Below are 72,089 nucleotides of genomic sequence, written 5' to 3'. Positions count from 1 at the left end.
CAAATCATGATGAATCATATCTAGCCAAGACGAAGAATCACGGGCTAGGGAAAGGCGGTTGGAATTACAGTTTGCGGGTCTTAAGGCTCAATTCGATGCATTACTTGCCTCAGGAGGGATTCCCCCTTGTTCTGGTGATGTCACTTTCCCTCCTCGACCTCCTCAATCTCAACCTACTCATTATCCAATGTATGGTCAACAAAGAAATATGACCCATGAGAGTAGTGATGAAGAAAGTGATGATTATGTGGAAAACACACTACCACATTAGTGAAGTTTAGACTTGTGATAGCTAACTTATGGATCATTTTGTTAACTTTATAATTTTGTGATGGGAATTATTTGTTATGTGAATACATGATAACGTTGGAATGTATTATATAACTTATGTATATCATGGTTTTTGTTTAATATATAATTATGTTGAAGTGAGTTGCAATTGAGTTGATAAGAGAATATTTAGTAAATGTATTGCTTCAATTGAGTTTTTGAAGCTCTTTGAGTTTGATTTGGGTACTGAATTAAAATGACAGGTGATGAGAAGCCGCAGAAATAATAATTTTCTGGTAGTTTTTTTCTAGAAAAAGAGACCTCATGAGGTCTCTATTTTGCATTAATTTTCCAGATATTTCATAATAGCGACCTCATGAGGTCTCTTTTTTGCATTAATTTTTCCAGATATTTCACATTAGAGACCTCATGAGGTCTCTATTTACCATTTTCTATTTTATAAATGCAGAAGAGAGACCTCATGAGGTCTCCCTTTTGTATTAATTTTTTCAGCTATTTCAAAATGGAGACCGCATCAGGTCTCTAATTAACATTTTATAAATGCAAAAAAGAGACCTCATGAGGTCTCTTTTTTGCATTATATTTTCCGTAAATATCATAATGGACACCTCGTGAGGTCTCCAAAGATAAATGCAGAAAAGAGACCTCATGAGGTCTCTACTTTAAAATAATATAAAATTAAATTAAATAATATCTTAGCGACCTAATGAGGTCTCTTAATTAAAATATAAAATTAAATAATATTATAAAATTGTGACCTCATGAGGTCTCTATATAAAAAATATAAAATTAAATTAAATAATACAATAGTGACCTCGTGAGGTCTCCTTTTCGTAAAAAATCTGATTATTTGTTGGTGACCTCGTGAGGTCTCCATTTGGCGACCTCATGAGGTGTCTGTAAAAAAGTGACCTGCATTTTACTGACCTAGCGTTGAGGTCTCTTTTTAAGTCTCTTTTTTCCGAAAAGAGACCTCGTGAGGTCTCTTTTCTAGGTCTCTTTTTGGCCTTTTTTTAGTAGCGAAAAATGAGTTCAAGGGAGGGTGGCGGAAGGGGTAATAGGACCTCATTTTAGCTAAGGCATGTTTCTCAAATTTCAATCATAGTCTAAGGAATACTTGTGTCTTATCCCAATTATATATCTAATAATGCTCCATGATGTTAGTGAATTACAACATTAAGAAATGAAAACAATGTTTTTGAATAACTTTTACTACAATGATCAAATCATATCTAAATGTTGAATATGGTTATATATGTGTGCAACAACTGATCACTGCAAAATTGATAAAAAAATGTCTACACAAATAAGATTGTTATACAGAAGTCTGATCATTGTAGTTTGGTTATTCAGGGGTATTTTATTTTTTGATGACTTGTTGTTTTGAAGGAGTCCAAGATAATATCTTGATAGATATTACATCCAGATTGTCATACATATTATCTCATTTATATTAAGGAATTTGAATTCATTGATAAACTAGCGTCATATATTGGATATGAATAGACAAAACCATTGAAAACAGTTTTGTAGGTATTACAAAGGACTGCTATAAACTTATTTAGACTTTGGCCTCAAGTTTAGTGAAAAGTTTCAAAATAGTCATTTACAAATAGGTCAGAGATTTTTACTCTTGAGTAAAAAAAATTACGTAAAATATATATGTTAGTTTATTTTTTGCAATTTATTTGAAGGAATGAAGAGATATTACACTCAAAAGTGCAGATGACAGATCTAATAGACTATTAATTAGTTAATTAACGCTAATTATATTCCTAATCATGCTCCATTAGGTTCTGTTTGAAATAAGATTTTCGTTTCATTACTAATATTATTGTCTGCGTGTAATGACTCAAAATATTATTTTTGAAAATTTTCATAAAATTACCATTTTACTCCTTTTAATAGTTTCCTCGAGTCATTTATTATTAGTTGGTGAAGTTGATTGGGAAGTTTAAACTATTTGATAACAACTGCTACTTAAAATTAATGAATGTGTATTAAATAATTAATTTAGTTGGTGGTTAATAGCCAAGTCCATAATTTAGCTAATACCCTGTATCACTTGGCCCTCTTATTAATATAAATTAAAAGAAGATTATAGTTTCTTAATTATAACAGACGACCCAATTTTGGCTGCTTCAGGTAACACCAATTATGGTTGAAAAAAAACGTGAATATTAGTAGCAGAATAAATTAGTGTAGTTAGTCTTTAGATTTTTGTATATATCTATGTCACGATACGGATCGTTGTGATTGGCACCCATACTACAACTCGGTGGGGGAACCACTACTAACACCAACTAAAGCAAGAAATCTAAAACTAAGGTATTTAAAATATGGAAACAAGTGAAATAACTAAAGGCAAGGTCCCATTACTAAATAAAGATCTAGTAACTAACTAACAATGCGGAAGATAAACCTTGAATCTGAAAGTCAATGAAAAAATAATAAAAATATCTTTATCTAACTAGAAATTACAAACGAACTATCAACTAACTAAAGCAAGGTCTATGCCCAAAAGCAGTGGACATAGACTAAAGTGAATTCCATGGCAATCCGAACAATGTGGCTCACCCTTGAACTCAAAGCGATCACCGGCCTCCTAAGAGAGGTATGTCAACAATCGCGCCAAGATGCCATGTACTCAATAAAAATAAGAGCATGTGTAGAATCAATACACAAACACCGTGTACTAGTAGGACCCTACAGCTATCCAACTAGTGTAACATAAAAAGCAATAACAACAGTATAATACATGCATAAATATCAACATATTCAATATTATCATAAAAATCAATATCACAAATTTACATCCTTCATCACATAATTGGTTCTCTCACGAAACCCAAAGTGAAATTGTTGTCTTGCTGGAATGTGGCAACCGATCCCAATTAGCATGTCGGAACATGAAAATCCGATCCAAGTTAGATTTTCCAAAACGTGGCAATCGATCCCAATCACATATCAATAGCACATCAAGATCACACATTCAAGTTATAATTTCATGGTATCAATATTAATATATTTCTTTCAACTTCTATGATCAATATTGCAATATGCATACATATACAAGTATCATAATGAAGCAAAACAGGTGTATATCACACAATAATATAATCACAACCATCACCTACCTTGGAACAAACTTGAAACCCTAGAAAACCTGATCCCTCCCTTTAAAATTCGCTCCGCTTGTCGTGGTCTACAATCAACAATTTATACAGAAATCAATAAAGAAATATTAAATTCCCGAAAAACTCACAATCTATAAACCTAGTTCAAAATCCATGACCCCAACTAGTCAATTAGGGTTAATTCCACCATAGGATTCTTCAAGAAATCCTTCCCTGTCAATAGTGACCCATTATAAAATGTTGTACGAATCAAAAAATGAATTTGTCAAGTGAAAAGCTTACCTCTATCTTCAAGAATGGTGGAAAATGAGTTGAATAGCAAGAGGTCATCTCTTAACTCAAAAAGTAAAAAAAAATTCTAAATAAGGTCGTCTAAGGATTTTATTTATGATTTTAAAACCCATCATTCCACTACAGTAGCACCCATCCCGATGTAGCGACGTCTCTACAGTGGCACTAATCCCGTTGTAATGGCACAAAGCAAACCAGTGAGTTTGTCTTGAAAAATCCCAAAATTCCTAAATTTCATATCTTCCTCATCTCTGCAACGGCAAAAATCCCGCTGTAGTGGCACTAGTCGAGGCAATGAGATTCTTAAGGGAATTTCACTTCTCCCTTTTACAACATAATCTTAACCCACTAAACTCACAAAGTGACCTTAACGCCAAAATCAATTTTTGATGATCTACTTATCCAAATTCAATATCGTAAAGACGTACGGATTACTTAACGAGTTATCTAACCAATTATGTAACAAATCCACATTTACTCCACCCGATTGCTACCATATTTCCTTACACCTTGATGACTCTAAATTCCTCAAAATCTGGTCAAGGATGGGAAAATCCTAGTACAACAAAAAAAAATTGGCCCCAATTTTTCCGGTAGTATTTCTATAACGACGAAACACACTAAATACAATTTAAGTGAAATAAGATTGACGTTTTATGATGTTTAGGTTGTTGGGTTGGAAAGAAATTAAATTGTTAATTTCAATTTGAAATTTCAGTGAACTTGTTGGCATCTTTTGGACCTAAGGGGAATAAGGAATTGTGTGGTCGATTATTAGTTAATAGTTGGCAATTATGAGAAATTAATCATTAACAATGATAGAAAATAGGATGTAAATATGGGTCAAGATTTTGGTAAGGTTTTAATTCAAGAATTTTTTTGTACATCATATTATGATTCAAGTTTTGACATATTGAGATGGGTAATCAAACATTAATGGTATTTTATTATATGATATAATTAAAATTATGATATTTGGAGGAATTGAGGTTTAACCCTAGGCTTGTATTTGGGAAATGTAAGAGTTGATAAATTAACTACATCAAGATTAAAAGCTTGATTATAGATTTGGATGAGTTTTTGGGTTTACGCTAGATATAGTGCAATATCAGTGTTGTTAGTTCCAAAATTTTATTAGGATTATTTATTTAAATAGATTGTATTGATCTGGAAGTCCAACGAAAGAGGAAGTCTCAAATTTCGGAGTAATTGCTCGATTGTTTCAGACAAGTGAATTTATTAACCATGTTAAGTGTATAGAATCGTGTATTTCCTTGTGGTATGTTTTGGGAAGTAATGAAACTTGGTGATGGGTTGAATTTTTCATATTGAATAATCCTAATTATTAAGAAGATGTAATAAAAGATAATGTGATTATTGGTGTGTGATGTGTTGAGAATGGATTGATTAATTATTATTTTGTATTGCGATTATCTTGTTATGAATCGTGCATTGTTATGAAAATGATCATCTCCTCATTATTTGTTTGAAAAAACGTTGTGTTAATTGACAAATTAAAGAGAATGTACAATTTCAAAGGACGTGTACGCGCCGCGACATATACTTATTTCAAGGGATGTGTCACATGCCACGACGGACTCCATTATCGAGGAACATGTCGCACGCTATGACGGACTCAACTATCGACGAGCGTGTCAGGCGCCGTAACATATATTTTACTATCTAGAGTCGTGTTGCATGCTGCAACACATGCATGGAGAAATATATCCTCATGTAAAGACAGCGGGTGTGTAAACTTAGTTCCGATATGCATCGCTATACTTGACATTGCATTTCACTGAATTGCACATATTTATCATTGGTGGAATTAATCTTGTGTGTTTCTAATCTTGTGAGTTCCTTAGAGTGTTGTTGTTGAGTTTTGTGCTTGTAAATTGTAAACTCTTAGGTTGGACTAGTTTTACTCAGGTTGTAGTTGTGGGGGGTTCGGTTAGAGTGGTAAACAGTACTCGTACTCTATTCCCTTAACATGTGTTTAGAAGTTTACTTGTTGAGTACCGTGTGATTTGGTATGCGTCCCTTGCTTCTACATTTATGTAGATTACTAGCCTGAACCTTCGTGATACTTTCCCTTCACTTCTTGTCTGAGGTATCTTGTGGAGGTTTGTGAGGTAGTTGCTTGTCATCTCAGCAAACCTTATTTCTCCTTATTTATGACCTTGTTCTATACTAGATATAATCGTTTGAGACCGTTATTTTCTTTCAATGTTTTTATAGAACATGAGGCTCTTACAAGTGATAATCAGATTTAAATCAATTACGAATATCCACATTATATTAAAGTTAGACATTTATTCTTGCTTTCCACATTTATAGTAATGGTTGGATCTTAAACTGATTTGCCTTGGTGGGATAAGATCAGCCCCATCACATCCCTTTTTGGGTTGACATCGCGCTTCACACGATCCTAAATAATAAAATTTGAATAGATTATTATTGAATAGTAAGTGTCAAATTTTTTTAAAATTCCTTATTAATTTATAATTTTATAATTAATCATCTTTTTACAACTTCTCTAACATTCTATATAAAATATTTTTCACTTCCATTTAAAATATGAAAAGGACAAATTTGAAACACCCCGCTACTAGAAAGACTTGGAATTAGAAAGTAACCATTTTTGGAAATAATCAAATTTGGAATGTTTGACAAAGTTAAGCTAAGTATGAGTTTTGGGTAAACTTAAAATGACCATAAGTCCTAGCTCAGGATGAGTAAGGTGTACTACAACATACCGTAGAAAAGATATTTGAATTATATTTCCAACACCGTCAAGTTTGCTCAATTTCAAATTCGTCAAATTGGGTTGTCCTAATAAGGAAAGTTAATAGGATTTTAAAGACGTATTTTGGTATTTTCGTTATCCAATAAGTTAACCCCATTTTTAGTAAATTATTTGGGGTCTATACTGAGTTAATCTCAAAGATTTCATGCTAGGGTTTCAGAGGAAGAACTCAAGAGGAGAACAGACGAGTAAAGTCAACTGTTCTTGGACATTTCTTGTGGAATCGTTGTCGTTTTACCAAGGGTTAATCCTTAAAGAGGTATGCGAGACTTTCAAAGCCTTGGGTTCGTTCGCCCATGCACCAATCATGTATAGTTTAGCAAAATTTATTCTAGAAAGTTAAAAGTTGATGATTTTGAATTGTATTCTTGAATATTGACTTGGGTTCTTGAGTTAACTTAGGATTGTTGAATTGTTGAGAAAATCATGTCGACTTTAGTGTCGTTTATGAGTAGATTCTTTTGTACATATATTGGGTATATGAATATAAAGAGGATTTGAGAAAAAAATAACTTTAGGTGAATTGGGTTCGAAAATGAAGGAACAAGTCGGGCAAATCTGGGTACCACGTCCATGACGCAGATCTATTCCTCAGGATTGGAAAATATTCTCCATGTCGCGGAGCATCCACAGACTTCTAACTCAAAATTTAGTTCGCGACCAAATATTAAAATGTATCTCCACGTCACGGACTTGCTTCCACACAGTTATTTCTTGATCGTTTCTTGTGTTTAATTATCTAAAACACTCTTAAACATCATGAGATAGTTCTTATCACAAATCACAATCCTTGAATCCATAAATTCAAATTGAATGAAAGTTAAGAGCCAAGTCAGGAAGAGTTCTCATAGTCTTCTAAAAATCTTTTACAAAAGTTTTAACTTCGTTTTAAGAAATGAGTTTTGAGTTGAGTAAAGAGTAAATATTGAAGTTCATTTCTTCAAAAGAGTATATCGATACTATGTATTCCCAAAGAGTAAAATATTTTCACATTTAAACAAGAATGGAAATTGAGATTTCCAAAAGATTCTTTAAGCTAGTCTTTAATAAAGAATAAATGCTTTCACAATCAAGGAGGAAACACTAATTTCCAAGAGAGCCTTCGGGCTAATTTTTGAATAGTTATATCAAATCACAGAACTATGTTTTTAAACATATGAGCTATTATATTTTGAGAGTAGTACTGAGAACCGATATGGGGAGAGTTCAGACAACTCTCAACCCCCATAAACCATGTAGCCACAATATGTGGAAAAGAGTCATGTTTTTTAGATGATTTCTTAGTTTTTTTTAGTATAGACTAGTGGATCGACTTAGTACTCAGGTTCTATACCCTCGGCAAGTTATAGGACGACCCTGGCAGCGTATGACAAAATGTTGTGTCATCACTATAGCTCTCAAGTGACGGTTGTCGGTCAAAGAAATTCTCACATAAGTATTTTGTATTATTCTATACACAAAGTTACTTGTATTTTATGCACATCCAAAGTTTATAGTGTATCTTTGCTTATATACGGAGTTAATATTGTATTTCTACATACACAGAGTTGTCATCTATGTTTTTAAAGTTTTTCTTTATATTGCGTTCATGTTAATACTTTATATTGAAATGAGTTAAGTGTTAGGTAGTGGAGCCTGATTAATTTTAGGTTTTCCTATTTATTCTCTATTTTAGGTTTTCCTATTTATACTCTATTTTAAGTTTTCCTATTTATTCTCTGTAACCAAAAATACTCTGATTTATTAATATAAATATACCTCACCGCTGTGGAAGTTTACTCACGAGGTTTTACCATGAAATATTGGGTTTTCTCTCTTTCTCTCTCTCTAGATTTCTCATCTCTTTCTCTTGAAAGTTCTTGTGTTCTTCATTCATATAGTGTGTGTGCTTGAATTCGATCCTAACAACTGGTATCAAAGCTAAGGAGATTCAACACGATCACTGAAGATGGATAGCTCAAAGCTTGGAAACGAGAAGTTTAATGGATCCGATTTCAGTTTCTGGAGGATGCAGATCAAAGATTATCTGTACTAGAAAGATCTTCACGAACCGTTGATCGGGTTAAAGCCGGAATCCATGACGGAGGAGAAGTGGAAACTCAAGGATCGTCAGGCTCTAGGGTTGATCTGGTTGACTTTGTCAAGAAACGTGGCGTTCAACATCGTGAAGGAGAAGACTATGTCCGGTCTATTGAAGGCACTGTCAACCATGTATGAAAAACCATCAGCTATGAAAAAGGTATATTTAATGCGTAGATTGTTCAATTTACAGATGTCTGAAACTGGATCTGTTTCTGATCATATAAACAAGTTCAATATGATTGTGAGCCAACTCAATTCTGTGGATATTAATTTGAAGATGAAATTAAGGCGTTGTTTTTGATGTCATCTCTGCCCGAGTCTTGGTATACTGTTGTTGCTGCGATTAGCAGTTCCTGTGGATCTGAGAAACTGAAGTTTGATGAAATCCGTGATGTTGCTCTTAGCAAAAGTATTTGCAAACGAGAAGTGGGAGATTCATCGGGCAGTGCTCTCAGCGTTGATCGAAGGGGGAGAAGTAAGACGAAAGGTCAAAATCAACATGGTCGATCAAAATCAAAGAATCGAGGAAAATCACTGAACAGATCAAACTTGACTTGTTGGAATTGTGGAGAAAAAGGGCACTTTTGGACAAACTGTACAAAGCCAAAGACGAAACAGAATCAGAAATTTGGAGATGACAATGATTCTGTAAATTCAGCAGAGGACATTGGGGATGCTCTAATCCTTAGTGTGAACAGCCCGGTTGAATCATGGATTTTGGATTCTGGTGCATCTTTCCATTCGTCTCCAAGCAAGGAATTGTTCCAAAACTTCAAATCTGAAAATTTTGGAAAAGTATATCTTGCTGACAATAAAGCCTTAAAGATTGAAGTAAAGGGGGATGTTTGCATAAAGACCACCTCGGGAAACCAGTGGACATTGAAGGATGTCAAATATATTCCTGGGATCAAGAAAAATCTGATCTCTGTTGGTCAGTTGGATAGCGCGGGATATGCAGCAGAGTTTGGGAAAGGTTCATGAAAGATCGTGAAAGGTGCTATGGTAGTAGCTCGTGGCACCAAATCTGGAACCTTGTACACCACTGCAGGGTGTATAAACATGGCCGTTGTTGCTGAAGGTGCTTTCGGTTCATGTCTGTGGCATAACAGACTTGGACACATGAGTACTAAAGGAATGAAGATGCTGGTTGCAAAAGGAGCATTAGAGGGTCTGAAGTCTGTGGGTCTTTGCGAGAGCTGTGTTATGGGCAAACAAAAAAGAGTAAGTTTCACAAAGACTCCTAGAGAGCCAAAGAAAGTGTGGTTGGAAATGGTCCATACAGATGTTTGGGGACCATCTCCAGTATCATCACTTGGAGGATCCAGATTTTATGTTACCTTCATTGATGATTTTAGTAGGAAGGTATGGGTTTACTTCTTGAAGCATAAGTCAAATGTGTTTGCAACTTTCAAGAAGTGGAAAGTTGAAGTTGAGAATCAGACCGGTTTGAAAGTCAAATGCCTAAGGTCTGACAATGGAGGAGATTATGACAAATCAGAGTTCAAGGCATTCTGTGCAGCTGAAGGAATCAGATTGATGAGAACAGTTCCTGCTAAGGCAAGGAAGAATGGAATTGCTGAGAGGATGAACAGAACATTGAATGAGCGTGCAAGGAGTATGAGGATACACTGTGGGCTGCCCAAAACACTTTGGGCGGATGCTGTGAGCACAACTGCATACTTGATAAACAGGGGACCATCAGTTCCTTTAGGGTTTAAGATTCCAGAGGAGGTGTGGACAGGAAAAGAACTCAAGTACTCACACTTGAGGACTTTTGGTTGCACTGCTTACGTTCATGTTGATCCAGAAAAGAGAGACAAGCTTGACGCTAAGGCTGTGAAGTGTTACTTCATAGGATATGGTTCTGATTTGTTTGGTTAAAGGTTTTGGGATGACAAGAACAGAAAGATCTTGAGACATTGTGACGTGACATTTGATGAGTCTGTCCTGTACAAGGACAGAGAGCATAAGTTTCTAGAGATTACAAATCAAGTGGGAGTTGAGGTTGAGTTAGAGAAGAGTAACCCCAGAGATGTCGAAGCAGATACTCAACCAACTCCTACTGAAGAATCTGAAGTGGAGCAAGTTACACCTGAGCAGGTGTTAAGGAGATCATCCAGATCCATCACGGCACCAGATAGGTATTCACTTTAATTACACTATCTGTTGCTGACTGATGAGGGGGAACCAGAGTCTTTTGATGATGCCCTACAGGTGGAGGATTCGATCAAGTCGGAGCAAGCCATGGATGATGAGATGAGGTCACATGAAAAGAAAGACACGTGGGTGTTGACTGAGCTACCTGCAGGTAAGAGAGCTTTGCTGATCAAGTGGGTGTTCAGAATCAAGACTGAACCAGATGGCAAAAAAAGGTTCAAGGCTCGTTTAGTGGTTAAAGGATATTCTCAAAGGAAAGGTATTGATTATGCTGAAATATTCTCTCTTTTTGTGAAGTTAACTTGTATTCGAACTCTGTTGAGTATTGTCGCATCGGAAAATTTGCATATAGAGAAAATGGATGTAAAAAAGCATTTTTACATGGAGATCTGGACAAAGAGATCTATATGCAGCAACCGGAAGGATTTGTGGTTCCAGGAAAGGAACACATGGTGTGCAAGCTCACTAGGAGCTTGTATGGACTAAAGCAAGCGCCAAGGCAATGGTACAAGAAGTTTGACTCCTTCATAACCAAGAGTGGATTCTGCAAAGCTGAAAAAGGATCCTTGTTGTTACTTCAAGAAATACACTGATTCATATGTCTTTCTACTCTTGTATGTGGATGATATGTTGATTGCAGGATCTAGTATGAGGGAGATTAACAATATAAAGACAAGTTTGTCTGCAGCATTTGAGATGAAAGATTTGTGTCCAGCAAAACAGATTTTGGGGATGAAGATTTCTCGGGATAGATCTACTGGCACTTTAAATCTATCTCAGGAGTTGTACATTGAGAAGGTGCTCAGCAGATTCAGGGTTAATGATGATAAACCCAGGACTACTCCATTGGCAAATCACTTTAAATTGTCAAAGGAGCAATCACTCAAGACTGCCGAGGAGCGTGATCACATGGCACTTGTTCCATATGCTTCAGCACTTGGTAGTTTGATGTATGATATGGTCTGCACTAGACCTGATATAGCACATGCAGAGGGAGTAGTTAGCAGGTACATGGCGAACCCTGGAAAAGAGCACTGGGAAGGTGTGAAGTGGCTTCTGAGATATCTGAGAGGTACATCCAGTACTTCACTTTGTTTTGGCAAAGGCAAGTTGACTCTATAGGGTTTTGTGGATGCTGATCTTGGTGGGGATGTTGCCTCGAGCAAGAGTACATTCGGGTACATTTACACCATAGGTTGAATGGCAGTGAGTTGGATGTCCAGGCTTCAGAAGTGTATTTCTCTTTCATCTATTGAAGCTGAGTATGTGGCAATAGCTGAAGCTGGCAAAGAGATGATATGGCTGGAAGATTATCTTGAGGAATTAGGCAAGAAGCAGAGCGAGAAGATTCTTTACTCAGATAGCTAGAGTGCCATACAGTTGGTGAAAAATCCAGTCTATCATTCGAAGACAAAGCACATCAGAAGGCGATACCATTTCACTCGCAGGGCAATGGAGAATGGTGATATGTGCTTGGAGAAGATAGAGGGTGCAAAGAACCCGGCAGACATGTTGACGAAATGTGTTGATGTTGGGAAACTGAGGTTATGTATAACCTCGGTTGGTCTTCTGTAGTTGTTACTACAGATGTTGAGGTGCGGTAAAGATTTTGATGATTAAGAGATTTTTTTTGAGAATGTATTTTTTGCATGACTGAGTCAGTCTCCAAGTGGGAAAATTGTTAGGTAGTGGAGCCTAATTAATTTTAGGTTTTCCTATTTATTCTCTATTTTAGGTTTTCCTATTTATTCTCTATTTTAGGTTTTCCTATTTATTCTCTGTAACAAAAAATACTCTGATTTATTAATATAAATATAACTCACCGCCGTGGAAGTTTACTCACGGGGTTTTACCACGAAATATTGGGTTTTCTCTCTCTCTCTCTCTCTCTCTCTAGATTTCTCATCTCTTTCTCTTGAAAGTTCTTGTGTTCTTCATTCATCTACTGTGTGTGCGTGAATTCGATCCAAACATTAAGTTCAAATGAGTTTTTTGAGACCATATTTATTCTTTTAGTTCTCTTTTCAAGCTTATGTCTTGTTTTAGATTTCTCTTCACATGCTCGTACATTCAATATACTGATGTCATTTGGCCTGCATCATTTTATAATGCAGATACAGGTAACCGAGATCACCATCCAATGCATCGTAGATTCTAATTGAGCTTTAGAGTTTGTTTGTGAGCCTCCTTGCTTTTGGATGATCCCTTTTTATTGCTATTCAACATTTAGTTCGTTAGGATGTCATGAGTTTTATCCCAACATCCACCTCGATTATTAGAGACTTCATACACATTTAGTTAGTTCATTTGTCACTATCTTGTTATTGGCTTATGTTGAATCTTCAGTTTCCTCTTTGGCAAGGTTGAATGTTATTTAATACATTCTAAGTTATCTATTGAGCAACTCACTTTACTTTTTAAAGTATTTTGTCATGAGTAAGTCTTCTGCTAAGGGTTAATCTAGGCCAAGGATTCGGTTGAGGCCAACAATGATTCTCGAGTGTCAGGACCGTCCAAGGTGTACGCTCGGGGTGTGAAAAAAATATTGATAATTTATAAAGTAAAGAGCATGTAAACTTAAGATGTCATAAGTTTTTTCTTGCTTCTTCTAAATTTTACTTGTTTCTTAATGTAAGTTTCTTTTTTTTGGGTAACCAATGCAACCTATTACCATAACCAACCAAAAAATAGTTATAAATAAAGAGCCCCTTATCGTGATAGCAGGATTAGGTCTCCAACAAAAATAAGAAAATAATTACAAAGTAAGTATTGAATGAAACATGTACATCTCTGAGTTTTTTTTTAATTACCAGGGAAATGTATTCTCTGTGTTATCTTCTTCTTTATTTGTATGATTGCATCTTTTGTATATACAGTCTTTCCTTTATATTTCTTCCAATTTCTTGCATGCCAAGTGTTATATAGGAATGCTCCACTACTAGCCGCAATAATTTCCTTCTTAAATTGCTTTCAATGTTTCACTTTTATTCTATCAAGAATCTGTTTGATCCCATTGTTTGCCACAATTATTCCTGTCATTGAACCATTTTGTGCCACACCTTCTTAGTCCAGTTACACACTTCAAACAAATCTCTTGTGGTCTCCATTACTCTCTCTTCACATAGACAACATTCAGTATCATCAACCTGAATGTGCAATCTCAACTTTCTCTCTTCAGTAAGAAATCTACCTTGTACAGTTAACCACAACATGAACCTATGTTTAGGTAGATCCACAGCAGTCCACACTAAATCAACAGTATTCAATTGTTGTCTATGCCCTTTAATCTCCAAATAGCTTCGTGTGATGGAATATTTACCATTTTGTGCTAGCATGTATCATCCTTGACAGTACCAGTCTTTCATTTGCTCCTTGATAGCATTGAGTTTTGTCCACTACCAACTACAATCTAAGGGAACCCTATGATTCCATATAGACATTTCATCCTTAATATACATTTCATGTACCCATTTAACCCACAAAGACTCGTTATGCACTATAATCTACCATATCAATTCTCCAACTGATGTTATATTCCATGTTCCACTGCCCTTGATATTCTATCTGTTAAGGGTCCAGCCCATTGATGGGTGGCCCATATATTTTGGGCTTTGTTGACTTCTTCTAGAAGTCTTGGGCAGCTGATGTTGGGGCTGGGTTTTTTGTTTTGGGAGAGAAAAAAAGAAATAGAGAGAGGGTTTGAGAGAGAAAAGGGTTGCTGATTTTTCTGGACAGCGAGATAAAATTTCAGATTGCAAGAGATCCGACCGTTGGATCGTTCTGAAATTTTCACAGCTGGTTCACAACACATAGCACTACATCTTGACTATTCAGATTGTCAATCGGAGTTCTTGATCGTCTGTTATCGCAGCTGGCGTAACCTGCGTTTTTTTTTGGTGATATTTCTCAATTTCTCTTCTCTTTTGTGTTGGCTCTTATGTATGTTGTTGTTGGTGGGCTGTGACATCCTTGTAGACTGATTTGGGTGTTTTTACCCTCAATTTGCATAATAAGAGAAGAAGAAGGGTGGACTCCTTCAAGTCCCGTGGTTTTTATCCTTCATACCGAAGGGGTTTTCCACGTATAAATCTTGTGTGTCACTTGCGTATTTATAATTCATATTTGCTTGTGATTCAATTGATGTGTTGCTGATTTGAGCTTGGTTAATATAGTGGTGAATTTCTTTTGGTAAATTGGTGAAGTATATTTGGTTGATTGTCTTGAAGTCGATCCTTGTAGGTGTTGTATCCTACTTGTGTTGTTTTGTGACTCCCCTCACAATTGGTATCAGAGCTGATTGTTAAACCATAGACATGGAGCATGGAAATAACTCTATGGTTAAACTGACATCAACCAATTATTCCATTTGGCGTCCGATGATGGAAGATTTGCTATATTGCAAGGATTTGTTTGATTCAATTGATGTGGATAAAACAAAGAAAGATGACCAGCCCACTAAGCCAGAGAAGATGACAGAAAAAGAATGGGAAAAGCTGAAGAGAAAGACCTTGGGGACAATCAGACAGTGGATTGATATTAGCATATTCAATCATGTATCCCAGGAGACTGAGCCGCTTGAGCTATGGAGAAAATTGGAGGGTCTTTATGAGAGGAAGACCGCTCATAACAAGGCCTCGTTGATTAAGAGGCTTGTTAATCTCAAGTTGAAGCCAGGGAAGTCTGTTTCTGAGCATCTTAGCGACTTTCAAGATATTATTAACAAGTTGACTGTTATGAAAATTGTCCTTGATGATGAGTTGCAGGCTTTATTCCTCTTGAGTTCTTTGCCAGACAGTTGGGAAACTTTGGTTGTGTCCATCAGCAACTCAGCTCCAGATGGTACGCTTTCATTGGATGTCATCAAAGAGAGCATGTTCAATGAAGAGCTTAGAAGAAAGGAGATGGGTGTTGATATTTCGCAGGCACTTGTGGTAGAGAATAGAGGAAGAAGTAAGAGTAGAGGTCCCAAAGGGCGTGGCAAGTCAAAGTATAGGTCAAAGTCTAAGGATGGGAGAGAACCTACGATATGCCACTCTTGTAGCAAGCCTGGCCACATTCAAAAGTTTTGCTACAAGTTGAAAAGAGACCAGCAAAATAAGAAAAATGACCATCATAAAGAGGGTGATGACAAGAATACAGCTGCTACGACTTCTAGTTCTGATGATCGTGTTTCTTTGATATGTGCTACTGGAGAATGTTGTCATGTTGATAGTTCTGACACTGAATGGCTTATTGATACAGGAGCTTCCTATCATTGTGTTCCTAATAAGGAGTACTTTATTGACTACCGAGCTGGAGATTTTGGTAGTGTGAAGATGGGGAACCAGAGCTCAGCAAGTATTGTTGGCATTGGAGATATTCGAGTCCAAACCAATGTAGGGTGCTATTTGACGTTGAGAGATGTTCGCCACATTCCAGATTTACGCCTCAATTTATTGTTTGCTAACGTACTTGATGAAGAGGGTTACAAGCACACTTTTGGTGAGGGTAAATGAAAATTGTCTAAGGGTTCCTTGACTGTTGCTCGTGGCAAGCTTTGTTGCACCTTGTATAAGACACATTTGAAAGTGTGTAGTGGTGAGTTGAATGCTATTGAGGAGAAAACATCTCCTAACTTATGGCACCGAAGATTGGGGTATGTTAGTGAGAAGGGTATAAAGTTGTTGGCCGGTAAGTCTCTTATTCCTGCTGATGTTACTATTTCACTTGACCCTTGTGATCATTGTTTAGCAGGAAAGCAACACAGAGTTTCTTTTCCGAGGACATCTACAAGAAAGAAAGTGAAGTTAGAGTTGGTTTACTCTGATGTGTGTGGTCCCATAGAGGTGGAATCACTTGGTGGTAACAAATACTTTGTTACTTTTATTGATGATGCTACTCGGAGAACTTGGGTTTATATGATGAAGCACAAAAGTAAGGTGTTCGGTATCTTCAAGAAGTTTCATGCAATGGTTGAAAGGGAGACAGATTGCAAACTGAAGCATCTTCGAACTGATAATGGAGGTGAATACACTTCAAATGAGTTTAAAGCATATTGCTCAAGATATGGCATTCGACATGAGAGAACAGAACCGATTACCCCACAACACAATGGCGTTGCCGAGAGGATGAATAGAACCATTATTGAGAAAGTGAGATGCATGCTTAGAATGTCCAATCTTCCTAAGTCATTTTGGGGTGAAACAGTTGGAACTGCTGTGTATTTGATAAATAGAGCACCATCAGTTCCTTTGGAGTTTGATATTCCCGAGAGAGTTTGGTTTGGGAAAGACCCCTCTTATTCTCACTTGAGGGTGTTTGGATGCAAGGCTTTTATGCATGTGCCGAAGGAACATAGATTGAAGATTGATTTCAAGACTTCTCCTTGTGTGTTTGTTGGATATTGTGATGAAGAGTTTGGTTACAGACTTTATGATCTAGCAAAGCAAAAAGTTGTGAGAAGTAGAGATGTTGTCTTTTATGAGCACGAGATGGGTTTTCATCTCTTGGGTGCTGATAAGACTTATTATTCTAATTTCTCTCATGATGTTATTGATATGCCCATGCCTCATGTTTCTGCTTCAGATGATCAATTAATAGGTGATGCTCCAGAGGATGGTCATGAAATTGCTCATGAACATGACCATATTGAAGAGGTACAACCTGATGTTGTTGTACCACAACCTGATGATGAAGTTGTAGATGTTCAACATGGAGAGTCTTCCAATCAGGGGGAGAAATCCAGCCCACGGGTAAAAGAGCCAACACTTAGAAAATCGACCAGAGTTCGTCAACCTTTAAGACTTTATCCAAGTTCAGAATACATCCTAATCACTAATGAGGGGGAGCCTGAAAGCCTTCAAGAGGTCTTTTCACACTCAGACAAAGACCATTGGCTCAAGGCTATGCAGGAGGAGATGGATTCTTTGAAGAAGAATGAAACCTATGACTTGGTGAAGCCTCCAAAAGGGAAGAAAGTCTTGAAGAACAGGTGGTTGTTTAAGAACAAGAAAGTTGACAACAAGCTAGTGAAGCGGAAGGCAAGATTAGTGGTGAAGGGATGCCATCATAAAAAAGGCATCGACTTCGATGAGATTTTTGCACCGGTGGTGAAGATGACTTCCATTCGTATGATTTTGGGACTAGCTGCCTGTTTGAATCTTGAACTTGAACAACTTGATGTTAAAACTGCTTTCTTACATGGTGATTTGCATGAGGAGATTTACATGGAGCAGCCGGAAGGATTTGAAGTTAAGGGAAAAGAGAATTTTGTTTGCAAGTTGAAAAAGAGTCTTTATGGACTCAAGCAAGCACCAAGGCAATGGTATCACAAGTTTGATTCCTTCATGAGTAGTAATGAGTACAAGCGGACTACTGCAGATCCTTGTGTGTATTTTAGAAAATTCTCTGAAGGTAACTTCATTATCCTTTGCTTGTATGTTGATGATATGTTGATTGTGGGACAAGATGTTGAGATGATTTGCAGGTTAAAAGAGGATTTGTCAAAGTCCTTTGATATGAAAGATTTGGGTCCTGCAAAGCAAATTCTTGGTATGGAAATTGCTCGTGATAGAAAAGCTGGTAAGCTTTGGTTTTCACAAGAAAAGTATATTGAACGGGTGCTTGAAAGGTTCAATATGAAGAATGCCAAGCAAGTTAATACACCACTTGCAGCCCATTTCAAGTTGAGCAAGCGTTGTTGTCCTACAACCGAGAAAGAAAAGGAAAGTATGTCTCATATTCCTTACTCCTCTGCTGTTGGTTCATTGATGTATGCCATGGTGTGTACAAGACCGGATATAGCACATGCTGTTAGATTGGTTAGCAGATACTTGGCAAATCCGAGCAAGGTTCATTGGGAAGCTGTAAAGTGGATCTTAAGATATTTGCGAGGCACATCAAATTTGAGTTTGTGTTTTGGAGGTGGTGAGCCTATTCTTGAGGGATTTACGGATGCTAACATGGCTGGAGATCTTGATAACCGGAAGTCTACCTCGGGTTACTTGTTCAAATTTGCAGGGGGAGCCATTTCATGGCAATCCAAGCTACAGAAGTGTGTAGCGTTGTCTACAACCGAGGCAGAATATATAGCAGCAGTGGAAGCAAGCAAAGAAATGCTTTGGTTAAAGCGTTTCCTTCAAGAGTTAGGTTTGAAGCAAAGCGAGTATGTTGTGTTTTGTGATAGTCAAAGTGCTATGGACTTGAGCAAAAACAGCATGTACCATGCTCGCACAAAGCATATTGATGTGAGATATCATTGGTTGCGTGTTGTCATTGAAGAGCAACTAATGAAGTTGAAGAAGATTCACACCAACAAGAATGGTGCTGATATGTTGACAAAGGTGGTCCCTCGAAGCAAGCTTGAATTTTGTTCCAAGCTTGCAGGCATGTCTTCTTGATGACCTTTTATGTTTGGTCTCCCCGAACTGGGCTGGAGGGGGAGATTGTTAAGGGTCCAGCCCATTGATGGGTGGCCCATATATTTTGGGCTTTTTTGACTTCTTCTAGAAGTCTTGGGCAGCTGATGTTGGGGCTGGGTTTTTTGTTTTGGGAGAGAAAAAAAAGAAATAGAGAGAGGGTTTGAGAGAGAAAAGGGTTGCTGATTTTTCTGGACAGCGAGACAACATTTTAGATTGCAAGAGATCGGACCGTTGGATCGTTCTGAAATTTTCACAGCTGGTTCACAACACATAGCACTACATCTTGACGGTTCAGATCGTCAATCGGAGTTCTTGATCGTCTGTTATCGCAGCTGGCGTAACCTGTATTTTTTTTGGTGATATTTCTCAATTTCTCTTCTCTTTTGTGTTGGCTCTTATGTATGTTGTTGTTGGTGGGCTGTGACATCCTTGTAGACTGATTTGGGTGTTTTTACCCTCAATTTGCATAATAAGAGAAGAAGAAGGGTGGACTCCTTCAAGTCCCGTGGTTTTTATCCTTCATACCGAAGGGGTTTTCCACGTATAAATCTTGTGTGTCACTTGCGTATTTATAATTCATATTTGCTTGTGATTCAATTGATGTGTTGCTGATTTGAGCTTGGTTAATATAGTGGTGAATTTCTTTTGGTAAATTGGTGAAGTATATTTGGTTGATTGTCTTGAAGTCGATCCTTGTAGGTGTTGTATCCTACTTGTGTTGTTTTGTGACTCCCCTCACAATCCACCTTGTCTTTTTGGATAGCAGACATTTTCCCAAGAGATCAAAGCCATCTTATTCTTCCCATCTGAACTTCCCCACAAGTAATCTCTGAACAGCTTATCAATTTCCTTCAAAATACGTTAGGAAAGTACAGAAACTGCCCCCAGAAACTGTTGATGGAAAATAATACTAAATTTACCACTAGCAATCTGCTAGCGTATGAGACTGTCTTTGCACATGTCACTTGTAACAACCATAAAAATGAATAGGATCAAGACTTAGGGTGTCAAGAATGCTCTCAATTAAACTATGGTTCACACGAATTGATACGCGTAAAACCAGACCTCAGAACCTTTACCACGACCAATTCAACTAACTTGGGGAGTAAGTTGATCTTGTAAAGGTTGGAACCAACAAAGCAAGGCTCGCGAAAATGAAGATTTAATCGAAGGAGTCTTTACCAGACTTAAAAGAGGAAATTTTAAGTTTTCAGGGTCCAGGGGTAAAATGGTTCTTTCCAGGCCAAAGGTAATACTGGAATTATCTTGAGAAATTAATAAATCAATTAATTAATTTAATTAAAAGAGCAATTCCGATTGGGGCGTCCCGAAGTGATCCATTTCGCAAATGGGGTGCCACTCGGGTTCAAGCACCACTAGGAACAATGAATTGATGATTTAATCATTAATTAAAATCTATTCATTAAGGGTAAAATGGTCCTTTCCCAAATTAACTAAAATAAATCAGATTTTGTATTAATTTAATTAAATCCTATTTTGACTAAGTCTTGAATTTAGTCTCCTAATCCTAATAACTCTCTCTCTCACGTTTCTCAACTCTCTTCCACGTCTCTCAAATCTCATTCTCTCATGCTCTGACTAACAAGAAATCTCAAGAACAGTTTAATAACAATTGTTCTTCATACTTGAAAAACACACAAAAAGTTTTAAGAAAAGGAAGGTAATCAAAAACGTCAAGGCAAAGGGATGTTGTTCGTCGAGTGGCGTGTACTTTGAAGAGAATTTGGGCGTGGTTTGGAGGAGTTTCTGGGCAGAAGTTGCACACTTGAACAACATCAAAAGGTATGGGTTTCTTCTCTCTTGTTCCCTTTCCCAAGAGGTCCCTTACGATTTAAAAGATTCATTCCGGAACTAAGGTTGTTCCCTTTTTCGTTTATGTCCTTGTCCCTAACTCCCAAATGAATTCGTAGGATGGGTATGTTGTGCTGCTAGATTTAGGAATGAATGATGTGTTTATATTAAATGTGAGCATGTTTATGTGAGGGAAATTACAAAAATGATATTCAAAGTGTGATCGATAAGGTTGGTGTGTGTGAGCACGTAGGCAGTGCCTTAGCAATTGTTTGGAGTCGTATAAGACATGTAATTCTTGTGTATTTTATGTGTGAACTATTTATACCATGTGATGTGCATTGCAATAACATACAGTGGATTGAAATGACCATCTATTAGCCAACTTAACTTATGAAAAATGTGCCTAAAAATGAGTTGCCGAATGACTAAAATTTTCCAGATTTGTGTACTCTTCAAGAATGTCAAATTATGGGTTTTTAAAGTAAAATAAAATAAGTGAGGTCAATGGGAATTGAACCCAAGACCTCACATGTAAAAGAAGCTGAAAAAGCAAGAAAAAAAAACGTGAAGGAGCTAAGGGGATTTGATCCTAGCTACTGCTTTCGCAAAAAAGAAAAGGGAAATGGGGCTAAGGGGATTCGATCCTAGCTACTGATTCGCTAAATAAGGAAAGGGAAATGGTGCTAAGGGAATTTGAACTCGCGAACTGGAGGTGAATGAAGAGAAAAGTAATTAATCAAATAAATGGGAGGCGTGGGATTTGAACCCACAACCTCCCAAACATCAGCAAAATTAAATGAAAAAATAAGGAGGTTGTGGGGGTTCGAACCCACAACCTCCCTATCCAAGCCAGAATTAAAGGGAAAATCAAAGAGGTTGTGGGGGTTTAAACCCACAACCTCTTGGTTTAGGCAAGAATGGGCAACAATAGACTAACCAAAATTAAAAAGGGATTGTGGGGGTTCGAACCCCAACCCTTCGGTTAACTAAGAGTAAAATTAAAATAGAAAATTAATCCTTTAATGTATATGTTGAGATTTAATTTTGAGATCTAATGTTATGAATATTAGAAATAATATTAATAAAAAATATAAATGATATCCAAGTGATTTAAGATTTGGGTTCCCTTGCTCAAACTTTCGTATTCATACATAGGTCATATGTGAGTAAAATATCAAAAAATAATGTCATTTACTTAGATCAAAAGTCAATATCTTGGCATATATACAAGATACATAAGTCTTGTACTACATAATTATAGGAAAGTAAGAATTACCTAGCAAACTATGAATGAAGCCCCATGGCTTGTATGTATCAACACATAAGTCTAACATACGTTCAATAATAAGTGAACCTAAGATGTATGTAATGAAATGATGAACCCTAAGAGGGTAAGTATGAGTATAAGATACACGAAGTGGCCAAGTTCATTGGTATATGATGAAATGAACGTTCACGTAATAAGAGGTGAGTAACTATGAAAAAGCAAAAGTGCTAATAATGAAGAATGTGGTGACAACATGATATGAGGCTAATGTATATGATGAGAGAAATCTCAAATGAGTCTAAGTAATTGTTACCAATACGTACTCACCAATGAGAGTGTAAGATAATGAAGAGACCAGTCTCTATGAACACTCAAATGAAAGTATTGAGCTTAACACACTTAATACTAATGATGAGATGGGTTAATCATCTAATGAGCAATGTTGTTCTCATACTAGAAGTCAGCTTCCATGACGTACGAGTTGAATATAATGGAACTTTATACTAAATGGGAGGCGTGGGATTCGAACCCACAACCTCCCAAACATCAACAAAATTAAATGAAAAAATAAGGAGGTTGTGGGGGTTCGAACCCACAACCTCCCTATCCAAGCCAGAATTAAAGGAAAAATCAAAGAGGTTGTGGGGGTTTAGGCAAGAATGGGCAACAATAGACTAACAAAAATTAAAAAGGGATTGTGGGGGTTCGAACCCCAACCCTTCGGTTAACTAAGAGTAAAAATAAAATAGAAAATTAATCCTTTAATGTATATGTTGAGATTTAATTTTGAGATCTAATGTTATGAATATTACAAATAATATTAATAAAAAATATAAATAATATCCAATTGATTCATGATTTGGGTTCCCTTTCTCAAACTTCCGTATTGATACATAAGTCATACGTGAGTAAAATATCTAAGAATAATGCCATCTACTTAGATCAAAAGTCAAGATCTTGGCATATATACAAGATACATAAGTATTGTACTATATAATCTTAGGAAAGTAAGAATCACTTAGCAAACTATGAATGAAGCCCCATGGCTTGTATGTATAGACACATAAGTCTAACATACATTAAAAAATAAGTGAACCTAAGATGTCTGTAATGAAATGATGAACCCTAGGAGGGTAAGTATGAGTTTAAGATACACCAAGTGGTCAAGTGCATTGGCATATGATGAGATAAACTATGAGATGATGAAATGAACATTCACGTAATAAGAGGTGAGTAACTATGAAAAAACAAAGGTGCTAATAATGAAGAATGTGGTGACAACATGATATGAGGCTAATTTATATGATGAGAGCAATCTCAAATGAGCCTAAGTAAATGTTATCAATATGTACTCACCAATGAGTGTAAGATAATGAAGAGACCAGTCTCTATGAATACTCCAATGAAAGTATTGAGCTTAACACACTTAATACTAATGATGAGATGAGAAATCATCTAATGAGCTAGGTTTTCCTTATACTAAAAGCCAGCTTCCATGACGTATGAGTTGAATGTAATGGAACTTTATATTGAGCACCAATAGGCTAGCTATGAGAGGTGATGCCTTCTTTCGGGAAAGGCGAAGGTTCACGTAACTCTCATGAGATGAGACTGTCCAGATTGGCGGGTATGGGTCTCCATACATCTCCTAGTCTTTTAACAAATACTGTCAATATAGGGATTTGGCAGGGTTAAATTCCCATGTACTCTAGCATGTTTTTGGGTCACTTTGGCTAGTGATACCACCTCTTTTTGATGTGGGAGAGACACTAGATTTCATGATGCTCATATAATCTATGTCGGTTAAAGTTAAAGTTCCCAATGAATGAATGAGGCTAGCCTCAAATGAAGCACATAATGAAATGAATGATACCAAAGGTGTTAGGATAGGATAATCAAGAGGTGATCTAGACCCAAGTATTGACATTAGGTTATTCCTGATCATTGCACAGCAAACCCGATGAAAGTCTTAAACTATACCCTAGGTATAGCTGGTGTTCACACTGACTTATGATTGAAATGAAATGAAGTATGTATGAATGAATGAAGCAGCCTCTGTGTTTACTAATGATGACTCCCTAGTTGAGGTTCCATGTGTTGAGCCCTCATTTTGGAAAGTCTTATTATGAAGTCCATGATACCAAGGTCTCCTGGTATATGAATGAATGTTATGCAAGAAGCTATGTGTTATATGTTATGTGCTATTATATGTGATATATGAAGATGTTATGTGTTGTGTGCAATACGATATTTATAATGATGTGTGTTACTCTCATGGCATAACCTTCCTAACTCAATTTGGAAAGTTCACTAACTTTCCTTATCTCAATTTTGCAAGTCTACTGACTTGACTTCCAAAAATCATGTCGTTAGGAAAGAGTTGATCTTTCTCATGCATGTCCTTGGTGTGTGCTTACATATACCCATACTTAGTACAAGCGTTTACTAACCCTATACATCTATACTATTTTAGGTGCAGGCACAGGTTGGTGATAGAGCTACAGGCTCATTGTTGCAGCTATCTGGACGTCAGCATTCATCCAGAGTTTGGTAGGTCCTCGTGCTTTCGAGGATGCTCTATTGTTTTACATTCTAGCGTAGATTTAGAGTTGAGCTAGTGGAGCATGTTCCACTAGCGTTTCTTTCCTGTTTTGGTTCAGACTTTGTATTGGTGTCATTTTGGCTCTTATACAATTAATACTTAATGAACAATTTTTTCAGTTGCTTATCTCTTTAATGTTAGACGGTTGATGAGGAACGATTATCAAATGTTAAGAATATTTAGCAAGTATGTTAAAGATCAAAAACATTCAAATTTTCCGCTAAAATTAATCTAATTGAGGTATGAATAACGCATGTAGGCTTGTCTGCGACCTCTGAGAGGTTAATGACGCCGGTCTCGTCTGGGGTCTAAAATCCAATCGTGACATCACTTTAATCCTCTGTGTAATTTTTGCAGTAAGGGAACAAAAATCAATTTTCTTCCACTTCTTTGGAGATAAGGGAAGTCCAAGATACCTTACAGGGAATTCACCAAGTGCACAACCAGTTCTTTCAAGAATATGAGCCCTTGTATCGTCATCCAATCCGGCTATAACTACACTGGATTTAATCAAATTTGCGTCCAGCCATTTAGCAGCAGTGAAATGTGCTAACGCTTCCATTACTCTACTCACATAAGCCAAATTTCCTTTGCAAAATATCATCAAATCGTCAGCAAAAATCAGATGAGTAAGCTGCAACTCTTACACATTGGGTGATTAGTTCACACATTACAGAACTGAAATGACTTCTTGATCTTACAACTTTCACTGAGGACAACTTTCGCAGGGCAGTGATCACTAATACCCTCAAGTAAATACAAGGCTTTACATGAAGGCATAATGTCCAACCATTCATAATTAATAAAAATTCAGTCAATTTTTGAAATGATTCTGTTACCATCATGTTTGTCACTCCAAGTATAACTAGTCCCTTGAGTAGGGAATTCCAACAAACCACAATCTGTCACACATTCATTAAAATCTACAATTTCTTACCAACATAGGGGGTTCCCACCTATTCTATCATCAACTATCAGAATCGAATTAAAATCTCCGATCACCATCCATGGCTTAGTACATTTTTTTACTCTGAATCAACAAACTTTCCCACAACTCTTTCCTTTCTTCCCGGCTATTAAAGGCATATACATACATAATTTCAAAATTTGAAGAGGTAAGAACAACACCTCACATCTAATCTGTTGAGTTGTCTTGCTTATAGGCTTTACTCGGTAGTAATCAGGTCTACAAGTAAGCCATATCCTACCATTGTAATGATTTTCTAAGTTACTACTATACTGTCATCTAGCAAACATACTCCCAGCCAATATTTCTATATTTCCACTCTTTATTTTTGTTTCTAGTAGACCTATCAAACTTACCTTTTCTTCATTGCAAAGGAGTTTGACCTCCTTTTGCATATTAGGAGCATTAAGCCCCCTCACATTCCAACTTAGTAAGTTAACTATTTCCAGACGTATTAATTGTCTGGCCTGCCACATTACTTCTACTTCCTCCCTTATCTACCCTTTGCTGCAATAATTGAAATGAATTCACACTCTCTATTCAATAATTCTGCCCTGGGGATATCATGATAGTCGTTTTCCCTGCTCTTGCAGGCGTTTGCCAGCCTCTTTATTAGTAATAATCTATCCATGTGCTGTTTAATGTGGTATTACAACATCTGTCTCTCTAGCTTGTTGGTTATCTTCTCGCATTTGTTTCTGCTTTGTATGATCTTCTACCAGTCCATCCTTGCGAGGTGTGTGATCATGATTTGCCCTTTCCTCTTCACTCTGCATTCCACCTCCAGATGTCCATATTTCTTGCAGTACTTACACAATGTTGGCCTCCAGTCATATTGCATTGGTTGCTCAATTACTTTCCCTTTTCATTCTTGAATTTCACCTCATCCGGTAATTGTGCTTCCATTTTGTACCTCAACCAGAAGCCTAGCAAAGTTTAAACCATTCCTTTCCTCAGTATTTTGATCCACCATTAATGGTTTGCCGATCTTACTTAGCCCTTTCTTGCTCCAATACTTGAAATCTAGCCCTGGAAATTTGATCCATATATGCACTGACTGTAGTTGCTCCTTTGTAAATTCTAATTCATGTTCAATTCTTTGACAATGAATGGTTTATTGTCAAAGTCATAAATGTCACCTTGTAATTCCTCTTGTTTCCCTATCTCATATTCAAATCTCACCACGGTAACCCCATTTTTTAGCATAGATACATTATCAATCCCATGCTTACCCCATAACCTCTGGAAAAATACTTGAGGATGTCCTCCTACAACATAACATACCACTGCATTTCCCCAAAAAGTGATCTCAGATCTAATATCTTCCAAATCAATTTCTACTACCTGTTATTTTGCCTTGCTTTGAGCGAGCTACATACTCCAATTTGTACCCTGCATTCGACAAGTTTGCTATATCGAATTCATCCTTTATCGATTTCTTCTTACCTTGCGACACAACTTCATCAGCCCAAGTTTGCTTGCTACTACTCGACTCACCTTGACTTCCTCTCCTTGGTGTTTGTATAATCTCAGTCCAAGTTTCCACAGCTTTGGCTTGTTGCTGCTTCAATGTTGCCTGGTTGCATGGTACTGTTTCATTAGTCTGCTCTTACATATTATCAATTTGCATCTCATTTGTTACTTTAGATTTGGTTTCCAGTTTCATAGAAGCTAGATCTGGACTTAACTGCCTTGATTCCTCTGCACCTATAGCGTCTACTGATCTCATTCCCACTTCAGTTACCTTCGAGCTTGACTCTGTATTTATACCTGGTTTCCGTCCACGCTGAGAATTTCCTTTCATAACTTGAGCTTCCTTCGCCATTCATGCCTTTTGAGTGGGTATATGCCTTTTGGTGACGCAAGTTATGCTACCGTGCACCGAGAGAGAAATCATATCGTTTCTTATATCAATGGTTTTTTATGTATTACTAGTGTTTCTTATATCAAATGTAACATGACAAGCTATTAAGATCAATATGCTTGGTGTGATGCCACATTTAATTAGACAAAAAACTTCAAACAATGAATTAATCTTCTAAAATACAAGTTCATCTACAATATATCATCTCATATAGAATAAAAATTATCCATAGTATTTCATTGAATTACACATTCAAGTGTAACCAAAATGAAAGCTTAATAGCATAAAGAAATAACTACTTTACTAATTAACATTACCTCGGGGTAAACTACCACAAAAATACCAAAAAAAGGAATTTGATCGAAAAGTAGAAATATGTCTTTAAACTTTATGTGGCCAGTCAATTTGATAGTGTGCATCTTTTGTTCGCCTAGTCACCACAAAGTATGTAACCATCAAAAAGAAAAAATAACATTAGAGTTTCCTATCTTTTCAACTCTAATAATAATCATATGACGGGTATAGTAATATTCCATGTAATATGTATTCGGGATTTGAGGTGAAAAAGATAAAACAAACAACAAAAAGTCAAACCTAAAAAGCAAACAAAATAGATCAAATATAAAAGAATAAATATATAATACAATCTATAAACAGAACATAACTTATATGTGCATATGTTGATTTTCTTTTATTCAACATCATTTAAACCTTGGAAAATGACAACATATATCAAGTGATATAAGAAGCAAAAGAAAAGTAATATCAAAATTAAAGAATTAAGAGATCCAATAATGAAATGTGACTAATTTTTTTAAAAAAAAAATAATCTCTTGTTTTCCATTATCCATCACACCTTGATAATGAAGCTGATGAAAATTATTTCATATCATCAGCATTTCCATGGTTCATTGTCTTAACAAAACAAGCAAAATAAAAAAAATAACTAAAATTACTTCATGACAAAGTTTACATAAAAGTACCTTTTCATTAAGCACGCAAGTGTATTTATAAGTTAATAAATATATAATGTCATACAGAAATTCAAAAGTCATGCTGGAAAAAAAAATAAAGTCATACAAATAACTCTTAGGTTTTTCACCATACATGCACTTGCAACTAATTTGTGATTGGGTTCTTCACCATACATGCACTTGCAACTAATTTGTGATTGGGTTCTTCACCATACATGCACTTGCATTTAAATTGTAATTATTTCTTTTGGCTAAATCATTATACAATATAATAAATAAATATTTAATTTTCATGCTAGTAAATAACTTATAATCTAAAAAATAATTGATATATTATTACTTAATATTTAATTAATTAGGTTTCAAAAATATGTTAATTAACAATAAGGGAAAAATTGTAATTCAACTTTGAAGACAAAACCTTTTCACTTATAATAATACTAGTCTTGAAAACATGTGTTGCACGTTTGACCTCTAGCGCCTACTAATATGCAAAATTTATATAAGCTTAATTTCATAAATCATAAAAATGATCGTATTTACTAATTAAGTTGCGAACATTTCAACTCGATCGTCAAAAGATTGATTTCAGCTTCCTTGAAGAGTCTAACATGCCTTTTCTCATTATAAGCTCCATTAGAAGTAGTAAGAATTTGTAAATATATTTTGTTCTGTAAGCAACCAAAGAATATATGAGTAATAAAGTGATAAGTGTTATAAAATGAAGCCAAAACTAATAATACTAAAAGATAAACCATTAGAAATATCGAGACAGTTAGAGATCAATTTTTTTTGTTTCTTCCAAGTGGGCCAAAGTCTCTTCATAATATATACAATGACACCACTTATAAGATATGATTAAGTAAAATCAAAGAGTGTTTTAGATATGACATTAATTTTTTGAGAATGTGGAAAAGATTATACAAGTGTGCAAGATTAATGAGAAGATAGTGAAGGTGTAGTATTAATAGACATAAAGAATAAAAATTTGACCTAGAAATTATTGACTTGCACTTTTAAACAATATATTTACAATAACTCTATAGTATTTTATGTTATAATATTTTACATCTGATGGAGAATTCAAAAAGGTTTTTTTAAGAGATTTTACTAAGATCATAATTAATTATTTTCATAACACTTCATTTTTCGTATTTTATTATATCAAAATAAGTGAACTGTAATATCAGATTTCTATAATTGAAGGAAATGTAATGGGATAATAAAGTGTTAAGTGTATATGTAACACCCAGTATCCAAAACAGACAAAAAATCAGTTTTTCAAAAAAATCTGTAGGTGCAATCAACGTGACCATCGACGGACCGTGGCATGACCCACGGTCTATCCTGCACAACCGTAGATGGGATCAGAAAATCCCAAAATCTCAGCCCAGGAAAATTGGTTAAGTGTGACGGACTTATGGTCCGTAGGTCAAACTACAGTCTATAATCCATGACCGTCGATCGAGACCCCCCTTAACCCACTCTATACCTGGTGATGAAATCCACGAAAAATACTTAGGTTTCGGGGCTGAAACTGCTGGTACTTGCATTCTTGAACTTAGGTTCTTGAGCTTTTTCTCCTTTTTTGCTTCTAATTTCTAACTTTTGATTTATGATTTTGACTTAGGTAAGTTTTAATTATGTTTCTAGACTTAAACTAACTAAAATCTTATGATTTAGGGTCAAAACGACGTATCTTAAAATTTAAACCAAGTGAAAAAAGACCAAAAGACCCCTGGGTAAGTTGTTGTCGGATCAAACGACGACCTGGACAGATGGTCTGGCGTTCCATCGGCGGTCCGTCATTTGGTTCGTAGGTTGGGCCTGTTCGACAGGGCTTTACTAAAACGGGCATAACTTTTTACTCGAAAGTTGGATTTTAGCAAGATCGGTGTATGGAATGTCAATTTAATTATCTATATGTGGGTAGGTCATGGGACACCTAATTCATTTTGTGCTAAGAGTTATGAACATTTGAAGTTGACCCTACTGCATTTTCCCCTTAACTGTCTACTAATTTTCACCTACAGTCAGAACTACGGCCGTGCTGGTCATCCGTGGCTCTTGCCACTTATGGGTTCCTTTCACCCAATGGGTACGTAGTTTTCAGATAGATTCTTGATTCTCATATCATGCTTAGACCTAGGGTTTCTACAACTTCAACATAAGTTCATGAACTTATTAGTTATATGTTTCAAATAAGATTATCATATTGTTATTCTGTTTATTGCATGAATTTCAGAACCCTAGCTTTCTTTAGTTCTTGAATTACACATATTAGGTCAGATATTTCAGTTACTTCAGATATACATGCCTCAGTTATAAATGAATAATTACCAGATTAATTGTTCCATTCTCAGTTTGCATATTCAGTTTTGAGCTATCGAGTATTTACAGAAACTCAGTCATAATCAGCTAATTACAAAATTCATTGAAGTAGCATAATACCGAGTTGGACTAGGGTTTAGTGTACCCAATTAGTCCAGGAACTGCTAGCCAAGTAGGTTGTAACTCCACTCTGTGGGAAATAAGTTTACTGATCACGTCAGCATGCCTTTATACCTTTGGCAGGGTATATTGGGTCCTCTCGATGGGGCGTATACATCGGACTCCACATTTAGCTCATGTGGTTTTATTATCAGTTATTGGTAGCTCACACAGTTCATTCTGACTCTCTGCATTGACCATTTATCAGTATATTTAATATGCAATTTCAACATGTTATAAATTGGTCATTGCATTCAATTAGCTCAGAAATTCAGTATATCATGTCCAAATTATTATACTTGCTTTTGTGTTTGTACAGTTATGTTTTATTTCAGCTTTACTCTATCCTACATGCTCAGTACCTTTCATATAGTGACGCATATGTGCGCTACATCATCCCTTGATGTAGGTTCAGGTTCTCAGCATCCAGATCACGCATAAATCAATTTTCAATCTTAAGTTCAGCAGATTCAGTGGTGAGTCCTCATTCTCCGAGGACAATAATAATGAGTTTCTTTTCAGTACTTAGTCTTTTAGTTTTAGTTTTTGCTAGATTTAGCTGGGGCTTTTTCCAGTATTTCTAGTCCAATTTGGAGGCTATTTTTAGACATAGTTAACTTCAGCTTAGTGTTGAGTTAGTAACTTTATTGTATTAAACTCATCAGTTTTCATATATCTCAGCTTTACCATAAGGGCATTCCCCATCTTTTCATTATAAGTTATGATTTAGCTTCCGTATCAATTTATTATCTTTAGTATGCTCATGATCATGCCAGTAAGGTTAGCTTGGGATCACGTGTGGTCCTAGGTTCCGTGTCCGCGTCTCGGAGGTAGCTTGGGGCGTGACAATATATTTAGTGAAAGCTTTATTAAAAAGGAAAACATGCAAATATTAATCTGAAAATTCAATTCTATATTGAGTTTTGTACTGCATATCAATGAGAAATAGTTTAAGTGATTTACCATAATCATATAGTGATTACATGTTACTATTTATTCGTAAATATTTTTTCATCTTAAATATTTTATAGGAGGAGTCATTGCTTAGTATTTATTAAGAATACATTAATAAATTAAATACACTCTCAAAGCTTGAATTATTCTTCTAATCCATTATTGTATTTATAGTAAATGATGCATCAACAACCTGAAAAACATACTAATCTACAAATAAAACTGTTGAGATATTGCTAGAAATTAAAATGAAAATATGGTTTATAATTTTAATATACCTGAAAATTTGTAGTGGTAATTTCAATTTTGTATATAACCATATATTTTATGACATTTTGATTTGATATAGAGACAAAATAGTAATCCAATGGAGAATTAAAGTAGGCATTATGAGGAGCACTAAAATAGAAATTCATTGTCAAATTAAAAATTTAAGGAGCAGAAAATTAAATAACATGCAGAGAAAAGAATTACAACTAATACTTATTGTTTAATTAATATTAACATGAAGAAAAAGGAATTACAACTAACACTTATTATTTAATTAATATGATATTTAACTATAGTATAGAGACAAAGGATAAATTGATAATCCAACTTTGAGGTTAGGATCTTTCAATTTTTTATTACATGAATTGTTTTAGATTGAAGAGCAAAATGATTGTTCTTTCAACTTCTCAACTTTGGCTATTTAATGTGTGTGTGTGTGTGTGCGTGTGTGTGTGTGTGTGCGTGTGTGTGTGTGTGCGTGTGCGTGCGTGCGTGTGTGTGTATGTGCACGAGCAGTTTTTGAAGTCGGCAATTTCTATATCGACAACATTTGTCAAAACTGAGTGATTCATCCACACTGGGAGACTGATTTCTCTGAAGCCATAGATTTTTAAAAAAGCCAGATTGGAGTGTGGTTTGAGGGATTCAAGCACTTTGACTTCTTTTGAATCATATTTATGTGGTTCATCATCATCCCAACTCATGCTAAGAGTGTGCAGATTCCCTTTTGCAGATAAATTGGATTCTTTTGCATCCTTATCATTTTTCACTCTCTCAAGATGTGTGATTTCAATTGTGCTATAATACATAGAGATTTCGGCTTCCTAGTTCAACAATTTTATAACCTTTCTTCCTTCCAACAACAAAGTTGTTGTGACAAAAAAAATGAAAATAAAAATCTAACAATAAAGAACACCAAGTTTAACGTGAAAAAACCCTTCAAACTGAAGGTAATTACTACGGGATCGACAAGATCCGAATTGCTTCACTGTAACAATGAGAGAGTTACAAATATTATTATAATGGCTATACAACAAATGCCAAATGAGAACAAACAATAGCTACACCAACAAAAGATAAATAGAAAAAATACCACCCAAACCCAACTTCTGCTCGGGGACCTAAAACAGGATCTTAATGACCTTCAAATCCGATCTCCACCATTAGAATCAACTACCAAGATGTCAGAAACATTCAGTCCAAATTTCATCCCGATCCAACGGTTAGTTAATCGGGAAAGACGATCTGAACATTGCTGATCGGAGAAAAAAACTGCAGCAAAATAACCTTTTTTCTTCTCTTTTCTCTTTTGTTGAAATCTCTCTCAAAAAATCTCTCTTATGTTTTAATCTCTTTCAAAAACAATACCAATGAGCAATTCATTATAATCATCCTCTATTTATAGAATTTGTGCTATTACTTACAAAGTCAAAACCTACTACAAATAAGATTACAATTTCAATGCTTTCCTAAGGAAATTGGAAAAGCCAAATAAAGAGAGTAATTTCAATCCTTTTTAAAGTAGTATTAGGTCATGGGCCTTTGGCTGGAATTTGGACAATAGCCCAACAAACTCCCCCTCCAGCCAAGGGGCAAAATAGACTTCAAGTGGAGGAACTCCTGACAGATTTTCTGCCTGACACACTTCTGCAAAACTCATACTTGTCTACGATGAGTTCTTTCCACTCATCTCTATGAGTATCTAACATGACTTCATCATCACCTTCAGGTTCTCCCATGCCTTTCAATAGAATATACTCATCATGAGAATAACGTGTTGAGTTTCACTTCACTCTAGTAGATCTTCCACAAGAGGTTTCTGGAGCATCCAAAGTGGTCATCTCACCATGAGTTGGTTGATTATCAACCACAACATCATAAGAAGAAACATTTATATGTTCTACACTCAGATCATTATCTTGAGTAACTTCATGTGTAAAATATGTACAATAATAGGAATTGAATCAACATCAACTAAGCTATAATTAGTCTCAGAATCTAGTTTCTCAGTCTTGTCAATATCTTCAATGGTTTGATCTTCAAAAAACACAACATCATGATTTCTAATGAGCTTCTTATCAATTGGATCATAAAAGTGATATCCAAATTCATCTTGACCATAACAAATGAAGATGCATTGCATAGTTTTAACATCCAATTTCGATCTCTCGTCTTTTGCAACATGCACACAAGCTTTACATCCAAACACTTTCAGGTGATCATAAGAGACATCCTTATCAAACCAAGAACTCTATTTTACGTATATAAGTATGATAAGGATTCTGGAAATAGAAAAAGGAGGAAAAAAAGAACTCTATTTTAAAATTATTGACAAAATAAAAAAAGAGATAAAATAGGGATTATAAAACAATAGTTTTTGAGAACGTGTTTGAGAAATAAGGAGAACAAAAATATATTTATTTATTTTTTTATAAAAAAAACTAATCAATACCAAATAAATAACAAAGTCTTTTTTTGCTAAAAAATTAAAAATAGGTAATTTATTGCTAATTTAATCTATAAGGTGTTATGCATGCCATTTTGTCATAACTAACTGTTGAATTTGATTTAAACGTTTCTTTTTTGGTGGGGTAATCTTTCAACTATGTCTACAAAAAGTTTCTTAACAATTATTTGGCTAAAGTTAAAAGGTTCTCTTAAGCTAGCAATTTAGCTTAAGAGATATATGTATACCTTCAAGCTATATATAGCATACAAATCCAAAATGCCTGATTCTAAGAGAATTGTTGTTACAGGAAATTATCAGCATAGATAGATATGATAATTTCTCTGATTTTTCGTCACGTAAAAATCAGGGAGAGTAATATTTTTTTTTGGATTAATTACATGAGTGAATTCCTTTTAAAAAAATAATTACTTATTTTGTATATATTCTTTGATAATTACCATTTATAGCAATATATAGTAATACTATATATTTTGTTAGAGTTATTGTTTTATCGAAAAAGAGTTTGTTTTATTTTAGACTTTCTAGGAGTCGCCACTTAATTTTTAAGGAAAATTAAGAAAACTTTTATTTTCAAAAGACTTAACAGAAAAAATCGATTGAAAATATTAAAGGGGTTCGGGATTCCTATTAGCGTCTTAGGAAGGTGTTTAAAGTACCTAAGACACTCCGCTAACTACGGTTTTCCGACGCTTAACTTATTTGACTATTTTTGTTTTAGCTTTTGCAATTTTGAACTTATTGATTTTTATCTAGGCAAATTTGACAAGTTTTGAAATATTTATCTCTTTGAAATTCCACCTTTAGTTAAACTTCTTAAGTTTGATAAAATAGATAGGCGTTCCGAGGGGTTTGGAGTTTTCCCATCCTAATACTAACGAGAATGTAAACGAACACACAAACAAAGTAATAAAGAGAGAGAGAGAGGGAGAGAGAGATTTGGGTCCAAGTCTTCGGGTTCTGTTCGCCTTGACCGAAACTTGAACCCTCCTGTTTTTGGGGTTTTTAACCCATTTTGCACCTGTCCTAATCTAAACGCACAAAATAAAATAAGAAAATAAAAACGACAAGAGGGCTTATGCCCATTACAAAATAAAATACAAAATATAAAAATAAAGCAAAAAAACATCTTCGAATCCTTCACTTCTTTAAACTAGCTCCACTTCGAGAATTTGTCCGCCTAATTTGTGGCTTGACTTGATAGAGGAAATTAAGCCTTTATGGCTTTCTCGAAAATGCAAAGAGAGGGTATGCGGAGGTCCACAATGACCTCGAACGTGTTTCGCATGCAACAGAATATATCAACGGAATTAGTACATGATCCAGCTAACGTAAACAAAGAGAATAAAATAAGCAAGACATACTTTGTAGTTACTTAAACTTAATAGTAGGCATATGTCAGAAGAGAAACAAACAACATGCAACGCTAACACTTTAGCAAGGAATAAAGAACGAAACGCCATTGAAAATATCATACGATTAAATATCAACTAATCATTTGTGCTTCAAACATTTGAACATCCCTCACTTAACTTTGAAGGGATTACACCATGTGAAGCAACACACAATCATTTGAAACTGAACTAAAGTTATTCCTGAGTAAGCAGTTACATCGGACAAGCAAAATAGATCGCATTGTCATCTTAACATCTGGCAAACCAACTATAAATACTGCTACAAGAGGAGCACGACCCCTTAAACTATAGATTTAGCGAAAGTTTTGATAGATGATGCTGGCTTATATTCAAAAGAAACAGTGGTTTGTCTTTGAAGATAAAACGAAAAGAAAATAGAGGAAAAGAAAGAAACGAAACCATTCCAAGATGCTAAAGAAACAGACTATACAGTCGGAGCAAACACCTTATAATATCTACCAGTTCAATCTAGACTGAATGCACAAACAAGTGAGACAGCAAAATGAGCTTAAGATGAGGTAAATGAAAGCATGAGAAAATCATCTTCGAACATACAAAACACGAACAATCTAGGCATATTCTAACGGACGGACACTGATAAGGGGGGGTTAACAAGCCAGTTGCATCAAACATCTATTCGAAACTTCGTAACTTACAGCGGTACAGATCGTCAATGCAACAGGAGACATCATTTTCGAAACAGAACAACAAAAAAACAAAAAATAAATCACGAGGAGCAGGAGGATAACGGGAAGTATACATACATATATATATGCATCAAAACATGCTGTGAATAAAATAACACTAAACACACAAAGTTCTTCACGCACACACAAAAATTTAAAATCGAAAATGAGACATAAAGGGGGTAGACATTACCTTTTAGAGGCAGCGAACGAGACGAGGACGAGCTGGTGCGAGCTATTCCACCACGAACTTAATGTTTCGAACAGTTGCCTAAAGGGACTAGCGTCGCCGGAACGAGAAAACCGATATCGCGGTCGAAGCTGAAACGCAGGTCTGCGTTCTACTCTCACTTCTCCTCTATTCTCGTCTAAAATTCTCGACAAAGTTCTAACCCAACTGTCCTTCTTCGACAAAACAGAAAGGGAGAAAAAATATCTTCCACGAATTCGTCTTAAGCCTTTGGTAGCACTCTCCAAATTTTAGAAAAATCCTCCAAGAAATCTCGACTGCTCTGCTATAACAGACAAAAAACAAACACAAAAGCTTCCTCTTTTTTTTTAGAAAATTTTCCTTTCAGGAATCCCAACGCTCAAATTCTCACTAAAATTTCTAACCCTTTGTAAATTTCTTAAACCAAAAAATGTCCAACCTAAGTTCTGCTTTTCCGAATTTTCGATGAAAATCCTAACCCCCTTTCTCGAGGACGGAAGGGGTTTATATAGGGGGATATTAGGGTTTTCGGAAGAGGGAGGGAGGGATTATGAATTTCTTGACCCATTTCGGATTTGAATTTGAAATTCGAATCCTTTCCCTTAAAGGAGAAACACACTTTTCCTGTAAATTCGACTCCATTCCGAACGAGGAAGGAAGGAGAGACGGTCGAGATCAGTTGGGTGTTCTAGGCGATGCGACGTGTCCTCATCTCCCGTCTCAAGGACGAAAGCAGCTTTCCTTTGCTGCCAGACCTGCACGAATCGTACGATTTGCAGCAGAAAAATGACTCGAAAAGAGCTGTTGCAGCTCACGTGGGAGAGGGGGTGAGAGAGAGGAGGAGATCGAAGGGGAGAGAGGGTGAGAGAGAGGAGGAGAGCGAAGGGGAGAGAGGTCACGTCTGGGGAAGGGGTCTCGTGAAGGGAAGGGAGTTTCCTTTTTGGGGTCTGTTTCTTCTGCGTCTTTTTTTCAGTTCTGCGTGGCTTTGCTCTCTTCTGGGAATAGCGTAGGGGAAGGGGGCCGGGTCGGAGCGGGTATTGGCTGGGTTAAGGGTTTTTTATTGGGTTGGGTTGAGGGATTGGGAAGAGAGAATGGGGTGGGCTGAAAATAAACAAAAGGGAAATGGGCTGTTGGGTTTGAATTGGGTTGGGATGAGGAAAGGAAGTGGGCTGCTGATGTGGGAATTGGGTTGAAATTAAGGAGGTTGGGCCTGAATTCAGTTCTTCAAAAGGATTAAAGGAAAAGAGTTAAATTTAATGGCCAATTGATTTAAAAATGAATTTGGTATAAATTTATTAACGAGCCTATTTATTTAGTAACATAACTATTTAAATTATAAAATAATGATTCAAAATATAGTCGTGATTTAAAGTAAACTAGTTCAATAGAATACTTTCTAAACTTAAGATATACATATATACATATACATATACATTTATACATACATACATATATATATATATATATATATATATATATATATATATATATATATATATATATATATATTTCGCAAGATTTATAAAACTAATTAACTTAAACAATTTGAAAAACTCACGAAGCTCGATAATTAATTTATACCGGCGTTGGTCAAAATTGGGTGTCAACAACTGTCCCTCATTTTACTCGGATTGATGCAAGCAATTCGAGGAAAATGAAATTGACCGAACCAATTTTGACCAACCTCATTCACTTAAAGTAAGGATTCGACAAAGGGTTTAGGAATTATGACCGAACCCTTGAAACGAGTTTCGATCAGCTTGATTTATCGCATAATTTTGGGAGAATCATAAGCCACCTCGACGCCGAATTATGAAGGTGCCGAAATGCTCGGGGAATAAAATCCGAGAGCGAATGTTGGAATACAGCCGAGTTTCAACATTGAATTCGCCTACATATCCTTAGACTTTCGGAATCAGGCTGTGTGTAGTTCGACTCAATCGATGGAGAAGGAAACCTATTATGCTAGATAACCTTCGGTTTTGGAAGAGGGACACATTAACGAGTATGAAAAGGAGGCTTGTAACCTCTTAGCCATGAATGCGGAGCTCTTCACATCCATAGGTAAGAACTCACACGGACATAATTTCCAAAGCTCTTGGCGCATTGTCACTCAGATTGGAAACTGGCTTCCGATAAGACAAAACTTCCGGATGCAAGATTGAAACTGACAGACCTAAAGGAAGACCCGCATGCCTCGAGAGGGGTGGTTCGATCGTGGTGGAAGTCGCTCCTCTGCTCGCGTCCTAAGAGTTTGACGCTCCTCTTCAGACTGTGTCCCAGTTCGCTGCTAAGAAAAAGTTCCGTGTTGTGCTGCATCCTTTTTGATGTCGTCCGCACCTGTGGTTTTTGGAGAATTCATCCCTTCGGATGCTCTCGACAAAACTAAGATAAAACTCGTTAGCTTAAAAATGCAATTAGGATGGGAGACAGTGTCTTTTTACCATGTCGACACTTTCTTTTTCTCCTCAATATTCGACGTCGACTCGATCGGTCTGACATCTAGCAAATAAAGCTTATGCCTTGTGCTTTGTAAATAAAATCTTCAGGGTACTCTTCATTTGATGCTAAAATAAACAAATAAATGTTGATGCGATATTGGTGTCTCTTTTGTTGCTATCTTCGATGCTCTTCTTGATGTTTTCTTTTATAAAAATAAGGAATGTGGTTGAGGCCGATGGATAAATACTGCTCTTTCTTTATCCGTGTATGTCCTCTTGCGGGGCATAAATATCTTCCCGCATTACGTGAATTCCCGCGAGATATGAATCTTCTCGCGATGCATAACTTTCAGCGAGGAATAAAATCTTCTCGCGATGTGCAAATTTAATGACTCGCGATGCATGATTTCCGGGATGCATGAATTCCAGCGAGGCATAAATTCTTCTCGCGATGTATAAATTTTGACGAGGCATGAAATCTTCTCGTCGCATAATTGTGAGCGAGGCATAAAGTCTTCTCGCGATGCATAAATTTTGACGAGGCGTGAAATCTTCTCGTCGTGCATAATTAATGACTCGCGATGCATGATTTCCGTGATGCATGATTTTCGCTATGCATGATTTTCCGCAATGCATGATTTTATGCGAGGTATAAAGTCTTCTCGCGATGTATAAATTTTGACGAGGCATGAAATCTTCTCGTCGTACATAATTGTCAGCGAGGCATAAAGTCTTCTCGCAATGTATAAATTTTGACGAGGCATAAAATTTCTCGTCGTGCATAATTAATGACTCGCGATGCATGATTTCCGCAATGCATGATTTTCGCTATGCATGAATTCCAGCGAGGCATAAATTCTTCTCGCGATGGGGATTTTGACGAGGCATGAAATCTTCTCGTCGTACATAATTGTCAGCGAGGCGTAAAGTCTTCTCGCGATGCATAAATTTTGACGAGGCATAAAATCTTCTCGGCATGCATAACTATTGACTCGCGATGCATGATTCCGCTATGCATGATTCCGCGATGCATGATTTTTCAGTGTATAAATTCCGCGATGCATGAATATTTATATCACCCCAGTGGATAGTAACGGCAAGACGACCTCCAAATAATATATCACCTTGATCGATAACGATAAAAAATAATAATTGCATAGCTGTCTCTTCTGAGGTAATGCATTGTCTTGATCAACAATAATCATCTTTCTTCGATAACGCAATGCAAATAGCGTCTTCTATAGAAACCGTGAAATTTTCGCTAAGATTCCTTTTTGATTCACCTACGAATCTGGCAAGGCACTTTGTAAATTTCTCATTGTTGAGAATGGTTTGAAATAAACAAACACATTCACAAGCATCCTGACATAAACAATATGAAATGCATCATGCTTTCAATAAAATCACTGGTTTTGAAGATAGTTTTCTCCTTCTCCGTATTCATCCGTCGGAAGAATTCGGACGATTTCGAAGCGAAGCTATAAACCTGCATCCACAAAAAAATTGTTAGTTTTAAACATACTGATCTGTGTCGATCCCTTCGGTTGTTTGATCCTTGTCTTGACATCTCCGGTTGATTTCCCGATTTCCCGACTCTTGATAGATAAGAAACTATCTTATGCCAAAACAGATGAAATATAAAAGGGAAATTTTTAAGAGAAACAAGAAATTTTTTAAGAAATAGTATCTTGAAAGAGTCACTGCCAAGTCATGTCATGTCAGGCTTGACGAGCTCCTTTGAGCCCGACGCTTGTTGAATGAATTTCAGAGGCATTCCGGACTTGTAGGGAAGACCTATGACAAAATTTTGAGGCCATCCTCAAAATTTCTGTCCCAATTTAGTATCTTGCTCATCTTTCCATTGTAACCGAACAAATCGCAGAATTTTTGAGATCTTCTCAAAAATTCTGTCCCAGTCGCAAATCTCGAAATGTCTCTAGTTTGACTTGCTGAAGAGAAGGCTTCTTCTGAAGAATTTTTGAGTCACTCTCAAAAATTCTGTCCCAGTTTCTATTGTATAGGGGGATAGAAATCTTACGAGATATATGATCGAGCCCTTGTGGCGCCTACGTATCCCGTTGAGGCAGGAATCAGGTCAAACGTAGTTCAAATACAAAGAAGTGATAAGGGGTCAAATGGGGTGACCGAAGCCGACATAGGCCGCCTACGTATCTTGTTCTCGAGAATTCAGGTCAGACGTAGTTCGTCACAAGAGGGATAATAATTCAGATTGAACAAATACAAGCAAACAGAACGATTACAAGTAAATAAAGGAAAAACGTAACGCGAAAGTTCACGCGTAGTATCTCTTGACAGCATCTGAGTTGATAGGCTTGGGCCATACAGTGCCATCCATTTCTGACAAGACCAAAGCACCTCCAGATAGTACTTTACGAACCATGTAGGGACCCTGCCAGTTTGGTGCGAACTTTCCTTTTTGCTCGTCTTGATGAGGAAAAATACGCTTAAGAACCAACTGACCAACTTCAAAATTTCTGGCTCTTACTCTTTTGTGAAAAGCGCGAGTCATTCTCTGTCTATACAACTGGCCATGGCAAACGGCGACCATTCTCTTCTCATCAATCAAGGCTAGTTGATCAATCCGTTTGCTAACCCACTCAGCATTACTTAGCTCAGCTTCTTGGATGATCCTCAGTGACGGTATCTCGACTTCAACAGGTACGACTGCTTCTGTTCCGTATACTAGCAAGTATGGAGTAGCCCCAGTTGATGTTCTGACCGTCGTTCGATAACCCAGTAGAGCATATGGCAACATTTCATGCCAACCCCGCTGCTTGTCAATCATTTTCCTCAGAATCTTCTTGATGTTCTTGTTGGCGGCCTCTACAGCTCCGTTCATTTGAGGGCGATAAGCAGTTGACCTTCGGTGAATAATCTTAAATTGTTCACATATCTCTTTCATCAGATGACTATTGAGATTTGCATCGTTATCGGTGATGATGGATTCTGGAACTCCAAATCGGCAGATCAGATTGTTGCGGACAAAGTCGGCCACCACTTTCTTGGTTACCGATCTGTAAGAGGCTGCTTCCACCCACTTGGTGAAATAATCGATGGCAACTAAAATGAATATGTGTCCATTAGAAGCGGCTGGCTCTATAGGACCGATGACATCCATTCCCCAAGCTACAAATGGCCAAGGTGAACTCATAGCATTGAGTTCGTGAGGTGGCACCCTTATCAGATCGCCGTGCACTTGACATTTGTGGCATTTTTGCACGAATTTGCAACAGTCATGCTCCATAGTCATCCAGAAATAACCGGCTCAAAGGACTTTTCTTGCCAAGGTAAGCCCGTTCATATGTGTACCACAAACTCCAGCATGTATCTATTCAATAAGCCTCACGGCTTCAGCAGCATCCACGCATCTCAAAAGACCCAAATCTGGAGTCCTCCTGTAAAGAACTTCTCCATTCAAAAAGAAATTGAGAGCCATACGACGTATCGACTTCTTTTGATTAGATGTGGCATCTTCTGGATATGTCCCAGACTCCAAGTACCTTTTTATGTCGAAATACCAAGGCAAACCATCTGGTTCTGATTCAACATGTGAACAATGGACTGGATGTTCCTTCAAGTCTATATCCAACGGGTCGATGTAATCAGTATCCGGGTGTTTGATCATTGAAGCGATGGTGGCAAGAGCATCAGCTAATTCATTCTGTATTCTTGGAGTATGTCTGAACTCGATCTTGCGAAACCTTTTACACAGATTTTGCACATATTGTACGTAAGGTACAATCTTCGGGTTCTTCACAGCCCATTCTCCTTGAACCTGATGAATCAAGAGGTCTGAATCTCCGATAACCAGTAACTCGTAAACATTCATGTCAACGGCCATTTTCAAACAAAGAATGCAAGCTTCGTACTCAGCCATGTTGTTTGTGCAGTTGAATCGCAGTTTGGCTGCCATAGGATAGTGTTGACAAGATTCTGATACCAAGACTGCTCCAACACCTTTACCCTGGTGGTTTGCCGCTCCATCAAAGAATAATCTCCCACCTGGATAAGCTTCAGAGATATCTTCACCCACAAATGACACTTCTTCATCGTGAAAATATGTCTTGAGAGGTTCATATTCTTCGTCAACGGGATTTTCCGCAAGATGATCAGCCAAAGCTTGTGCCTTTATTGCCTTCTGAGTCACGTACACGATGTCAAACTCACTCAACAGCATTTGCCATTTAGCTAACTTCCCGGTCGGCATCGCTTTCTGGAAAATATACTTCAATGGATCCATTCTGGAGACAAGATATGTAGTATACGACGACAGATAGTGTCTCAGCTTCTGGGCAAGCCACGTCAGAGCACAGCATGTTCTCTCCAGCAAAGTGTAGCGAGACTCGTACGGAGTAAATTTCTTGCTGATGTAGTAGATAGCCCTTTCCTTCTTCCCTGTCTCGTCGTGTTGACCAAGTACACATCCAAAGGCGTTATCTGAGACAGACAAATACAGCAACAAAGGACTCCCTTCTCGCGGAGGAACCAATACTGGTGGGTTAGACAAGTAATTCTTGATAGCGTCGAAAGCGGTCTGGCACTCCTCAGTCCACTTAGTCGGGTCATCTTTCTTAAGCAACTTGAAGATAGGCTCACATACCACTGTCGATTGTGCTATAAACCGGCTGATATAGTTTAACCTCCCCAAGAAACTCATCACCTCTTTTCTCGTCTTCAGCGGAGGTAACTCCTGAATTGCTTTAATCTTGGAAGGGTCGAGCTCAATACCTCTTCTGCTGACTATAAACCCTAACAATTTCCCAGTGGGACTCCAAAAGCACATTTGGCGGGGTTTAGCTTCAAGTTGTACCGACGCAAACGTTCAAAGAATTTTTTCAGGTGTGTCAAATGATCCGAACTCTCGCGTGATTTGATTATGACATCGTCCACGTACACCTCAATTTCCTTGTGAATCATGTCGTGGAAGATAGTCGTCATGGCTCTCATGTAAGTGGCACTGGCGTTTTTGAGCCCAAACAGCATCACCCTGTAGTGATATACCCCCCAAGGTGTAATGAAGGCCGTTTTCTCCGCGTCTTCTTCATCCATCAGAATTTGGTGATAACCCGCGTAACAATCCACAAATGACTGCATCTCATGTTTGGCACAGTTGTCAATCAAAATATGGATATTTGGCAACGGAAAATTATCCTTCGGACTAGCCTTGTTGAGATCTCTGCAATCAACACAAATCCTGATTTTTCCATCTTTCTTGGCGATCGGAACGACATTCGCCAACCAGGTGGGATATTGCGTTACTTCTACCAGCTGCGACTCTATCTGCTTGGTGATTTCCTCCTTAATCTTCAAACTCAATTCAGGCTTGAATTTCTGAGTCTTTTGCTTCACCGGCTCGAAACCTGGGTTGATAGGCAGCTTATGAGCTACAATATCAGTACTCAGCCCCTGCATGTCACCGACCTCCCAAACAAACACATCGTTGTATCCGGCAAGCAAATGAACGAGGCTCTCCTTCTGAGTTTCGTTCAGGTGAGTGCTGATCTTAACCTCTTTGACACATTCTGAATCTCCTAAATTTACCGTCTCTGTTTCCTTCAGATTCGGTTTATGTTGATTCTCGAACTGTCGAAACTCTTCTACCACATAGTCTGGTTCCCCACTTTCTTCGTCATAGTCGTCAGCCTCATCGTCATTTGCCTCATTTTGCTCGTTTAGCTCATGACATGACATGACATTGGCAGGTTTGTAACTTATGTTACTGAAATCATAAACAGACAAAATTAGAAAAGTAAAATATAATAAGCAATCGAATAAACAAAGTCAAAATAAGGAGGCTTTCATTTAAATTGAATCAAAATGCAAATTTGGGTCATGGCACAAGGCCGTGTCGCCCTTTAAACAATCATAACAAAATTAAAAATCAAAAAAATGTAGAAATGGTGGGTCTCGGGCCTCTTCTGAACGACCACCGATTTTGGCATGCACAAAATAACTCCATTCTACCACAGAGTTCGGGGCATCAGGATCAGCGTGGACGTCCAATTTTGCAGCATCTCTCCTGGTTCAGCATCACGAATGCCAGCTGGCTCAGCTTCCTCCTCTATGACGGCATTGATCTCCTAGAACAGGTCACAAATTTCTTCCCCGTCGTCTTCAGGCTCGGCATGCACCCGGACTGGAAAGGAGTGATAGAGATGCGGGATCGGCTTAGTCAACTCTTGATCCCTTCTCCTCTTCATCTTCATATCATCATCTGTGGGGATGTACCCCAAACCATACTTTGATCCCTGAGCAAAGACGGGAACTGGCTTGATGATCCCTTGGGCATTCCTTCCTAGTCCAGAACCTGGTTCGAATCCGCTCTGCAGCATTACCGTGGCAATCATTCTGTACACGGCCGGCATGGGAGTCTGTGGCGTCAAGCCCTCATCGGTGGCATTTACCAACTCCACTGTGTAGAAATCTGAAGTTTGCGGCGTCTCGTCCAAGATCGGCACCTGCTTACCTGAATGGCTCCTTTCCCCATGAATAACTAGTTCTTCATTTTTCCATACTAGTTTCATCACTTGGTGAAGAGTGGAGGGGATGGCTCCAGCCATATGAATGAATGGCCTTCCCAAAAGAAGGTTATAGCTGGTGTCGATATCCAACACCTGGAACTTTGCCTCGAATTCCGTGGGGCCCATTTGGATGGTCAAGTTCACCGCTCCTAACGTCTCTCTCTGCACACCATCAAATGCTCTCACATTGACCTGGTTTTTCTCCAACTTTCCGAGGTCAAACCTCAACTGCTTCAGCGTGGACAAGGGGCATATGTTTAGGCCAGATCCGTCGTCTACCAAAACACGGTTGACGATCTTTCCGCGGCACACCACGGTGATGTGTAGAGCTTTGTTGTGGGCTCTCCCTTCGGCCGGCAACTCATCATCGCAGAAGCTAATGTGGTGTCCCTGAATGACTCGATGAATCATAGCAGCTACATTGTCGCTGCTTGTGCCTGAGGGCACGTATGTATCATCAAGAGCTTTCATTAAGGCCTGCCTGTGGGACTGAGAGCTCATCAGCAGGGCCCACACAGATATCTGAGCCGGAGTTTTCTCTAAATGTTTGACGATGGAATAGTCCTTCGGTTGCATCCTTCTCCAGAACTCTTCTGCTTCCCCCTCGCTTATCGGCCTCTTAGCATGGTCCTTCTTCTGTCCTCCGAGAGCAAGCTCATCAGGAGTGTAACACCTTCCGGACCTAGTCATGCCTTGAGCCGCAGCCGTTTCTATCACAAACTTGGGTTTGGAGAGAGTCTTTGAGGGCACCAAGGCAACAGCCTTTGCAGGTCTCAGAATAACAAACTCCCTCTTTTCCTTGACGCTTAAAGAAGCGACAGCCCTTTCCAAGTCTTCCTGAACAACAGGAGTAATTCTCTTGGCTTCACGCTCATCTTCTTCAGTTTCTATCATGTTGATGTTTCCACCCCCGTGATTTGGCAACGGATTCGTGTTGACGCTTGGCGCCGCCGGTTGAAGAGAAACTACCTCCTGATCGATCAGGTCTTGGATTTTGTGCTTAAGGTTGATGCAATCTTCCGTGTCATGTCCAACACTGTTGGAATGATAAGCACACCTTTGATCTGGCCTGTAGAACTTTGAGTTGACATCCACAGGTTTGGGCCCCGCAGGGTTGATGTATCCATCTGCGACTAGCCTCTCAAATAGTTTGGTCCGGCTTTCAGCAAGTGTGGTAAATTTCCTTGAAGGCCTTTTTTCAAATCTCGGCCGGGGAGGATCATAACCGCTTTGCTGAGGGGGAGGGACTTGTTGGTAATTGCGGGCATTTGGTCGTGGAGCTTGGGCTCTGGGATGGGGATTTATTTGGTAGTTTGGCATTGGGGCTTGGTAATTTGGATGGGGGTTTTGATATGCTGGGGTTTGTATTTGATATGCGGGGAACGACGCTTGATAGCTTGGTTGTACATTAGCGCAGCTGGGAGCGACATTCTGGTAGTGGGGAGGGACTTGATAGGCTTGGGGGTAGTTTGGAAAATTTTGGGGAATCGGGGGTGGATTCTGATACGACACAATATGGGCTTTTGGATAAGTGGGGCCGGCATTGTAGTGGCTGGAATGATTTGAGTTTGGACGGTAGGCTTGATGAGGCTTTGATGGAGGGTAGGAGCGGCCTTGGGGATGTGGTGAGTTTCTGGGGGCCTTTCTTCCTCCGTGTGAGATAGCGTTAACCTCCTCTCTTTTCTTCCTTATCATTCCGGAAGACCCAAGCGATGCAGACACTCAGGCTATTTTTCCCGACTTCAGGCCATCTTCGATAGTCTCACCTACTTTGACTATATCGGCGAACTTGGCGCCGATTAATAAGATGACTCTGTCATAATACTCGGGCTCCTGCACCCGCACGAACACCTCTACAATCTTTCTCTGTCATCGGAGGCCTCACCCTCGCTGCCTCTTTCCTCCACCTGTACGTGAACTCTCGATAGCTTTCTGTGGGCTTCTGCTTCATCTTCTCCAAGGAGTACCGATCAGGGACTATCTCGACGTTGTATGCAAATCTGTCGATAAAATCCTTAGCCAGTGCGCTCCAACTGAGCCACTGTCGAGTTTCATGTGACGTGAACCACTCCAGGGCCTCACCACATAGGCTTCGGCTGAATAACCTCATCAGCAAGGCTTCATCTTTACCAACTCCCACGAGTTGGTCACAGTATGCTCTCAGGTGTGCCATGGGGTTGCCCACCCCGCCGAAGGTATCAAACTTTGGGATCTTGAACCCTTCAGGTAGGTTCAAGTCTGGGTGGATGCATAGTTCTGCGTAGCTTAACCCGGCGACGTCTGGAGTACATTGCAATTCCCTCATTGCCCTCCTGATCTCCTCCTTTATGTCTACCTTTGCTTCTTCCCTCGACCTCCACTCTCTTTCTTGCTCCTCATAGTGGTCCAACTCGGAGCCGTGCACCTCATGCTCGACTGGGACAGGAACTTGAAAAGTGGTTCTTTTGAGGAGGGGTGGAGCTATGGAAGGGCTTGGGACGTTCTGTGCGGTTTGATAATTTTGCAGAAAACTTTGGGGATTGGTATTTTGGTTAAAGTGGGGATGCGGTGTTTGAGAATTGAAGGCGGCGGGATTTTGGGTTTGATTTTGGGGTAATGGGGCTGTTGGAATGCTTTGGGGGCGCGGTGGTATTTGTGGAGGATTGTCTGGGAGTGGTGAGGGGATTTGATAGGAGACTGACGCGTATTGGGGGTTTTGGGCTGTCGCATCTATTCTAGAAGGGTTGTGCACGGGTGTCGATGGACGGTGCTGAGTAGGATCCGAGTTGGATGAAGGAAAGTATGTAGGAGGTCTCGCGTCGAGAAAGTTGGGGCCAAACCCGGGCGGAGGAGTGTCTTGCCTCCGTTGCATCTCTACCCTCATGTCAGCTATTTGCTGCATTAGCTGCGCAATAAGCTCATTTTGCTCTGCCGCGGTGGGCTGAGCCACCACGACGTCTGTGAGGCTGACTTGTTCATTGTCGTCGCCAATGTCTGTATTTGCACTTGGAACGGGGAAGGAATCTGCGGGACCTTTTAATCTGGTAAAGTAGTGGTGATCTGCCAGCTTTATCGATACAGATCAGTAAGAGGTACCTGAGAGGTAAAAACAACTCAAAGGCAAATTTGTTAGCGCATATTTGAGTACAAAATACATAATATCGCACAGCAAACAGATTAAACACACAAGTCGCTTTATTTGGGGATATCTTGACCCACGAATAAGGACGGATATATATTTTGAACAAACAGGAATTTGTTTGTTTGAAGCTATCTTGGGAAATCTGAATCACGTTGAGCTATGGTCTTCTTGCAGCTGCTCTGCGACGTCCATTGATCTTTTCTTCGTATCTCCGAAACATGGAGGAGAATGAAAATTTTTGGTGATAGGGGCCGGGCCGGGGAAGGCTGCCTACGTATCTCGCGAGGAGAATTCAGGCCCAACGTAGTTCGGATTTTAAGATGAAAATTTCCATTCATTCTTTCGTTGTGATTACAAAGGAATTGAAAAACAACATTGAAATTTCTAGAAGACAACATTTGGCGATTTCTTGTCTTGTGGCTACGTCATTCCCTTTTTTTTCAGACAGTCGGAAATGGAGTCTTGTAGACGATTTCTTCTTCATCATCCTCGTCAATCACTTCACGGCCGGGGCCACCGTTATCTGCTCCCTGATCACAGGCGAGGTGTTTTCCTCCCTTTAGGTTGCTATGGGTCGCCAATTCCTCGTCGAGCGCCGCGCTTCTGGCCAACAACACAGCAGTCTCGATATCTATCTTCGCCTCTCTCGCCTTTCCTTCGTGTGTCTCCAAACGAAGCAAGTTCAACCTTTTCCTTAGGATTTCGGTTTCCATCTCAACCTCCTTCTTTATCTTTATCTGCGACGCCAGATCTTCATCCAAGGTCGTGACCGCAGCTTTGTAGATCGCCGTGGTCATGTCTACTTTGAGCCCTTCCTCCTTAACCTTCTGAATCTCTCGAGTGAATCGCTCGATCTTTCTTCGCAATTCCTCCTCACTGAGCTTCGTCTGGGTGTTCTTGCCTTTTTCCATAGCGGTGATTCACCTTTCCTAAGACGATAGAGCGGTATTTAGGATTTGTGGTGGGAGATGGATTTTGCGTGAGAAACTTGAGACTCGGGAATTTTGGTCAGACATTTGTGACAGTAGCTTCTGTATACTCTTTGGGATTTTGGCTAGGAGTGGGTTTACAATATCCTCATTCAAAGCAACGTAACACATAAGCATTTAAATGCACATAGATAACGCGTCCTAATCATGCATGGGGACCCTTTTTGTGCCAAGGGTAGGCCTAACGCATTCGAATGATGTACGTGTGAATTTAAACCAGACAAGTGATTCCCCCCAAAAATAATATTTAACAATGAGTGAAATGTTTTAAAAGGGAAATAAACAAACCCACGCAGGGGCTATTTAGAAAGTGCGATAATATCAGGCCTGCGGGGCTAAAGTAATGCGAATACAACAAGGAAAAACCCGCGCAGGGGCGATATCCACTATGCTGCTCCGGACGATCCCGCTTCGTCGTCGTCTTTCTGGTTTTTGTGCTGTTGGAACATGTACCTCAGCATCATCAGAAAGCCTTCGCCCAGACGCCTTTTGTCTTCCAGGCTCTCGTATCGCATCCTCTCAATTTTCTGCTGGATCAAGTTGTCGAACTCTTCATACCCTTGCTTCAGTCTCTCGATCTCTCGAGTTGCCCTCTCGAGTACGTCTTGTTTCTCTACGAACTTGGCGTAGACCTCATTAGCTTCTTCCTTTAGCTCTCGCAATTCGGCCTCTGCTTTGGCCTCTTTGTTTGTCATACTGTGAAAGCTACACGGAATTTGAAAGGAGACATTTTGTATATCCCTCTTCAACCATGCTTTGTAGCCCTCGTCACATCCAGCGTTGAATCGGTCAGGGGCGATACTATCTTTGCCCATACGCCTGGCGTTCTTCCATTCTCTGAGCATCTCTGTAGCGTCGTCCACCCTGTCGTCCCCAATATCGTACACATAAGCGGCATAATGCGCTTCTCTAGGCACAGTTTTCCTCCTTCTGAACTGTCGTAAGACTCGGAATGGCGCGTAAGGGCGAATTCCTCGAATGCCCGGTAGAGGAAGCACGACACATCTTTGACTTTCTACGACAACTTCTTTGGATATGAAGCGGTCGAGCATCCATTGGAGGTCCTCTTCTCTCAACTCGGAGAAAATTTGGGCCCATCTCCCTCTCGTTTTCCGATTGTTCATGTTTGCCCAGAATAACAAGTCGTTCAAGTCCTTGAGGGTGTTCTTGTTGTCGAGAGTGTGCAGTTCTCGAGTTCCGGCACCCTTCGCCAAGTGGCTGAGAATCCACCATTGGAGGAGCAGATTACAACCCTGGAAGTACCGATGTCCCTCTTTGCACTTACCCAAAGCGCGATATATGTCTGACAATATGACCGGGGCTACGGAGTAGTACTTTGTCGTCCCTTGATTCTCGTACCCTTTGAACAGCATCTGGACAAGTGTTATGACTCTGGTGTTGATGCTCAGGCTCGGGCCGTGCAGGAAGACCATCATTCCCAACAAAGTTATGGCAAATGCCAACGGGCGGAGCTCGTTCCACTCCCTGTAGGAAATCTTAAATTCCCGATTATACTAGGCATAGAAACTCGCGTGTCCAAATCTGACGTAGAGATCTCTGAACATTATGTGGGAATCTTGACACCAATAAGTGAAATCCTTTTTTAATCCTAACCAATCCGAGATGTTCTCAACAGAAGGTTTTTTGGGGATAAACACGTCCTCTTGTTTTCGGACTCTTCTTTCTAGACCCGTGCCCACAGTGTCTATGCAATCCCTTATTTTTTCCAATGTAGGTGTGATTTCGGCCGTTCCAAAACGGAAGACCATTCTTTGGCTGTCCCAGTACCCCGTGAGTACCTCTATCAACTTTGGCCAACCGTCCATGTTGATTAGCTCGGTCAAGGCCCCTACATACTTGTTGAGAGTCCGCCTATGATCTCCGTCTAAGTCGTTGTGCCACATTGTTAGTTGGGGGCGCGGAGATGACCATGTTGAATTTCGGGAAGCGGTCCATATCTGCAAAACAGAAACCCGTTAGACTTTCCCCTATCCCCAAGTTGGTTTTTCACACATACACTTTCGAATGTAAAATAACATGATGCGTCGTGAGGTCGAAGACCTTAGACGCGATTTTGGTGGTTTTCTACTAAAATGGACTTAATACGCCTTGGGTATTAAGTAGTCCTAGGCTGATGCCTAATTTTGGTTTTGGTTTCGCTCTAACTTAAGCTTTTCTAGAATTGTTTTCAAATAAACGGTTACCCGAGTCGGACAAACATCGGGGTGGAGCTATCGAATAACGTCGAATGACCGCATTCCGACTATTTATTCGATACTCCCAAATGACTTCTTGGGTTTTTCTGAAGAAAGTCGCGGTAAGCCGCGTAACTTTCATTTCCTAATGCAACTAGTTGCCGTTTGGCGGAATTTATGCCATGAAATGCAATTTCTAAAAAACTAAGTATTTAAACAACTAAACAATTAATTACAAGTAGTCAAATAAGTTAGTCTTAGGGTTAGAATCCTCCGTCCCCAGCGGAGTCGCCATTTCTATTTTATCGAAAAAGGTTTATTTCGAAAAAGAGTTTGTTTTATTTTAGACTTTTTAGGAGTCGCCACTTAATTTTTAAGGAAAATTAAGAAAAATTTTATTTTCAAAAGACTTAACAGAAAAAATCGATTGAAAATATTAAAGGGATTCGGGATTCCTATTAGCGTCTTACGAAGGTGTTTAAAGAACCTAAGACACTCCGCTAACAACGGTTTTCCGACGATTAACTTATTTGACTATTTTTGTTTTAGCTTTTGCAATTTTGAACTTATTAATTTTTATCTAGGCAAATTTGACAAGTTTTGAAATATTTATCTCTTTGAAATTCCACCTTTAGTTAAACTTCTTAAGTTTGATAAAATAGATAGGCGTTCCGAGGGGTTTGGAGTTTTCCCATCCTAATACTAACGAGAATGTAAACGAACGCACAAACAAAGAAATAAAGAGAGAGAGAGAGGAAGAGAGAGATTTGGGTCCAAGTCTTCGGGTTCTGTTCGCCTTGACCGAAACTTGGACCCACCTGTTTTTGGGTTTTTAACCCATTTTGCACCTGTCCTAATCTAAACGCACAAAATAAAATAAGAAAATAAAAACGACAAGAGGTCTTATGCCCATTACAAAATAAAATACAAAATATAAAAATAAAGCAAAAAAACATCTTCGAATCCTTCACTTCTTTAAACTAGCTCCACTTCGAGAATCTGTCCGCCTAATTTGTGGCTTGACTTGATAGAGGAAATTAAGCCTTTATGGCTTTCTCGAAAATGCAAAGAGAGGGTATGCGGAGGTCCACAATGACCTCGAACGTGTTTCGCATGCAACAGAATATATCAACGGAATTAATACATGATCCAGCTAACATAAACAAAGAGAATAAAATAAGCAAGACATACTTTGTAGTTACTTAAACTTAATAGTAGGCATATGTCAGAAGAGAAACAAACAACACGCAACTCTAACACTTTAGCAAGGAATAAAGAACGAAACGCCATTGAAAATATCATACGATTAAATATCAACTAATCATTTGTGCTTCAAACATGTGAACATCCCTCACTTAACTTTGAAGGGATTACACCAAGTGAAGCAACACACAATCATTTGAAACTGAACTAAAGTTATTCCTGAGTAAGCAGTTACATCGGACAAGCAAAATAGATTGCATTGTCATCTTAACATCCGGCAAACCAACTATAAGTACTGCTACAAGAGGAGCACGACCCCTTAAACTATAGATTTAGCGAAAGTTTTGATAGATGACGTTGGCTTATATTCAAAAGAAACAGTGGTTTGTCTTTGAAGATAAAACGAAAAGAAAATAGAGGAAAAGAAAGAAACGAAACCATTCCAAGATGCTAAAGAAACAGACTATACGGTCGGAGAAAACACCTTATAATATCTACCAGTTCAATCTAGACTGAATGCACAAACAAGTGAGACAGCAAAATGAGCTTAAGATGAGGTAAATGAAAGCATGAGAAAATCATCTTCGAACATACAAAACACGAACAATCTAGGCATATTCTAACGGACGGACACTGATAAGGGGGGGGGGGGGGGTTAACAAGCCAGTTGCATCAAACATCTATTCGAAACTTCATAACTTACAGCGCTACAGATCGTCAATGCAACAGGAGACATCATTTTCGAAACAGAACCACAAAAAAACAAAAAATAAATCACGAGGAGCAGGAGGATTACGGGAAGTATACATACATATATATATGCATCAAAACATGCTGTGAATGAAATAACACTAAACACACAAAGTTCTTCACGCACACACAAAAATTTAAAATCGAAAACGAGACATAAAGGGGGTAGACATTACCTTTTAGAGGCAGCGAACGAGACGAGGACGAGCTGGTGCGAGCTATTCCACCACGAACTTAATGTTTCGAACAGTTGCCTAAAGGGACTAGCATCGTCGGAACGAGAAAACCGATATCGCGGTCGAAGCTAAAACGCAGGTCTGCGTTCTACTCTCACTTCTCCTCTGTTCTCGTCTAAAATTCTCGACAAAGTTCTAACCCAACTGTCCTTCCTCGACAAAACAGAAAGGGAGACAAAATATCTTCCCCGAATTCGTCTTAAGCCTTTGGTAGCACTCTCCAAATTTTAGAAAAATCCTCCAAGAAATCTCGACTGCTCTGCTATAACAGACAAAAAACAAACACAAAAGCTTCCTCTTTTTTTTTAGAAAATTTTCCTTTCAGGAATCCCAACGCTCAAATTCTCACTAAAATTTCTAACCCTTTGTAAATTTCTTAAACCAAAAAATGTCCAACCTAAGTTCTGCTTTTCCGAATTTTTGATGAAAATCTCTAACCCCCTTTCTTGAGGACGGAAGGGGTTTGTATAGGGGGATATTAGGATTTTCGGAAGAGGGAGGGAGGGATTACGAATTTCTTGACCCATTTCGGATTCGAATTTGAAATTCGAATCCTTTCCCTTAAAGGAGAAACACACTTTTCCTGCAAATTTGACTCCATTCCGAACGAGGAAGGAAGGAGAGACGGTCGAGATTAGTTGGGTGTTCTAGGCGATGTGATATGTCCTCATCTCCCGTCTCAAGGACGAAAGCAGCTTTCCTTTGCTGCCAGACCTGCGCGAATCGTACGATTTGCAGCAGAAAAACGACTCGAAAAGAGTTGTTACAGCTCGCGTGGGAGAGAGGGTGAGAGAGAGGAGGAGAGCGAAGGGGAGAGAGGGTGAGAGAGAGGAGGAGAGCGAAGGGGAGAGAGGTCACGTCTGGGGAAGGGGTCGCGTGAAGGGAAGGGAGTTTCCTTTTTGGGGTCTGTTTCTTCTGCGTCTTTTTTTTAGTTCTACGTGGCTTTGCTCTCTTCTGGGAATAGCGTAGGGGAAGGGGGAAGAAGAAGAGGGGAGGGGGCCGGGTCGGAGCGGGTATGGGCTGGGTTGAGGGTTTTTTATTGGGTTGGGTTGAGGGATTGGGAAGAGAGAATGGGGTGGGCTGAAAATAAACAAAAGGGAAATGAACTGTTGGGTTTGAATTGGGTTGGGATGAGGAAAGGAAGTGGGCTGCTGATGTGGGAATTGGTTTGAAATTAAGGAGGTTGGGCCTGAATTCAGTTCTTCAAAAGGATTAAAGGAAAAGAGTTAAATTTAATGGCCAATTGATTTAAAAACGAATTTGGTATAAATTTATTAACGAGCCTATTTATTTAGTAACATAACTATTTAAATTATAAAATAATGATTCAAAATATAGTCGTGATTTAAAGTAAACTAGTTCAATAGAATACTTTCTAAACTTAAGATATACACATATACATATACATATACATATACATATACATATACATATATATATATATATATATATATATATATATATATATATATATTCGCAAGATTTATAAAACTAATTAACTTAAACAATTTGAAAAACTCACGAAGCTCGATAATTAATTTATACCGGCGTGGGTCAAAATTGGGTGTCAACAATTATCTCTGTCTATCGCCTCTTTATCCTTTTTCTCTCACAATTTTTTTGTCGCTCTTTCTCCTTTTCTTTATTCCTACTGTTCTCTCTCCCTTGTTTTCATTTTATTCTCTTTCACCCTTGCTTTGTTTCTATTGTTCTTTCTGTCTTGCTTTCTAATGCTTTTTTTTAATTGTTCTTTCTCCCTTGTTTTCTGATGCTTTTTTCTTCTCCTTTGGTTGCTCTTATTTCCTTTATTTCTTTCTACTTTTTAATGGAGTAGTCAATAATTTATAGACTGAATAAAAGTCGTATCAATAATTAATTAGACAAGTAATTTAATCATAACAAATGAAGAGACTTAATAAACTGCAAAATAAATTAAACTTAAATTTAAAATGTTGCAAAATGAATTAAACATGACTTTAAAATATATAATGCACATATTAAAGTTTAATTAGAAGAGAATTAAACGTGAATGCAAAATGTAGCAAATGAAAGAACATACTATGATCTGTAAACTAAATAAAACTTGCATCAATAATGAACTAAACAAGTAATTCGATCATAACAAATCAACTAATAAACTACCAAATAAATTAAACTTGTATTAAAAGTGTATTACACAAATATTATACTTGAATTAGAAGAGAATCAAGTATGAATAAAAACATAACTTATGAAATAACATACATCGATCTATAAAGTGTATTAAACTTGTATCACTAATGAATTAAACAAATAATTTAGTAGTAACAAATCAACCAAATAAACTGCACAATGAATTAAATTTGTATTAAAAGTGTATTACACAATCTTAAAGTTGATTTAGAAGAGAGAAATAAGAATGAATGAAAAATGCAATTAATAAAAGAACATACAATGATCTAAGAATAAATTAAACTTGTATTAATAATAAATTAAATTATTAATCCAACAGTAACAAATCAACCAAATAAATTGCAAAATGAATTAAAGTAGCATTAAAAGTGTATTACATAATATTAAAGTTGAATTAGAAAAGAGAATTAAGAACAAATGAAAACTGAAACTAAAGAAAAACAAGACAATGATCTATAGACTGAATTAAACTTGTGTTATTCATGAATAAAACATGTATTATATGTGCTTAAAAATTATTTTATTTTTTATCCCTAAGAACGTAAGGGATGTTTGCAATATGTATTAATAATGTATTGTTCATGATTTTAATGCAATTTTAATACAATTATAAAACATATCTAATTAAACTTTAACACAATTGTGATACAGTTTCATAAACTTTAATTTTTTCGAGTTTCAATCTTATATTTCTTCTAAAATCAATTATAAACTTAACCAAACTCTCTAAAATCGAGATATAAACTTCAAACTGCATTTTTAATTATTTGTAGAATCAACCTATCCAAACTAATCACGAGTTCGTAAGATTCATAAAATGAATTCAAAATTTGAAGCTTTATAAATGATCATCAATGGTGAATTTTTGTTAGCGTAATTTTAGAGATTCCAAGATTTTGTTTGAAAACATAATATTGTACAAATTTTTGATTTGTTATTTCTCTTTCTCGTTATGTTTTTTAGGTAAAAATAGTGAAATAGGAACACAAATTGGTTTGAGAATAATTATTTAAATAAAAAGTTTAAAAATAGAGGAAGAGAAAGAATAAAAAGAGACGACGAAGAAGAAAAATAAAAACAAGAAGATGGGGAAGATAAAAAGGATAGAGAAAGAAAGCGGTACAATTTTTTAAATTAAAAAAATGTTATATTTAGTTAGAAATTTTCATTGACATAGCTGGTAAATATTTTCTTAATATAACATATTTATGTGATTTATCCATTTTTTTTCTATTCAATATTCAATATTTTAGCTATATCTGCAGAATTTTTTTCAAAAGAACACCATTTACAAATTTCTCAATTAGTCCTATTGAATGTGTAAATCTCGTGGTGGTACCTAAATTAATGTTTTTCTGTACAGAAATGTTTGCAATGCATCAAGAGCGTAAAGTGTATTGAATGTGAATTAAGGTCATCAGATAAAAGAACTTCAGCACATATTTAAGTTTTCGTACAAGTTTATACATTTTTAGTAAAGGGTGTCAAAATATTAAGTACAAAAAGTTTAATGGTTCTATCCAAAATAGAATACACAACACCTTCAACAAGTTGTTGAAGCTTCTTAACCACTACACTAGACCTAGAACTTGTGTTAACATGTGCCAACAATTGTATATATAATTACTAAACTAAATTTGATCTATATATATAGTATAATTTTTCGACGAAAGAATGTCACTTAACATTCGACAATGCTTGTCAACCATCTAGTTGTTATTCAATTTAAATCCATATAAAAAAAATTATGATCATTTTAGTGGATTACTATCAAATAGTCAAATCCCGATAAGTCGCGCATAAATAAATTTTATGAACAACCGAAAAGAAGAAGCACAAAGCTTAAGTTGATGGAGTTGTAATAATTAAAAACTTAGCTTAAGTTGATGGAGTTGTAATAATTAAAAACTTCTAACAATGTTTCTCAGACATTTTTTTTGACATTTCTCTTATTTTGGAATATCTTTCTAAAAAAAATTCTTTTAAATCTTGATAAATAGTACGCCAAATGTGAACAGGGGAGTATTTATCGGTCAAAGGCAATTTGGAATTTGGTTCCTCTCCATAACACCTTTTCTCAATTTTCTAAATGACACTTGTCATATTAAAAAATCTCAACTAAATTAATTTTAACAATCCTCTTAATCATAGTTAAAGACTAAGTTAGGTAAAATGCACACCAATATAAATAAAATGATAAATTCACTATATTAATAATTATTTTTTTAATAGATGTGTCAATTTAAAAATAGACAAGTAATTAGTAATAAATGAAATATTGAATAGAAGTTATGATTACCAAAAGTCATAAGAGTTATGGAAATAAAGACAATTAAGTTTTTGTATTAAAGAATATGAATAAATAGAGTAATATTTGACACTTTCATTTTTGTACAATAATAAAATAGAAATATAGTCAACAAAAAAAAAAGAGATTCTTGGTGAAAGAAAGTGTAGCATCACTTTTCTTTTATCTTGCTTTATATGGAGTATATAAATATAGATATTGAGAGATATAGATTTGTTTCTTTTATAGTTTTTAGGATAAAAAAATTGAAAAGTATTTTAAATTTTGTTGAAATTATTTTTACGATATTAAAATTTATGCCGAATCTATTATTCGTACACTATAATAGTGTATTCATGTGGACATGTTTGTATTTATAATGATGCAATATTTACGATATTCACGTGGACGCATATATACCTTTAAAATAAGAAAAATGCATAAACGTCTCCGACAATAAAATCAAAATTTCAGAGACACACCTTAATTAAACTAAGGATCTATTACCCCATGATTTTTATTTTTTTGTAATTTTGTACACCTTTCTGTCTTACGTGGCACACTCTGTGACTCCAGACAATTGAGATGTGGAGATATCTAGATGTCACGTAAGTAAAAAAGGTGAACAAAATTACAAAAAAATATAAGTTTAGGAAAATAATAGGACATTAGTTTAGTTAATATGTGTCTCTAAAATTTCAATTATAGTCTAAGAAGGTACCTATGCATTTTTCCTACACTATTGAATAGTGCATGAGGGTAAAAGTTCCTTTTTCAAAATTTAATATTAATACAATAATTTCGGTCAAAATTAAAAATATTTCAAACCTTTTTTCCTAATTTTTATTTTTGATTTTTAGCTTTATCTGTTAGTTTATTTATCTAAATTAGTTGGAATGAAATATGGACAGCTGAAAGTCAGAAGTACAAACTCAAATTATTCCACCATGGGCCCATCTTTCTCAATTATTCACACTTTGTTTTTTCAATCCAATAAATAACTGTTGGTTTTTATTTTAAACATTTTTTTTGTCCATCTCTTTTATGATGGGGGTAATCTTTCTTGCAACTATGCCTAAAAAAATAGTTTCTAAGAATAACACTTTTTGTAAAAAAAATTCTTTTTCAAAGTATATATAATTATTTTCATATTTCATTATCCACTTATAATAAAAAAAAATCCGTGTGTCATCTAGTGATTGATGTGATTTTTCTTTTCATTTTATCAATCACATATGAAGCAAAATATTGCCTCAAATCCAGTGGACGGTTGATGATAACATACTGAGTCTCAAAACACAGAATATTTCTAGTTGTCAACTTTGTGCTTCCTTTCCCACTCCTTTTGAGTATATGCTTTTGAAAAATGAAACAAAAAAAAGTTTCTTTAAATCTTTCTTGATTCATATATAGTACGCCTATCAAACTTCTATTTTTTTTCTCCTTTATATGAAAAGCTCACTTTTTTGAAATAAAACTACAGCATATTGATAAAATTAAAATGAGATTTTTCACATTTGAAAGCCTAAGACATGTGTCTTTTTTTTTCCAAACTTATTAGTGTCATCCCTCCTTATACTATTGTCAAAGAGTCTAAACAATACTTACTCCTAAGACGTCTCGTATCTTCATGCCTCATAGGCTCAAACATATCGAGCAACATTGAATTTTTGCTTAAAAAAGTATTTTGAAAACTTTTCAAAACAGTGTTTAGAAGGCTGAATTTTCGATGAGTCTGAAAGGTAAGTTGAAAACTTGGTTCATCAAATATTACATCTAAATTTTCTATTTATACTTTTTCTATACACTAGTTTTCGAGCACGTGTATTCAGTCTAAGTAATAGTTTATTAAAATAATATTAGAGTAAATGTGTGATGAGTTATACAAACTTTTGAAAGGCATAGGTTATCTTTATCCTGCATTAAACTTCAAAGTCCTTTCATAATCAAATTTAAAAGAAATACGAAAGCCATTTGTGCTGAATAACTTTGACTTTGAAGAGACTCAAACACATGTCATGTGTCTCTCTAGCACAAAAATTACCTGTCTTTAAATTAACCATCAAACCAAATGATCAATTTTTTGTTAAGAAAAAATTATATCAACGCTTATTTGGGGTTCAAGCCTACTGGTCACAACTGTTTCTTATGCCTAAGAAGGTGATTAAATTGATCGAGGCTATATGTAGGATTTATCTATATTCAGATGAGGCTACTATTACAACAACAACAAAAAAATATGGTGGCTTGGGATAAAGTTTGTGTGCCTAACAGTGCAGAGGGTTTAAAAATTCTCAATGTAACCATCTGGATTTCAGATTCTATATGCAAACTACTTTGGACTTTGAGCCAAAAAAGGAGAAGCTCTGAATCATTTGGGTCCATACGTACTAAATATAGAGCCAGAATTGGTTGACTATGGACCTCCCAGAACAGGCTACATGGATGATTAGGAAGATATTGCAAATGCGGAAACATTGACAACTAGGTGACATGCGCAGTTTGATTGTCAAAGGTAAATTTCGCTTGGCTACTGCCTATAAATGTTTTAAGGGGTGAGACGCCAAAGGTTACTGTTAGGATCGAATTCACGCACACACACTACATGAATGAAAAACACAAGAACTTTCAAGAGAAAGAGATGAGAGATCTAGAGAGAGAAAGAGAAAATCCAATATTTCGTGGTAACACCCCGTGAGTCAACTTCCACGGCGGTGAGGTATATTTATATTAATACATCAAAATATATTTGGTTACAGAGAATAAATCGGAAAACCTAAATTAGAGAATAAATAGAAAAACCTAAAATAGAGAATAAATAGAAAAACCTAAAATTAATCAGGCTCCACTACCTAATAGTTACTTGGAGAAATTTTAGAATGTAGCAAAACCACGACGAATTTTTATTCTATGGTTGAGTATGCATGGTAAGCTGAGAAAAAAGGATCGATTGATAAGGTGGGGTCTAAATGTGAATGAAACTTGTGTTCTATGTAACTCTTAGCCCGAGAGTTTACAATACTCGTTCTTCGAACGCATCTTCTCTCGAGACATACGGCAAGCACTATTAGGATGGCAAAAATGGAACAGAGAATCCAAGAATGGAGCTCAGAATGGTATTGGGTACAAAAACACTCCAGAGCTAAACATCCGAAAGGGATTTATTTGAAGGCTAATTTTGCAACAGAGAATTATGCACTCTGAATTGAGAGGAATGCGAAAATTTTTACCTAGCGTTTGGCCATAGATATTCAAATATTTTTGGCAAATATTATTTGGATGAAAGTTTGGGTGAAATTTTACCATGTGTTTGACCATAGAATTTGAGAAACATGTTTCATTTTTTTAAGAAATATGATTTATACCCATAAGTTTTTAAAACTATCAAACTAACCATAAATTTGTATTAAATAGCACAATAGAAATCTCACGTAACAAGATTTATGACTTCCGCAACAAATCAACAAGAATCATTAAGTAAATATTCGTATAGTGAGAAGGTCTTGATACAAATCATGATAATGAAAATACAACTAATATAAATTCGGGAAAAAAAAGAGATGAAAACAAAAGGAAATAAATATTGCAATCACTGAAGAACCTATGTTTTCTCATCTGAAAGAGTTCAACCTATTCTTTAATATAATCTTCCCACATTTTATGAACAATCTCTTCTCGATGAGCTTGCATTTCCGAATCAGATGATCGAGAAGATGAAGTAATGTTGTTACCCTGAGCCAATAGTTCGTCACTTTCATCAACAACCATATCATCATTTTCATATTCATTGAATATTCCATCACTACTTTGATGTTCACGTAAAAAATTATTGGTTGGTGTCAATAAATATATTATTTTTGTAAAATAAAAAGTTAAGGGTAAAAATTGAATTTCTAAAACTTTCCAAATAATGAAATTTGGCCCAAATATTAGTTTTGGGAATTTAGAAAATTTGCCGAAAAATTTGCCAAAATAATAAAAAAGTGTATGGACAAACAAAATTTGCCAAGTTTTTTCCCAAGTTTTACTTGCAAAATTAAGAGCCTGTTACGATGGGCTTAAAAGTTGGCCAAACCGACTTAAAAGTCAGTTTTTGACTTATTAGAGTGTTTGACAAATATCAAAATAACTTATTTTAAGTAAAAAATGACTTATTTTAAGTTAAAAGGTAAAAGCTAGGTGAGGGGTGCTTTTCTTTTTCAACTTAAAAGTCATTTTATGTTGATCGTGTACATTACCTTTTTACCCTTAATTCTTTTATTTTTATTTTTATTATTATTAGTATTATTGTTATTATAATTATTAGTATTATTAATATTTTTTTTTTTATTATTATTTATCTTATTATTCTTTATTATTGTTATTATTAATATTTTATTATTATTTTTATTAATATTATTATTATTTATTTTATTATTCTTTATTTTTAATAATATTATACATTATTATTATTATTATTATTATTATTTTCATATGATTTTATTATTACTATTATTTGTTGTTGTTATTATTATTATTATTATTATATATTATAATTATTAATATTTTAGATATTATTATTATTTATTATTATTATTATTATTATTATTATATATTATCATTATTATTGTTATTATAAATATTATAATAATAATAACAATTATTATTATATTATTATAATTATAATAATAATAATTATTATAACTATTATTTTCATATTGTTATATTATTATTATTTATTATTTTTATTAGTATTTAACTATTTATTATTATTATTATATATTTTATTGTTATGTATTATTATTATTATATATTATTATTATTTATACTATTTTATTATGTTATTATTATTATTATTTATTTATTTATTTCACGGAAAAGGGTCAAAAATACCCGTAAACTATGTAAAATAGCTCATATATATCCTTAAACTATATTTTGGCTTAAAACTACCCTTCCCGTCAAACTATTGGGTCAAAAATGCCCTTCTAATTAACGGAAATTGTTAAATGTCATGTGGATGCCACATGACACCTAAATAGATTTTCACTGCCACATAAAATAAAAGAAAAAGGGTTAAAAGTACCATTAGACTATCCGAAATAACTCATATTTACCCTTAAACTATATTTCGGCTCCAAACTACCCTTCTAGTCAATCTATTGGGTCAAAAGTAACCTTCTTATTAGCGGAAGTTGTTAAATTTCACATGGGCCACATTGACTAAATCCCTAAATCTTAATTACTCATTTTTCCCTCATTTCATTATTTTCCAAAAACGAGTTTACCCTTTTTCTCTCATTTCGCGGCTAAGGTTTCATAGTTTTCTTCGTTGCTGGATTTCAAAGTGGATATTCGTGGTTATAGATTAGTAAACTTTTTTCTGATTTAATTGTGTTTACAACCACGAAAATCTACTTTGAAACTCATCACTGAAGAAAGTGATGAAACCTTGACCGTAAAATGACGGGAAAGTTGTGAAATTCTATCTATCATACTTTGAAATTGTAATTGTAATATTTACTAACCTACAATCATGAATATCCACTTTGAAACTCAGCTCCGAAGAAAGCTACGAAGCCTTAGCTGCGAAATTAGGGGAAAGTTGTGAAATCATAACTATCATAATTTGAAATCGAAAACATAATAAAAAAAATATTTACTAATCTACAAATGTGAATATCCACTTTGAAACTCAACCACGAAGAAAAGTATGAAACCCTAGCCGCGAAATGAAGGAGAACGGATGAATATATCATTTTCAAAATAATGAAATGAGGGGAGAAGTAATTAGGATTTAGGAATTTAGTCTATATAGCAATAGAACCTTATTGGCATGCAATGTGGCATCCACATGACATTTAACAACTTCTGTCAATAAGAAGGATACTTTTGATCCAATAGTTTGACGGAAAGGGTAGTTTTGAGCCTAAATATAGTTTAAGGGTATATACGAGTTATTTTGGATAGTTTAAGGGTATTTTAACCCTTTTTATTTAGTCTACGTGCCAGTGGAATCCTATTGGCATGCAATGTGGTATCCATATGGCATTTAACAACTTTCGTTATTAAGAAGGATATTTTTGACTCAATAGTATGACGGGAAGGGTTGTTTTGAGCCAAAATAAAGTTTAAGAGTATATTTGAGCTATTTCGAATAGTTCAGGGATATTTTTGAGTCTTTTTCGTTTATTTTACTATTATTTATTATTATTATTATTATTATTATATATTATATATTATATGTTATATATTATTATTGTTATTATTATTATTTTATTTTTTGTAGTTGTAGTAGTAGTATTTTCATATTATATTATTATTATTATTTTCAATTTTTTTTATTATCATTATTTATTATTATATATTATTATTATTATTATTTATTTATTTTATTATTATTATTTATTATTATTATTATTAATATTTTATTTATTATTATTATCATTATTTATTTTATTATTATTATTTATTATTATTATTATAATAATAATTATTATTATTATTATTATTATTTACTACTATTATTTATTATTATTATGTATTATTATTATTATAATTATTACGTATAAAATAATTGTAATAATAAAGAAATATGTGAATGATAGCAAAATATAATTACTTATGGATGTAAAATATAAATAAATTTTGTTTAATTTTCTTAAGTATAAAAAACTTGAATTAATCAACTTTTATCATGTTAATAAGTTTTAAGGATATTTCTGACATTTTGATAAAAAAAAAGTGTTTACTAGCACTTATTTGCCAAACACATCAACAACTTTTTTTAAAAAAATTTAGCACTTCTATCCAAACACATAACTATTTATTTTAAAAATAAGTTTAAGCACTTTTAAAATTATTTTTTAAAAGTTACTTTTTTAAGCTCATCCAAACGGCTCTAAAACTCTATCGAAGAGATATTATTCCATCAGATGACACTCTCTATATGCATCAGAGTTAAACATAGCCATCGGCTATTTAGTTACATTTGCTACCTTTGAGAATTCTCTCTTGGTTGAATGTAGGTATTTATTATCTAAGGTTTGAATGTGTTTTCTGGTAGAGTAGGATACCCAGATGGAACTGAAGTACGCCCTCAAATTGTAAACCTCACAGGTAATTAATAAAGTTCTCTTTGATTGTCAAAAAAAAAACATCAATGCCAAAAGGATAATATGCAGCCTAATTTGCTGCAAACTCTTTCTTTTTGTCCCTACAGAATTAAATTATGCAATTGATATAACATAAACAAAAGTAGAGGGCAGTCGCATTGACAGCCAACATGCATACACAAACTATGATAACCATAACATGCACAAAGACACATCTAACTACACACAGATGGATTTTCGCTTAGCTTTTCTACTTTTTTGTTAATGAGGTATTTCATCTAAGTCACAAACCTGCTTTTGTGAATACACCTTTATATTTACTTTCCTAAATTCATACATGTCACACTAGTGCACGCCTCAAGACACTGATTTCCCCTCACCCCTTCCCTGTGCATAATAACAAATACATTAAGGGCTTCTTGTGAATACCTAAGATAAAAGTGAAGCACATCCTTTTCAGGCAATATTAAAATATCTAACGGGCAGAAACCATGTCATCAACTTTGTTCCCAAATGAACATTTGAAGGAAATCCGCATTTTAGACCATTTCAGTCGAATAACTTTTGGACTAGTCAATAAACCGTCAATTTATCAACTCAATCCAATTTGAACCTGCCCAAATTCATCCCAATCCGCCCATTTGACACCTCTACCAATTTTGACAACATTTCAGGGGAGGGATTCGAGAGTTTGAGCTAAGCCAATTTATTACATTCCTATTCATGATTTTTTTGCATGGATAGTATTTCCCTATCTCAACAGAAAAACCGATAAACTAAAAGTGAAGAACGCCTTACATAGTAATAGATGTGTCCATAAATTCATTTGTTGCTTCTGGTAAGCTCATACAAGCTTCTCAATCTAGGCTTCTAAGCCTGTCGTACTGTCCCGGAGAAGCAGCTGCAGCTGCTAACCCCAAATTCCCAAACAAAACTGATGACCAACCATTATGGAAGAAGGAAACCAGAGAGAAATCTGGTTTGGATGGAAGATGAACTAATAAAGTGAGCAATAATCAACATGGAGTTAGTCTTTGGAAATCCATTAGGAACTTGTGGCCCAAATTACAAACAAAAACCATGTTCAGCATTGGTAATGGAAAGAAAGTAGATCTATGGAATGATAAATGGATTGAAGAAGGCTCCCTAAAGCAATTCTATCCAAACACATACTCCCTCAATCAACAACAAAAATCAACAATTGAAATGATTTGGGGTGAACAGGGGTGGAATTTGAGTTTCGGAAGAGCTTTAGATGATTGGGCATTGATAGACAAGCAAGCTTTTTAAGAACATTAGAACAATTCCAAAGGAACATCAACTGAGGCGGATTGCTTGATATGGTGAAGGAATAAGCAGAACAAATCTATAGTGAAAGCAGCATACAGAGTATTTACAACCTCAAACAATCAGAGTGGGCTTGGCCTTGGAAGATGATCCGGAGGGTTAAGATCCCACACAAAGTTGCATGCTTCTCTTGGTTGCTAGCCAGAGAAGTTGTGCTCGCACAAGATACACTCATGAGGAGAGGTTTTAATCTTTGCTCAGGGTGTTTTCTCTGTGGTAAGGAAGCAATGGCAATCTCTCATCTCTTTCTTCACTGCAACTGCACTGACCAGTTGTGGAACTTTTCATTAACTTGAGGAGAATTAGCTGGACTATGCCGGGAAAAGTATCTGAGGTACTGAAATGCTAGAACGGTGATATCGATCCCCCAATTAGAAAGAGAGATGGAAAATTGTCCCAACTTGCATTTGGTGGACTTTGTGGGAAGAAAGAAACCAAGTTCGTTTTGAAGACAAATCCATAAGTATACAGAAACTAAAGATGAAATGTTTAGGGCTTTTCTTTTTTTGGTGTAAATATAGCTTAAAGGATTAGATAGTTCAAATTGTTGGGGACTCAATTGCACTATAGTTCACCCTATCATCCTTAGAGTGATGGTCAAACTGAAAGAGTCAATAGGTGCCTTGAAAATTATCCTCGATGTATGACTGCAAGTCGGCCTACGCAATGAAAACAGTGGTTATCGGCTGTGGAATGGTGGTATAATACGAATTTTCAAACAGGTCTGCAGTGTACTCCATTCGAAGCATTGTATAATTATACTCCCCCTCAACTTTCCATTGGTCCTCTTTTAGAAACAGTGATACAAGCTGCAGAGGATGTTGTGATGCACAGACATCAGTTCCTTCAATTGTTGAAGGACAACTTAATACTGCCCAAGCTAGAATGAAATTTTTTGCTGATAGGAATAGAACTGAGCGTGAGTTTTCAGTCGGAGATTGGGTATACTTAAAAGTGCAACCATATCGTCAGATGTTCTTTGCATTAAGAAAGAATTTGAAGCTTACTTCTAAGTATTATGGTCCTTACTTGATAACAGAAAGGATTGGGTTAGTGACTTATAAATTAGGCCTTCCATCAACTTCAAAGATTCATTCGGTATTTCATGTTTCGTTTTTGAAGAAGAAAGTAGGCAATCGTGTGGTAGTTCAATCTGAATTGCCTTATACGAACGATGACGAACAATTTTTGGTTAAGCCGGTGACTATTTTGCAGCGCCAGATGATAAAAAGGAACAATGCTGTTGTGGTGCGAGTTTTGGTTCAGTGTTCTAATCTTCCATCGGAGGATGCTACGTGGGAAGATTACGACTTTTTGCGCGCTAATTTCCCTGGTTATGATTCTCATCCTTGAGGTCAAGGCTATTTTTATGGGGAAGGGGATGTTATGAATTGAAATATAGAAGTGGTTCTGTGGGGAATCGATCCGTGAAGAGTCTAGTGAAAAGATCAGATATTGGTATATTGAAGGGCTGAGATTAAATGCAAGTTGATGAGAATCTATGATTAAGATGATGCCATGTGAAGTTGGTTAGGAACTTGTTATAAAATGGTATTTAGAGGAGAGATAAGGAAAACTTTAGGAAATGCAATTTCTTCTCATTTCTGTTTCTGCTTCTCTTCTTCTTCTTCTTCTTCGATCTTTAGTTTCTCTTCTTCTTCGATCTCCTATTTCTCTTCTTCTCGATCTCACTCTTTCTTATTTACTGTAATTCAATAATGTCTGCTTAGTAGTTACTTAGCTTTGGTTTGTTGTAATCGAGAACTTCTAGAATCAATAAATTTGCGATTCAATTTATAGATTTTGTTAGTATTGTTGAGACTGAAATTTGTGACCTCAGAGAGATTGTTAGGACCGGAAATAAGCAGGTGTAAACGCGGAAGCTAACAATACAAACCTCGAAAGACCACGAGTAAGAAGACAACGAGAAATATACCAAAAAACACAGAGATTTAACGTGGTTCGGTCAATTGACCTACGTCCACAAAGGAGATGAGCAATCCACTATAAATATGAGAGTACAAAATACAGAGAGAAACAACCTCGACCAATTCACTCGGAATACATGAGAGGTTCACAAATTCTCCCTCTAACCAAAACTCTCAAAGCCCTTAAAACTACATTGTGATTGCTAATTAAGTTAGAAGGAACATGTCTCTATTTATAGAGTCCTAAACCTTTTCCTACAAAAAAAAGAATAGTCAATTCAAAACCTTTTCCTAAAAGAAAAACCTATTTATGGTAAGAAATCAGGGCAAATAAAACCCAACAAATCTCCCCCTTGGCCTGAATTTCTGACAAAATAAATTTGTCCACCTTCTTTACTTAATCTTCAACAACTTGCTTCTCCTCTCCATAATCTCCTTTACAAAATTTATGTCTCAACACAGAGAACCTCTCTGAAACAATTTCTCCAACAAAATCTTCATTACTGTCAAAAAGGTTGCGGCTAGAACTACACCCGTCAAGATGAACACCTTTTTCTAACTTGGTTCAATCTTTGATTATCGAACCACTGAACCTGACTCCGTCATTGAATCTGGCTCTGATACCACTTGTTAGGACCGGAAATAAGCAGGTGTAAACGCGGAAGCTAGCAATAAAAACCTCGAAAGACCACGAGTAAGAAGACAACGAGAAATATACCAAAAAACACAGAGATTTAACGTGGTTCAGTCAATTGACCTACGTCCACAAAGGAGATGAGCAATCCACTATAAATATGAGAGTACAAAATACAGAGAGAAACAACCTCGACCAATTCACTCGGAATACATGAGAGGTTCACAAATTCTCCCTCTAACCAAAACTCTCAAAGCCCTTAAAACTACATTGTGATTGCTAATTAAGTTAGAGGGAACATGTCTCTATTTATAGAGTCCTAAACCTTTTCCTACCAAAAAAAGAATAGTCAATTCAAAAACTTTTCCTAAAAGGAAAAACTATTTATGGTAAGAAATCAGGGCAAATAAAACCCAACAGAGATCATAACAGGTTAACACTTCTTTTAAATGGTTGTTAACTTGTTATCAATGGTTTAATAGTGTAGGGTAAGAGATGCGTATCTTTTGTTGTTTTGACTTTATGTATTATTGATTTGATTTATTAATTTTTGATTTTAAAACATGTTAAATCAATAAGATATTTCTTTTGATTTTTAATATTTTCGATTGGATAAAAAAATATCATAAGATAATGGTATGACTTCTCCCATAATTTGGTAGAACAAGATAATAGTAACCTAACTATAGGTAATGATGATGAAATAGAACTCTATATGTACACCACAAATCTAAGAAACAATTATAACTAACATGAATAGAATAATATTGTGAATCGAAGGCTAATAACTAATAATTCTACACTTCATAAAGATACCAAACCATATACTAATTGATTACACAATATGAAATCATTCAAAGAAAATACAATAATAATCCAACAATTTTTTTGGTTCAGTGTAGTGTTGCATATATTATACATAAAGATTATCAACTTAGCTACAAAATTGTTTTTAGGCTTTAGATAGTTGATCCTTTAGGCAGTGTTGTCTAATCTGTTGGCATCTCAAAGTGGCAAAGCAGGCAGTAATGGCTATTCTGTAACCACTTGGTAATACACTGAGCATGAAACATATGAGAGCAAGGCAACCGCAATACATCAGTTTTCTCCCCTAGCTCATCTAGACATACCAAACACTCATCGTTGCTATTTCTTTCATCAGCTTCCATCGGCTCTACCAACTCTATTGATGATTCACTAGCCGATATCATTCCATCCAAAGATGATGATTCTTCCAATGCTAACAAAATTTTACCATCGCAATAGTGATCAATGTGTAAGACCACATCCACACATACCTCAGACATCTCAGATGTAATAACGATCCCTTGCAACTCACGAATTGTTTGTTCAACTATAACGTGTTGTTGATCTTGAAACTTGTTCATTAACAATTGTGATATAGCGTGATCGAGTTCCTCATAGAACATGGCATCGGAAAGATGGGTAATAATTTGGGTTGACTTGGATGAAGGATTCCATGTTCCACCGAGGTGTACGAATCATGATCATTAGGTCTTATATACAAACATTGGTGTAGTATACTGAAATTAAAGTTGATGGTTGAATAGGGTAAAGAAGAAGAAGAAGCAATTGGTTTAACGCTAACAAAAGAGTCCTTGAAGCAGTCATGACATACAAACTCTATTGGAAACATAATGCAATTTTTGAGAGAAGAGATCAATATTTTTTTTACTAATGGAAGACTTACCCCATTTCAAGCTTATGTATAATACTAGTTTCTGACAACGCACGTTTAATTTTTACTTATTGTTATATAATTTAAAATTGTGCTATCAAATAGAAAATGTTTAAATCAACAATATTAATTTTATCAATTGTATTTCATGTATCAATAAAAATAATAAAAAGGAATTGTGCATTTGGCATCAAGCAAAAAGTATGTGAAATTAATTAATATAATATAATTTTCTTCAACTTTGTATAAGTCTTTTTTATAAATATCAGTGATAACCTTTTATAGCCCATAAATGAATATTAAAAA

At 36.4% G+C, this 72,089-nt stretch overlaps 4 protein-coding genes across 4 annotated transcripts; 1 reads left to right on the top strand and 3 right to left on the bottom strand.

The window, feature by feature from the left end:
• Positions 1 to 41,879: 41,879 nt before the first annotated feature.
• On the bottom strand, positions 41,880 to 42,851 carry LOC138338559 (uncharacterized). Its single transcript, XM_069289533.1, has 2 exons — positions 42,497 to 42,851; positions 41,880 to 42,289 (listed from the first exon to the last, which is right to left on the bottom strand). The coding sequence occupies exons 1-2, from the start codon at positions 42,849 to 42,851 to the stop codon at positions 41,880 to 41,882; spliced, it is 765 nt and encodes a 254-aa protein (XP_069145634.1).
• An 84-nt stretch (positions 42,852 to 42,935) lies between these two features.
• LOC138338558 (uncharacterized) lies at positions 42,936 to 47,823 on the bottom strand. Its single transcript, XM_069289532.1, has 4 exons — positions 45,695 to 47,823; positions 44,771 to 45,326; positions 44,428 to 44,695; positions 42,936 to 44,356 (listed from the first exon to the last, which is right to left on the bottom strand). Exons 1-4 carry the CDS (start codon positions 47,821 to 47,823, stop codon positions 42,936 to 42,938), a joined length of 4,374 nt encoding a protein of 1,457 aa, XP_069145633.1.
• A 20,012-nt stretch (positions 47,824 to 67,835) lies between these two features.
• Positions 67,836 to 68,875, top strand: LOC138338557 (uncharacterized). Its single transcript, XM_069289531.1, has 2 exons — positions 67,836 to 67,856; positions 68,357 to 68,875. Exons 1-2 carry the CDS (start codon positions 67,836 to 67,838, stop codon positions 68,873 to 68,875), a joined length of 540 nt encoding a protein of 179 aa, XP_069145632.1.
• Positions 68,876 to 71,073: 2,198 nt separating this feature from the next.
• LOC101255919 (E3 ubiquitin-protein ligase RING1-like) lies at positions 71,074 to 71,514 on the bottom strand. Its single transcript, XM_004247231.1, has one exon. It carries the CDS (start codon positions 71,512 to 71,514, stop codon positions 71,074 to 71,076), a length of 441 nt encoding a protein of 146 aa, XP_004247279.1.
• Positions 71,515 to 72,089: the final 575 nt, after the last annotated feature.

Source organism: Solanum lycopersicum, chromosome 9 (assembly GCF_036512215.1).
Source record: "Solanum lycopersicum chromosome 9, SLM_r2.1".
Taxonomy (NCBI): domain Eukaryota; kingdom Viridiplantae; phylum Streptophyta; class Magnoliopsida; order Solanales; family Solanaceae; genus Solanum; species Solanum lycopersicum.
The sequence above is the reverse complement of the archived record's forward strand: the minus strand, read 5'-3'. Positions and strand labels throughout refer to the sequence as shown.

What these genes read in the sequence shown, in the direction of transcription:
- LOC138338558 (XM_069289532.1), bottom strand. Translation starts at nt 47,823, where the DNA reads ATGATAAGGAAGAAAAGAGAGGAGGTTAACGCTATCTCACACGGAGGA. An exon ending in ATTGCAGAGATCTCAACAAG is followed by an intron (nt 44,696 to 44,770) that starts GCTAGTCCGAAG and finishes CATGAGATGCAG; the next exon opens with TCATTTGTGGATTGTTACGC. An exon ending in CCTGAAAAAATTCTTTGAAC is followed by an intron (nt 44,357 to 44,427) that starts GTTTGCGTCGGT and finishes GGAAATTGTTAG; the next exon opens with GGTTTATAGTCAGCAGAAGA.
- LOC138338559 (XM_069289533.1), bottom strand. Translation starts at nt 42,851, where the DNA reads ATGGAGCATGACTGTTGCAAATTCGTGCAAAAATGCCACAAATGTCAA. An exon ending in TCATCTGATGAAAGAGATAT is followed by an intron (nt 42,290 to 42,496) that starts GTGAACAATTTA and finishes CATACTTGCTAG; the next exon opens with TATACGGAACAGAAGCAGTC.
- LOC101255919 (XM_004247231.1), bottom strand. Translation starts at nt 71,514, where the DNA reads ATGTTCTATGAGGAACTCGATCACGCTATATCACAATTGTTAATGAAC.
- LOC138338557 (XM_069289531.1), top strand. Translation starts at nt 67,836, where the DNA reads ATGCCGGGAAAAGTATCTGAG. An exon ending in TGCCGGGAAAAGTATCTGAG is followed by an intron (nt 67,857 to 68,356) that starts GTACTGAAATGC and finishes TGTGATGCACAG; the next exon opens with ACATCAGTTCCTTCAATTGT.